Source organism: Panicum virgatum, chromosome 2K (genome assembly GCF_016808335.1).
Source record: "Panicum virgatum strain AP13 chromosome 2K, P.virgatum_v5, whole genome shotgun sequence".
In the NCBI taxonomy this organism is placed as follows: domain Eukaryota; kingdom Viridiplantae; phylum Streptophyta; class Magnoliopsida; order Poales; family Poaceae; genus Panicum; species Panicum virgatum.
In genome coordinates this window covers 53,358,061-53,426,117 of record NC_053137.1, presented here as the reverse complement: position 1 = coordinate 53,426,117, position 68,057 = coordinate 53,358,061, and the positions used below count along the sequence as shown (strand labels likewise).

Here is a 68,057-nt window from a genome sequence, read left to right as displayed (position 1 = left end):
GAACAAATTCTTTGGCTTTGAATGGGAGTGGTCCAGCCGTCGCCGGCTGCCGTCGGAAGCCAGCCCGGTGGCCGCTCACAGTGAGCTGAAGCCGGCATGACACCCTGGTGCAGTGGAAGGACGGGTGCTCGTTTGGACGAGCATGGAGCGTGGAGAAGGGCGGTCGTTCGCCGGCTTCCCCCCAGCGCTGACACAGGGCCCCTGCACCTCGTGGCAGAGGTCGAGGCCTGTCTGCAGCAGTACCGAGAGAGAGGCTTGAGCCAGGCTAGGGAGAAGGCGACCGTCATCTTCCCCGAGTCACAGCCGTCGGCTCCAGGCTCCATCTTGAGAGGAAACCTTGAGCCGACGCCGTGCCGCCGCAGGGGAATCCTGGTAGTTGCTTGAGAGAAAACCTTGAGCTGACGCTGAGGTGTCGTGGGGGGACGCACAACAGGTGTCGCCGCTGCGCGCCACCGCACCGGCTCTGAGGCGTCGTAGTGGCGACGCACAGCAGGCGCCGCTGCCGTGCGCCGCCGCACCGAGGGCACTGCCGCCTCGGTGCCGGGGCATACGGCGTCGGTGACGCCATGCCTTTCTTCATCTTCTCGTCGTCGTTGCAGAGGATAAGCTCAACCTTAGAAGCCTAGAGGTGAGCGGAGATCTGACCTACGCCTGCGCGCTCCCCACGGACGACGCCAAATGTTGTGGTTTGTGGAGACCCACAGCGGGGTGTCGTAGTGTACCCGCCTAATCCCAGAGGGTGAGTACTCGGGGAATCGCTAAGCGATTCGGTAGGTCTACCTAGGGAGCAAGAACACAAGAACACTCGAGGATTTAGAGTGGTTCGGGCCGCCGGAGTGTAATACCATACATCCACTGTGAGTTTGTATTGCTCTTTGCGCAAGAATGAATCTATCCTCTGCCCAGACTGGGTACTGGCCTCTGCTGGGACTTCTCCCCCCTTTCTCTAACGGCCGTCTCCCTTTTATAGCCCAAGGGGACGCGTACACAGGCGTTGAGACCCCGACAGGTGGGTCCAACGCGGATGTATAGTATACTGCGCAGAAGGCATTAATGATGCTACAGTGGTTGAGAATCTCTCCCCGGATACGCTTCATCGACCTGTGGACTCTCTGACTGAGGAGTGGATTCACCTGTCCCGTCGGCGAGGCGCCCGTTGAGGTAGTATAGGTTGCGACGTAGACTGTTGGGTCTACCGCGTAGGCGTCGTGATGGGCGAAGGCGAGCCGTCGTGTCCAACTGGCGTAGGCGGCGCCAGCGGCTGCACTGTGTGCCTTGGTAACGCGCGATCAACAGTGCAGCCTGGCAAAAGTCGTCTCGGGCTCTGTTGTGGCAGAGCGCACTTACGTCTCCCGTATTGAATGCGGTAGGTGGGCGAGTCTTTCCGAGGAAGCTTCGCGGCCGCGCGCGTCTCTGCGCCTGCGAACTTGTGGCGGCTCTGGACTTGTCCCAGGCGGGGTGTCTGTTACCTCCCCGCTGAGGGGTCCGGATAGTATATGGGGGTCCGGGACCCCGTGGGAGGTCCAGGCCCCCGGCTGTTAAGGCGCGGAGCTTTCCCTCGTCAGGGACACGTGGCGTCACCGGACCCCGTCCCAGAAGGGGGAATGGGTCCGGGGCCGTTGGCCCGGTGAGGTAAGAGCCTGACCCGTGGGGCCCGGCTGCTCCGCCCCTTATGGCGTAGTTACGGATGACTACGCGAGTCCTGCCTTGCTGCAGTAGGAGTGTGTATCCCTGTTACAGGGTACCGACACTGTGTGTGCCTATTTGTGAACATTTGCGTCTGTATTGTGCTTCGCAAAAAATAAAAACTCAACTTATAAGTAGATAAAGTTTTGCAAAATTTGATGATGATTCCCAAATTAGTGGCAAATTTAAGTTACCTCTTTGTTATTTATTTGACAAGGGTTTTTCCCCATCTTCAGAAAACTAAAACAAGGATACGTAACAAGCGTAGGTGCTCAGTCTTATATGGAGATAATGTCATAGGCTCTCATAGCACCATACTCTTCTTTGAAACGGTTAGTTGGATGTACTCATTTCGTTCCAAATTAAATGCACTTCTAAAGTTTCGACGTGGAGATAAATGCTAGTGAAAAAATATATATACTCCTAATCATTGTATCTTGAGTGAGAGTAAGTAGAAAATGACAAGTTTATTTATTTTGAGACAGAGAGAGTGCACTCATAGTACATTCGCATGGCCGTGGCCCTACTCCATATCCATGAGCCCTTCAGGTCGGCAAATTTTAACTTGACAAAAAGCTTGTGGAGAAAAAAAAAGTTCGGAGGCCTTGAGTAGAAGTTCAGCAATATCCGGTGCTCCATGCGACACGCGCAAACAACACAAAATCCATGGAAAAAAAAAAGGCTATCGCCCCAGCCACTCAAACGAGCCAAACAGATAGTATCCCGAAAACCTTTTTTTTCGCGACGTGTTGAGCAGCCAAATCAACACCAACCACGAGTTCATCCAGCACAGGCGCAAGATATTATCACCCGCGAGGCGAAACGCCAACTACCAGTGCGTACCTGACCCCCGCGAGCGAAATAAAAACATTTCCCACCCGCCCGCCTTCTCCACCACAACCGCACGATCCCACGAGGCGAGGGGGGCCACCCCGTCCTCGGCCACACGATGGCCCCCCTTCCCGGGCCTCTCTTCCCACCACGTGTCGCTGTCCCGGCCGTAGATCTGGTTCTTTAGCTCCGGGCCTACCATGTGTCCCTCCCGCGCCGGAAAATATCGGCTCCCGCCCCCGCGCCGGGGCAAATATCCCAACCACTGACCAGGCTCCCGCCACGTCATCGCGGGGCCACGGGGGTCCGCGGGCCCATCGGTCCAACCGCGCGGGCTACAGCCTACAGATCGATCACCTGACGTGGCGGCCGCGCCCACCGGTTGAGTGGCCGCAGATATTTCACGGGCCCGCGGGAGCTCGCGCGCCAACCCGGCACCGCCTTCCCCACCCACTGCTCAGTGGGACCAGAGAGTGCTTGGTCCACTTGTCTGTGGAAGGGGTCGCGTGTATGTATATAGCCCGCGGCGCTTCGGCTTTGTCCGTTCTCTCACATATTGGCATTTGATTTCGCAGCCCACCAATTCCGGTCTCTTCCAACTCCCAAAGTTCCAAGTGGCGAGCGCGAAGAGGGAGAGAAGTGGTTGTCGGAATCCACTCCGGCGAGGAGCGAGGAGGCGGGAATGGGGGAAGGAGCGGGTGAGGCGGTGAAGGTGGTGGATTTGGAGGACGGGGAGCGGGAGGAGGAGGCTGCGGCGGCGGGGTCGAGCAGGGAGACGCGGATGCTGCCCAGGATGCCGGTGCGGGTTCTGGTCGCCGAGGGCGACGACTCCACGCGCCACGTCATCTCCGCGCTGCTCCGCAAGTGCGGCTACCGAGGTGCGCACCGCCTCCGCGCGCGAATCGACTCGCTTGATTGCCTGTGCAGCTGGTAGATTTTGTGGGCTGTGCGTAGGGTTAATTTGGGGTTAAGTGCAGCTAGCCAGTAATCAGACTGGTACGATCGTGAGCTGAGTCGTCTCTCGTCTGTGGAAATGGAGTTGCTGGTATTGGTTTGTTAGGACCGAATCCATGCGCTGCTTGGCCTGGGGTGGAAAATTTGCCAATTTTGGGAAGTACCCGTGCTTCTGGGCAGTAAATTTGGGATGTCGCTTCTGATTTTACCGTGTTAAGCAAGTCATGGGGGTACGGTAGGGTGCTTGCTGATGGCGCCTCTTTCCGCGAGACATTTTTTTTTGTCAGGCAGAATTTTCCAAGAAAAAAAGTCAGGCAGTAATTGTGATTTCTGTTTGACAGTGATTTTGAAGATACTGGATAGTTTTACCTCGCTGCCTGAATCTTCTAGGTTATCTGCTGGCCTGCTGTTGTGCCGCAGTGGATGAATGTTAAAAACGAGCATTGCTGTCTTGCTACCATACTGATGTGACTTGGTGTAGTGCTGCCGCCGCTGTCTGCTCATTAGGACACTGCTTAAAATCCACATGAGCCTAGTATCAAATAGAACAATAACTATCACTACCTTCATGATTGAGGACACCTGCTGCTCAAATTATACTCTTAAAAGGTAAAATTGTTATATTTTCTACTACCACAATTGCTTAGCATGGCTAAAATTGTGGTTGGAGTCAACGATCTTTTTATATCAACTAACTTACTTTTTTTTATGTAATTACATTAATACTTGCACTATTGAACTTGTTCTGTAACATATTAACACCTTTTTTTATAACTAGCATAGTGCCCATGCATTGCCACGGGTAATATAATAGACCTTAGTAATAGCATCAATTTTGTATTCGGGCCTGATTATGCGAGATATTGATTGTCCATGTTCCGATTGATTTGTCTGGGTTTTGATTAGAATTCCGATTGATTTGTCCGATTAGGATTTCGATTGATGGACCAAGGAAACATTGCTTGCTTTAGAAATAGTAGAGATAGATATTTAGAAATGGTATCTTGCATCAGCCTTATGCATCACATTTATTCATGCAGTTGCTGCGGCCTCTGACGGTGTGAAGGCGTGGGACATACTGCAGGAAAAATCGTTCAACATAGACCTTGTTTTAACTGAAGTTGAACTGCCTTTGATGTCGGGGTTCCTCCTGTTATCCACAATCATGGAGCATGATGCGTCCAAGAACATCCCCGTTATAAGTATGTCCTATATGGCTAAATCTATGCCACTCAATTCGTGTTTTATCTCTTCTTTTGAACTTCACAACTAATCCTAATGTTGTTTTTGTTTGTTATCCAGTGATGTCTTCGCATGATTCAGTAAGCATGGTTTTCAAATGCATGCTCAAGGGTGCAGCAGATTTCCTTGTTAAGCCGATAAGAAAGAATGAGTTAAGGAACTTATGGCAGCACGTTTGGAGAAAACAACTGGTAAGATGACGTATCTGTTTTTACTCAGTATGACTGCACTTCTCTTGCTTTATGCACCCATACCTAGATTTGGTGCTTGTCATGAGATTTATTAAGTATCGCTAAATTTCTCTTACCTTATTTGCAGGCAAACGGTGGGCCTGATGTGCAGCATATACAGCAAGAAGAGAATCTTGCAGAAAGAATTGAACAGAAGATTGCTGTGACAAAAGTTGATAATTTAAACAAAGATGGAGCCTGTAAAAATAGAGAATGCAGTGAACAAGAGAGTGATGCTCAAGTAAGTTTTAAAACCAGTGAAACAGAATGTTGTCTAGATGTCCGGTTCGTCCCACTAATGGTAGTCTAGATTTTCTGATTGACTGGTAAAATGCTATTGTGAGTTACATTTGGCATTTGCACTCGTTCATTTTACTTTGCCCAGTCAGGATCGAACAACTATATTTCCATCACCTGATATTGAGTTGATATTTGGTCCAAAGGCAGTTTTCATTACCCACACCGTATAGCTGGTACTAGGCCATGTCAGAGGTGTTATTTAACCATTTGGATCATTGTTAATGTTAGGAAACTAATTTATAAATTTTCCAAGTCAGGTGGGTAATGGAACTGTTTGTTGAATGAGAGTAATATTTCTTATTGGCAAAGTTTCACAGTTCGGTCCTTTTGGGCATGGTAAAATGAAGTGCATCTGCCAAATATAGGTAAGTATCTTTTAGCTGTTTGCAGGATCATAATCTGGTACACACGTGTAGTTTTTGTTGAACGGACCATTTTAAAGTGTTAGATTGTTGATGTGCCAGTAAATCAATTTTGCAATATTTGTCAAGACGTCCATGCCTCATGGTCCTTTTAAATTTTGTTGAATGGGCTGTCATTCTGTTTACCAAATTTAGATATCTTTCTTCACTCTGGTCTTCATGGACTGAATTTGGTACCTCATGCAGAGTTCTTGCACAAGATCAGAGTTGGAGGCTGAAAGTAAGCAAACGAACAATATTTTGGAGTATAAGCAACCAACTAAAAGGCAATTCTCTATTCCTAGCCACAAGAACGGCGAGTTAAATGGACAGACCAAACTTAGAAGTAATAACTTGATTCCAACAAGAGAAGATTATTTATCACCAAAGAAAAAGGCATGTTTGAATGATAATAACTCTGAGAAAGCTTCCAGAGATATTGAGCTAGTCCACATTATTGACAATCAAGAGAAGCATAACATGCAGAGGGAGGAGGTGGATACTATGAGAACAACATCTACTGGAAATGACGAGAAGGGCTCCATCCCAGCACACCAGTTGGAACTCTCTCTCAGAAGAACTGACTATGGTAAATTAGAGAACCAGGAGAAAAATGATAGAAGAATGCTGAACCATTCTACTTCGTCTGCATTTTCCTTGTAAGCGATCCTTTCTTTGGCTTGTCATATTAGCAATTCTTTTTTTCATTCTAAAGGCAGCTGTAAAGTAGCTCATGTCTAGTTACAGTTCAGAACACAATTCTGATGGTTATTTTCATGTCAGAACTGTTTTGGTACTAGTGTGCATATAGGCTAACAGAATATTTTCTGAGCATTTTAGCATTTCATCATTTCTTTTCCGAACCTGCCTAAGAGACTACTGTTAGCATTGACTTGCCATGGTATGATTTTGTAGCATAAAAGGCCAAACTATTGTAGCCACAACACAAACTTTGATATGGAACTTCAAGTTCCCTTATTTCTGTAACTTACTGCATGATTTGCTTGCTTTCACAGTTCTACAAGAGTGAAAATATGAGATCTTACAGTTGGAAATATCTTGTTGACAGGTATAACTGTAGGACTGCGTCCACATTAGGAAATGCTGGCGATGGTCAGTTATGTAGCACCTCAGAAACACAAGCGGATGTGGAAAACAAAAATGGAGATTCGGCAGCCCCCTCTCATGATATTACTGAAACAAATCGTCCTATTAGAGTTGTACCATTTCCTGTCCCTGTTCAAGGTCTCACATTTGATGGGCAGCCATTCTGGAATGGTACGCCAGTGGCATCCCTGTTCTACTCACAGTCCGCTCCTCCCATTTGGAATAGCAAAACATCCATGTGGCAAGAATCAACCCCACAAGCAACCTCAGTGCAGCAGAAGTCACAACAGAATGAGCCAAATGAAATGGGCCCAAAGCCAGTTCAAAACGCAGAGGAACAATCTCACATAAGTCATCCTAGTTCCAATGGGAAGCAACTACGTGTTGAAATTCCTAAAGATGAGGCACGGCATGTTTCTCCTATGACTGGTGAAAGTGGAACTAGCACCGTGCTTGACAGCGTCAGAAATACTCTCAGTGTCAGCGGCTGTGACAGCAATTCCAACCGGATCCCTGCCCCTACTGAATCGTCCAACACATTTAAGGGTGTTCCTGAAACCCCAAGTGCTGAAGGTTCACGTCACCTGAGCCAGCGAGAGGCTGCACTGAACAAATTCCGGCTAAAGAGGAAGGATAGGTGTTTTGAGAAGAAGGTTGGCAACTCATTGCACATTATTATCATTTAAATCCAATTATTTATGTCACCTACTAGGAGGTTTGGTTTACACCTTTACACGCTTTTGCAGGTCCGGTACCAGAGCAGGAAATTACTCGCAGAGCAGCGCCCACGGGTCAAGGGCCAGTTTGTTCGTCAAGATCATAGCATCCAAGGAACTTAGGGGTGCCGCCACCACTGGTGAGTGGTGATGTGAGTGGTGACTACCGCACTGCAGATATCCTGATCGTCAGTGTCAGATTTTGCTGAAGAGTTGGAAGCAATCACACTGAGTACTGTTTGCCTTGTAATTTGATAAAGCTTGTACGAATATATGTATGTATAGGCTAACTCTGTTCTTTTCATAGGTTAGGCACAGGACCTGGTACGACTTAGGGTTTGTCACTAGGCGTTAGAAAATACACTGGAATGCTTTGTTTCAGGACTCAGGTCAAAGATGAGATATGTATCTCTTCCGTAGCACGTCTTTGCTATAAAACCTTGTAGCTAGTCATCTTGTTTGATGTTCCGGATAATGGTTGTGTGAATTGTGAAGGATGTCCAGAGACATGCCCATTTCTGTGCAGTTTGATACAATAAACGTTGTTGGTCCGGTGATCAAGTTTCTACCAATGCTCTCTTGCCAAAAGTATTATTGTGAAATTTCCTAAGATAAAATAAAGTTTTGTTTTGAAATTGAGTGATGTTTTTATGATTAGATCCATGTATCAAGAGTTGCCAACGTCTTTTTCTTTGTTTCTTCTGGTATCAGAGATCAGGCCGGCATGTTAATCGAACAAAACGTGCCAGTGTGCTACGCACAGCCATCACTGGCAAGCTCAAATCTTCGACTAGAGCGGCGCGCCACGCACACCCGTAAGCGAGAGCTTTGCTAACCCTGGGCCGTCACCACGGACCAGACCATTTGTCCTTCTTCATGTGGCCCGTAAGTGGGCTGAGCGATTGGTTGTTTCTTGGTCGGCCAAACCTGATTTATAGACACCCTTTTCTAATTTTGTTTTTGAATCCCAGTTAGATTTTGTTTGCTCCTCTTGAAATATGATGTAGTGAACACAGCAGAGCTAATAAAAAAACTCTTATTTCGCCCGTGATTTTAAATTGAAGATTTGCAATATATCACCGTCGTCTGTAAAAAAAAGAACCAACTATAGGGACGATGCAACTTCCTCCAATATACAATTTGGCCTGTTGTAAACTGTATAAACGCCATTAGAGAAGAACCTAAGTATGATATAGAAAAAGTGATAAATATTTACTGAAATAAATTACACAGGCACCCTGTTGAGCATTTCCCCCCGGTTTTTATACCCCTGGCCATGGCTGAATCGGCTGATCGATGAGGGAACCCAACGCACAACTGAAGTTCAGGGGTAAAAAAACTCATGAATTTATATGACGATCTCTGCAAATTATTAGAACAAAATCTGAACTTTTCGTCTTCTTCTGCAGACCGGATTCCACTTCCATGGCAAGTTGGCGAGTGGTCCGTAATCTTCCCGGGAACTGGAGGTGGGGCTTCAATACGTATCGTCGTATCACGGCGATTGGATCGAGGTCAGGCGTCATTCTTTCTCCAAATCTCCAATCCGTCATTCGCCTGGATACGCTGGATCGGCTCCGGTGGCTATTCGGATATGGGCCGAGCGGATTTGACGCTGCGCGCGAGTGCTGTATTTATGTGGAACGGGAGATGGTCTAGATGGAAGCTGCTTCCAGATTGCCACTTGCCTGCCAGGCCCCTGCAGGGAATAACAAAGAGTTACGCTTTTTTTTTGGGATAAAAGAGAACTTTATTACTTGGATCGATCGTTCTTGACAAGGTCATACACGCACGCAGGCGTTTGACCTGGCCAGATTGCAGTATGAATAACAAGAGAATTCGATCGAAACCGTGATGGTGCACTACGCATGTAGGATGTAGCCAACTTTACTTAGATGGCAAGATCAATAACAAGATAATTCGATCGAAAGCACACGCAAACTGAATTCTCTCCAGTTTCCACCCGCTGCACTTGCCAAAACTGTTACTGCAGGTGCTCATCGCAAATTACGAAGGAATCGCCCCTCGCTACTCGCCAGCATAATCCTATCTCCCTTTCTATTCATTCCTGCCAGTAATCGACAGAAAGCAAGATACCGATCGAGCGAATGCATGCCAAATTAAAGAGGAGTATCCAGGCAAAATGGCGTGCGTTTTAATCTGCCTCGCGCCTCACAGCCTCAGCGTCAGATCCAGGCCGCCGCCGGCGGTGCTCCGCGATGACCCGTTGCTGCTCCCGTCCGTGCCCGTGGAGGCCGTGCTGCTGCTGCTGCTGCTGCTGCTGCTGCGAGGGCCGACGTCGTACAGGACTCCTCGGAACACGCGCCCGCCGATGGTGACGGTGGCGTGGTACGCGACCTCCTACGCACCATCAGGCCCTAGCTGCACGCGGCGGAACACGGCGTGCAAGCTCACCCCATCATCCCGCGCGAACCTCCCCGGCGCCGCCGCCGTCGGCTCATGAACTGCACGCACGCGGCGCCGCGGCGGAGCAAGAAGGGTGGAGGACAGGAGTTAGCAAGTGTAGAACGAGCCAATGCGGCGAGGTGTGGTGTGTGCATGTACCGGACGATGTGGAGAGGGTGCATTGTCAATTGGGAGCGGGAGCTGGGAGGGACGGCGCGGCGAGGGTAGCGGTAGGCGCTAAAGCATGAGAGGTCGGGCGACCAGCGAGGGGCCCCGTTTGGGGGGGGGGGGGGGGGGGGGGGGGGCGCTGAGGGTTGGGGGGCTACCAAGTAGCAACTATACCAACTTTGATCAATAATTAAGAGAATATATCTAGTGCAAACTATAATTTTATAAAAATTTATGCAAACCATAACAAAAAAATCGTCTAAATTCACCAAATGACCGTACTGGGAAATTCTACAGAAGGAAAAGCATGAGGCTGTTAAAAATCACAGATATAAATAATATGATGATACACAATTTTGTAAAATATTTTGTCCAAATTCGACTTCGTTTGTGAGATATAAAAATAACAAATTTCTAACAAATCATCTGAACAAATTTCAGACCAGAAAGTTGTCTAGATGATTTATTAAAAATTTGTTATTTTTATATCTCATAGACGAAGTCGAGTTTGGACAAGATATTTTACAAAGTTGTGTATCATCATATCATCTAGATGTGTGATTTTTTGTGAATTTAGACGATTTTTTTGTCGTGATTTGCACAAATTTTCACGAAGTTGTAGTTTGCACTAGATATGTTCGTGGTTTGCACGGGTTTTCACGAAGTTGTGGTTTGCAATATATCTAGTGCAAACCACAATTTCGTGAAAATCTGTGCAAACCACGAAAAAAAAAGTCGTCTAAATTCAAAAAAAATCACACATATAGAACTCATGTGCTAGGAATCTTGAAGAATCTAATGAGACCTTTGACCGTGTGATTTGAGGATGGTTACTGTAGCATCACTATAGATGAGCATATGGGCGGCCCGGCCCGACACGACCCGAGCCCGGCATCGGCCCGGCACGAATGGGCCCGGCACGACTGGGCACGACGAGCCGTCGTGCCGGGCCTAAACAGGCTTCGTGCCCAGGGATCGGCCCAAGGCACGTCCCGTGGGCCGATTTTCGTGCCGGGCTGGCCCGTCAAGCACGGGACCAGACGTCGGGCCGGGCGGCCCAAAAGCCCATCACCAAAAAACATCTCAACAGATTTCAAAAAAATTCCAGATCTAAAATCTAGACATGAATTATTCACATTTCATATGTATTCAAAGCACAAAGTCAAACACCCCCAAATCCAAAAGGCCAAAACCCCCCCCAAAACCACCAAGACAAACAGAGATAAGTTCAAATTATTGGGAAGAGCTGTTTGTGCAATGCTGCCTCATTAAAAACCTTTCTAGGTAAAACTCACCCTTGTGAGAAACCCTAGAAAGGAAAAAAGAGTGCAGCCAGCTCAAGTTCAAGTTCAAAAGCCACAAGGCCAAATAGTTTTAGTGTCTTACAATTACAAGTTACAACAGCCACCAGGCTAAATGTCACTCACATCTCACTCTAACTCTCATCCCCAGCAGCGGCACCAGCATTGTCCTCATCAAGCCATAGGTTCTTGAACTTCTCCTCCAGCTCCAAGTCCTCCACAGAGTGTTGTGCTCTTCTCGCAGCCAGCTCCCAGTCCTTGATGATGATCAGCTGCTCCACAGTCTCCGGGTTCAACCTTCTGCGCCGATCCTCTAGAATCCTGCCAGACTGACTGAAACAAGACTCTGAAGAAATAGTTGAGACAGGAACCGACATAATATCCTTAGCCATGATAGAGAGAACTGGATAGGTTATTTTATGATCATGCCACCAATTAAGGATATCAAATGAATCATCATATGCCACAACATTGTCACTGTCAAGATAGGCAGTGAGCTCACATGTACCAGCAATAGGAATGTTACTAGAAGGACCAGAGGTACTAGATCCTCCTGGCCCTCCAAAGATCTTACCCCAAGCCTGCTTCCTTTTACCTGTCAAACCTGATGGATGGGCTGTCCTTGCTGGCCTTGCTGCAGCAAACTTGTTTTCATACTTGTTATACAGCTTGAACAACTCATGCTTAACTTCATTAGCATATAGATTGTAATTGTAGGAAGTAGACTTAGCAAGCAAATCAAGAGCCATATGCAAACCTCTCAATTTAGCTCTAGGGTCAAGAATAAATGCAAATGAATATAACATGGGAATTTTTTTCCAGTACTTCTCAAACTTCATTCTCATAGGGCCTATAACAGTTTCAAGTTTTGAATCACCCCGACATTCATGGAAATGAGTAGCAATTTCAATTATATGATGCAGAACCAAAGGACTTGTGGGATAATACACTCCAGATAGAGCAATAGTTGATTCATAAAACACTCAAGGAATTCACAAACCTTTTCAGCAACATACCAGTGCTCACCATTCAAAGCAGCATAGCCAATATTACCATTGATGAACACAGAAAATATATTCTTATATGGAATCAGGTGCTTAAGCATGAGATAGGTTGAATTCCATCTAACATCCATATCCAAACCAAATTTACGAGGTCTAACACCCTTAAGCAAACAATAGTCTTTAAACTCAGCAATTCTTTTATTAGATGCATTCAAATAACTAATTGCAGTTCTAAAGATCTCTATATAAGGTTTCAGCCTTTTCAAACCAGACTTCACAATGAGATTAATAACATGGCAAGCACACCTCTGATGCACAACATAGTAGGTTTTCTTAGATGGATTATCAGGATCAGGATCAACACCCAAGTAACCAGAAAAGATTGGAGCCAAAATTTGCATAGCATTATTATTAGAAGAAGCATTATCTAAGGAAACAGTAAAGATCTTATCAGTCATTCCGAATGCCTCAACCACATCAGAGATACGTTCAGCAATGTTTGTACCAGTATGAGCCTCTTCAATCAATCTAAAACCAATCACATGTTTCTTAAGTTGCCAATCAGAATTGATAAAATGAGCTACAACAGTGATGTAATCCTCCTTTGCATTACCAGACCAGATATCAGAGGTCAAACAAATAGAATTGACACCAGAAAAGACAATATGTTTTAAGTTATTAATAGTGTCAATGAAAAGCTTCTCCAGATCTCTACTAGTTGAAAACCTAGACACTCTAACATGTCTAGGATTATGAGCACGTTGAATGTAATCATCCCAAGCATCATTATCAGCAACAGATAAAGGCAGATCAAGCCTAGCAATCAATTTGCATAATTCAACCCTAGCAACATCAGGTTTGTATTCCCAGTTCCTATATGATCCATCAGGGTTCATAGCAAGCCTAGTTTGAACCATTTTAGCATGATCAGCTTTCTTTTTACATGCATTTTGATGCCTAAGCAGATGACCAGTGCCAGCAGCAGATTTAGCAGACAATCTATGGCGACAAAACTTGCAAACAGCAGCAATATGCACGCGCTTATCATCCAAGATTTCATCAAAATTATCCCAGACAGGAGATCGACGCTTAGATCCACAGGACTGAGACTCACTTACCGGCGGCACAGGGGCCGCGGCAGCCTCAGTGACGTTGCCAAGCCCGAGGAAGGCAGCAGCATCAGCGCCACCCGCGTCGTCGACGTCGTCGGGCACGTGACCATAGTCAACCAGATCTTCGTTGATGGTTGCAGGGTACACGGCCTCGTCGATGTCGTCCATGGCCACCGGCCCCCGCGGCTCGTCAGATCCCCGCTCCCGGCCCCGTTCCTCACGGCGAATGCAGCATCAGCTCATCGCCGACTTACTGTAAAGAAGAGGTAGCTAGGGTTAGGGTTAGGGTTAGGGTTAAACAGCTAGGGTTAGAGAGAGGGGTTGAGGTCTTGAGGAGGATGTACTTGCCTGCAAAGCCGGAGCCCGGCGCCGGAGAGATGGAAGAAGACAAGCTCGATGGAGGACGGCGGCGAGGATGACGACGACGCGGTGGACAGAGATGAGCAAACGGGTGAGGACGAGGTGAGGGAGAAGGATAGATGGGGGGAGGACGAGGTGGCGACGCGGCGGTGAAGGACGAGGCGGCGAGGCGAAGTCCAACGCGGCGACGCCCGACGGGCGACCGCTGAGTCGCTGGCTCGCTGCGGCGGCGAAGGGGATGGCAGGCGGGGGCGAGGGCGGGTCGGGAATGGATGGGGATTAGGGTTAGGGAAGGGGCGCCGGCGGGGTCATATAAGGCGGGGTCGTTTTGGGCCGGCGCGGGGAGCCTGGCTGCCTGGGCCGCGGCCGCTCGCTCGCTCCCGACCGTTGGCAGGCGCGGGGGAGGCCGGGAGGGGCAGGCCGACCGTTGGAGTGGCCGGGCCGGACCGGGCCGAGGTCGTTTTGGCGGGCCGTGCCGTGCCGCCCGGCAGGCCGAACTGGCGGCCCAAGCACGGCCTGGTGCACGGGCCGTGCTTGGCCCGGGCCCGGTGACTTCAGGCCCATGCCGTGCTTGGGCCGTGCCGGGTCGTCCGTGCTCGGGCCGGGCTAACGGGCCTCGGGCCGTAAGCTCATCTATAAGCATCACTATAGCCAATCATTGATTAATTAATTCACCGCGAAAAGTTACACTCATTCATTAAGATATTTTACAAATAGACTTTATTTAATACTCATGCATGCAAAATAAATTCGTGCTAGAAAATAGCACGGAGAAACAAACAGGCAAATGGAGAGCGAGCTCGGGGTACTCATGCACAGATACACAGGCGCGGGTTGGTCGTGTCGTGCGGTTCTGGCCAAGATCAAACTGGTGCTTGGCGGCTGCTGATCTCACCTCTCTTTTTTGTTGGAAAAAATAAAAAAAACACACGGATTGTTTGCTTGCAGCTCTGGTATGTCGATGGCATAGTTATATAGATTAAAAATTAAGTAACTGTATCAAATAAATTTATGGATATGAATTTTTCTCATTTTATAAATTTAATGCTATAAACTTCATGTGAATTTTTTGTCGAGACTAGCCTAAGATCTCATTTGATTTTTTAAGTTGTTGTCACATTGAATATTCAGACGTCAATTTAATATGCAATTGAATAAGTTGCGATTAGAGTTTTAAACAAATTTATAAGTATATTTAATGCACGATTAATAAATTTGTCTCGTGATTAAATCATGACCTATAAAACTAGTTTTATATTAAATTTATATTTAATACTTCTAATTGGCGTGACTTAAACTGAAAAAAATCAAATGAGGCCTAAAACAAACTGCCTCGCTGCCCAAACGTTAGATTTCGATCCTCTATCGCCACGATAGCTGCCTGGCGGCGAGCTGCGGTCCAATGGGGGAGCTCTGTGCTTCTGTTCGAGTCCGGGGTCCTCGGCTCTCGAGCCTCGACACCGCGTGCGCTTAGAAACGGGAACCGGACTCTCGGGAAGAAGCCGTGCAGCAGCTTGCAGAAGCAGAACCATGATTAGGCTTTGTCTAATTGTAAAATTTAAAATTTCAAAACTATTATATTAAATAAGAATTTTACATACATAGAGAATTAAATCTAGATGAAATAAAAAACTAATTATATAATTTACTTGTAAATTACGAGACAAATCTAATTAGCCTAATTAGATTATGATTAAACACTAAATTGCTACATTAATTACTATAATAAAATGTGCTAATGATAAATTAATTAATTTTAATAAATTCATCTCGTTGTTTACAGACAAATTCTATAATCAATTTTATAATTAATTTATATTTAATACTTCAAATATACACGCGCAACTAAATAAGGCAGGTCTCGCTTCCCAGTCTGATGGGACTGATGACAATCGCGGTTCCAGTTCCACCGTTATCCGCTACGGCTACCTGCGCTCTCGTTCTCCATGGCCTGATGGCCCCCGCCCGTCCAAGTATCATTGCTGCTTCTGCGCGACATCAAAGTAAATTTTAACCCATCAAAATTTAATCATGACACATCACATATTTAAATTTTAGCCCAGCCATGCCAATGAAACCCTATTTAGTTCTCAAAAAATTTTCTATAGTATCCGTCACATCAAATTTTTAGATATATACATGGAGCATTAAATGTAATTAAAAAATAATTAATTATACAGTCTAACTGATTAGCACGATACGAATCTTTTAAACCTAATTAGTCTATAATTAGATATTAATTGTCAAATAACAACGAAAGTGTTATAATATCAAAATCCAAATTTTTTACAACTAAACAAGGCATTAGCTCCAATAAACCTTGCTGCCGACTTTCTATGTCAGTCCCACAGTCGGGTCAATGGTGCCGGGCAGGAGCGCTGCGCCGCTGCCGCGAACTGCTGCTGCGCACCTCCTCCAGACGCCTCCTGGTCCAAGGTGATAGATTTCTAGGATCGAGTAGTGCACGGATCGGGTAGGATTTTTAAATTTCTTTAATCTGAGTACAACAAAGTCCTAGATCTACAACTATAACACAAAGAAAAAGAGAGAGAAGCTAGATTGAGGACCTTCAGTGCCTGCAGAGAAGCTTGGTCCGGCCATCACATGTTCGTTGATGGAGATCCGCTCAAAGGCGGCGACGGGCAGTGCAGAGAGGTCGACGCCGGGGCGACGGTGTCGAGGGCGGAAGCGGCGACGGCGGGATGGAGTCGGCTGCAACGGTAGAGATGCCAGTGGAGTCGAGGACAACGGCTGGTGTGGCGCAGAGGCGGCGGCTTCCCGTTGCTTCTGCGCACCCTCAGATCGGGTTGGGGTTTTTCGGTGAGTTTGGCAGCGCACGGCGAACCTCGTGCCGTGTGCCGCCGGCCTCCACCTTTTTTTTATAGCGCAGCGCAATGGGAGCCCACCAACCATTAAGGGTTGGACGCCCCCGATTAGGGCGCGGATTAAGGACCTAATAGGCCGTTGGGTCTATTAGGAAGGAGATCAACATAACACAAGGCACAAGGCACGCAGCACACCAGTTGACGAGACGGAGCGGCAGAGAGGGTGTAGGTGATAAAGGGAAGCACAGAAGCACGCATACGCCCAGCCATTGCTGTGCAAGGCCATGTTTGGTTTAGGCGTGAAAATGTTTTCATGAGAGAGAAATGATGCCTTGACCACTAATTAAGGTTATTAAATAAAGTCTAATTACAAAATTACATCCACAACTATGGTACTGTAGCACTTATTCTAACTAATGAGATCTTTGACCGTACGATTAGTGAATAATTGAGCACGGTCACTGTAGCATCACTGTCGCTAATCAAGACGGAACTTGAGTCATTAGATTCGTCTCGAAAAGTTACACTCATTCCTGAAAAAGTTTTGCAAATAGACTTCATTTAGTACTCCATGCGGACATTCGTCTTTTTGTGAAATTGTGATGTGATGTGTAGCCAAACATGGCCCAAGATTTTACAGAATCCAATCTCAGATGCATGTTAGTCACCCATACGACTGTGCGCCTCTCTAGCTGCTCCTCTAGATGACTAACTACTGGCAAAGTCCGAGGCTCCGAGCGGCAGCCGGCAAGTAGGAGGCTGAAGCAGAGGTACACGCACTGGACCATCCCAGCGCGCCAGCGACTAGCTAGTTAGGCCACCGCAGCCCCTCTAGCTCCACGCCTCCTTAGAGCATGTTTAATAATTTCATCCGCTCGTCGGCAGCTGCGGGCGGCAAGGCGCGCGCCAAAAGAGCAAGTCCCGCTGCTCTTCAATATATATTATATAGCTTTCTCCTCATTCAATCGCATCAAGTGCGGCATATTTTCGCCCACCGCAGCTGGCGCGTACCAAACACCCGTTTTCTTTTCTCTTTCCATTTCTTTATCTTTCATGTAGATATAAGTTGGCTATCCACCCATCATAATACTTGTTCTTATCTCGTTTGCTCTCACAGTAAGCAAAGCCTAACACTGAGATTACAATCTCACTCAGCACCATTTATAATAGCTTGTACGGCGACCATCTCCATGTGGGGAGAGGAAGAGGATGCTCTGGCCCGCTCTGGCCCCATGGGTGAACACCGAACCATGGCTCATGGCTGAACACCGAACCATGGCCCCAGGGGTGAACATGCACCGAACCATGTTTGGACTAACATTTTTTTTCCCTCACTGGGAATGGCAATGCAATTGTACCGTGAAAAAACGCTTACAGTTCGCTTACAGTTAATAACAACGCTGGTGATATGGACTTCGACCTGCACTAATGAGCGGCATGACTGGTATTTTCTTTCGGGATGTTTTCTCTCCCTTTCGGCATAGGAGCTATGCACACGGATTTCGACATTTTTAGGAATCATGAAAAGTTTACCGTGCTCCAAAACCTATTTCACCATTCATCCTTATTGTTGGCGTCGGACAAGCCAATCCCATGAAAATAGGAAACATTATCTCAACTAAAAAAGAGTATTGTTTTCAATATCTCTAAAAAATCATCCTAGTTAAAGTAAAAGTGGCCTAAGTTGCTAGCTCGGTTGGTCGAGGGCGTCCAGTGGCACCCTCGCGGCCGGAGTTCGATTCCCGTGTGGAGCGAATTTTATTTAGTTAAAGTAAAAGTAAGGGATGTTTACACCTCCAGGCCTTAGCTGCATGATTCCTAAAACACCATTTTCTACCTGGAATATCCTATGAATATTCTTGTTCTAAATGTATTTCTGCTACTTGGAGTGTACAAATCGTCTTCTTCTAATGGATCACGCTTTCCTCGTGACGCCGAAGGTAACCCTCGGCAGCTCCTTTCACGAGTTCTTGGTGTCCCAGTCAGGGGCGGAGGGCCTGTTATGGCCCGGTATGGCGCGCGCCATACCTAAAGCCCAAACAAATTTTTCATACCCCCGCATTTACTGGCCCAGCCCATGTATCCGAGAGGCAAAGCGAGCGGCTGGCGTCCGACTCCCCGAGCTCCCTGTCCCCTCCGAAGCCTGGCCGCACGCCCGTGCCGGTCGTCCGCCTCCGCCACTCCGCGTCTCCGCGTCTCCGCCCCAGCCCCCGGCGCCCTCTCGTCGACGTCGCCCCGGCAGCCGGCGCCCCCTCGTCGACCTCGCCACCTCGGGACTCAGCGTTGCCGCGTCGGCGACCCCGCGCGCAGGCTGCGCCGGTGCCGCGGTGCGCACTCCCCTCCGAGGTTCCGAACCCTAGCCGCACGCCCGCGCCTGTTGTCCGCCTCCGCCACTCCGCCCCGGCCCCCGGCGCCCTCTCGTCGACCTCGCCCCGGCGGCCGGCGCCCCCTCGTCGACCTCGCCGCCTCGGGCCTCGGCGACCCCGCGCGGCCGCGCGCAGGCTGCGCCGGTGCGCCCGCTGCCGGCCGGCCCCTCGTCGACCCCGCGCACTCCGCACGCAGCTCGCCTCCGTGACTCCGTCCAGGCAGAGACCCGGGTCAAGCGATCCGGTCGCATCTCCACGCGCACCTCGGCTTCCCCGTGCGTGCAGTTCTTGGTGGCGGGGTTCGATCTGAACAAGGCTTGGGGTTCTTGCTAGGGGCGCCCGGTTGGTCAGCTCGCAGAAGAAGCTGAGCTGGTTGGGCGTGGAGGCTCTGATTGACTTTTGAGGTGCCGGGGGTAGACAGGTTGCCTCTTGCTTGCTGGTTTCTTGGCTCTGCAGCTACGGAGCTTGCTGATTTTCCTCCAGAATTTGTGGCGGAGCTCCGTCCTGACCTTGCGAAGATTGGACCTTTGGGGCTGCTTGCTCACTGTTTGCCTTGCTGGAGAATCTTGGGAGCTTCTGTTCCTCAATGGACTCCGGCAGCGGCAGCAACAGAAAGGGAAAAAGAAAAACAATAGGATATGGAAAAGGTACCAAATAGATTAATAGAAGTATTCAAAGTCTCAAATTCAAATAGATGTAGAACTTGAGGTAAAGGTGCTAATTTACTTCAATGCAATATTTTGTTTGCAGATCTGAAGAGCTATTTTACCCAAAGATCTAGCAACACTGCAAGTACTCATGGAAGTGGAGTTGGTCTTGAGGCATTGGAGAGGGAGGAGGTGGTGCTGCAAACTCAAGTAGAGAGCACTGATGCTGTAGCAGTACCAATGTCAGTTGAAGATGTTGAAGGTCAAGGCAGTGGTGGTGTGGACTCAAGTAGAGAGCAAACTCAAGATAAAGATGCAAGTGATCAAGGTATAATAACTGAGTTCAATCCAGAACATGTCATCTCTGATGGTTGGCTTAATGACTTAATGGTTGTGTATATTGAGAGGGAGATATTTAAAGGAATTGATCTTCAATCTATCAAAAAGGCATTTCAAGTGAAGAAAGATAGGAATATGAAATTGTCGAAGCATCCTAAACGCAACCGGACTGAACGCAACTAATAAATTTATCGGTATAACTCTATACTCTAATTGTATATCTCGTATTACATTTAATATTTTAACTCTAATGTTTCACTACTAATTTATGTTTTCTCTTTATTTAACAGCTTATTTTGGTCCCGTTGTTGATTTGATGTGTAATCTACATGTTTTTCTTCATTTAAGGTACTTCTAAACGATGGTCTTGTTGTGAACTTTTATTTCCGTACAATATATGAATGTAGTCTAGAAATGCACCGCCACACCTAAATTTTTTGTTGTCCTCCGCCACTGGTCCCAGTGAAACCTCCGCCGAATTGTGATGTCCTCTGCTGTCCTCGAGGGTTGCCTCCTCGTCACAGGCTCATGAGTCATGACCTCCGATCCTGGAACGACACCGACTTGCACGCACAAGAAATTAAGAAAAGATAACATATATATATATATATATATATATATATATATATATATATATGCAGAAGGCTGCTGGTTGATCGAAGGTTGCTCCCTCAGACTTCTCGAGTACCTGAGTTCGTGCATAACCTTGGATCGGTGCCATTCGGAGGTGGTGATCCCCAACACTAATGGCGAAGGTGTAACTATTATATATGGGAAACGTATCAGGTGTAAACCAACATCTTCGTGCAAACTATGGAAACTTCAATCTGAGTCATTGGATCAACATCCAAGGGGTGTGGGAGATTGGATAATTTTACAATCTGGACCCGCTCTTGGATTGAGTAATCACACTTTTGCAAATCCCTCCTTCCACCTCTCTGCGCCTCTCTCCTTGGATGTTGATCTAATGACCCAGATTGAAGTTCCTATTGTATTGACTTTTACAATCTGGACCCGCTCTTGGATTGACTTTTGCAAATCACACTTTTCCTATTGTGCACTTTTTTTAGAAAAAAAAAAGAAAAGTTCCGGCCTCCACGACGCACACAGCTTGAGTCTTTAAATCATTCTCAGCATGAGCACTGGGATAAAAAAAATAAGGGAAAAAGCACACATAATATGAGAAAAATTTAAAAGCAAAGTCTATTATTGCTTCTCCATCCGTTTTTAGCGAAAATAAAAGTAAGACATGCGTGACCTTCATTTATACAATTATTCTTTAAATATAAGGAGGGAAATTTAACCTGGAATATAGAGAGAGAGAGAGAGAGAGAGAGAGCTGGATTTCTTCAGGCCATTTTTCCGATAGATCTCCTCAGGTCTTTGTTGGGCCATGAAAACCGAGTCCTTTCCAAAAGTTGGCCAGTAACACATTGGACACAATGATCGAGTAGGTCCAAAACTTGGTCATACCCAGCACAGGCGGCGCCGGAACAACGGCGGCGGCGACGACGCCCGCCGAAAGCAAAACCAGAGCGCATCCATCCGCCATCCACGATCCAACCAACTCCAGATTTCTGTCGTCTTCGATGGAGAGGAACCAAGCCACCAAGGCCGCGCTTCGTCTCCGCGGCGGCACACGCTCGCAAACAAAAGGCAGCGCCAACCTTAACACGAGGAGAGTCCCGCGCTCTCCTCCCCAGCAGCCCACTGCTCGCTCGCATTCGCATCGCATGCAACGACACGCGCGCGGCAACGCCTACCCCGTGATCCTCTCTTCCTCTCCTTGCTTTGGGATGCATGTGCTCACCGTTCACAGTTATGCGCCTGCGACCGAAGCTGTGCACGAAACACCAAAGCCAAGGGAAAGAGAGGGCGGCGCAGGCCGATCGAAACGCCATAAAGGAAGAGGGAGAGCTCCCTGGCTGGCGGCTAGCTGCACGTGCAGGTTAGCCAGGCCAGCGATGCGACGGCCATGGAGACCTCCAAGAAGGATAACCTCTGCGACATGCACCGCTCCCGCCGCCGCGCCCGCGTCGTCGCCGGCGCCCTCCTCACCGCTCTCCTCGCCGGCGCCGCGCTGCTCGCCGTGTACCTGACCTACCGCCCCGCGAAGCCGCAGATCTCCGTGTCCCGCGCCGCCGTGTACCAGCTGGAGAGCGCCGGCAACTCCTCCTCCCCGGCGGACCCGGCGGCGCCCTACGCGATCGCGGCGAGGGCGCAGTTCACGCTGCTGCTGCACAACCCGAGCGACCGCGCCGCGGTGCTCTACGACCGCCTCCTCGCCTACGTGACGTACCGCGGGGAGCCGGTGGCGCCGCCCGCGGAGCTCCCCGCGGTAGTCCAGGAGCGCGGCGCCGACGTGGCAGTGACGCCGTCCTTCGGCGGCGGCGCGGGGGCGGCGGAGCCCGTGCCGGTGTCGGAGGCCGCGGTGCGCGCGCTGGCGGGCGACTGCGCCGCGCGGCGCGTGCTGCTCCGGCTCGTCCTCCTGGCCCGGGTCAGGTACCGGAGCGGGATGTTCAGGACCGGGTGGCGCGACCTCTTCGTGCGCTGCGACGTCACCACAGGGGTCGGGGTGGACGCCGCCGGCGCCGGGGGCGTGCCGCTGCTCGAGTACCCCCAGTGTTTCGTGGACGCCTGAGTTGATCGGTGCGGTGGCGGTGCGGTGCATGTCCGCGCTCAGATAATCATAGTTGTGGTGGTGGGGAATAAGGAATTGCAGAAAGCATACCTCTGTGGCTCTGTCTTGGGAGGACATGCATGCTGATTCATACATTCTGCCCTTCCACTATAGGCAAATCTCATACTTATACGCTGAAACCACGAACATGTTTGTTTAGACGTAGAAGTTTTGGAGGAAGTTTGCACGCTGTTTACCCCGTTCCCCATTACCATCATGCTCTACAGACCAGTATGTATACCACTCACCTCACGACGAACGAATTACAAGTAACCAGGCCCATTGATTAAAGGAAACCTATCTATGCCATTGCTATATGTCTGTCCATATTGCCGACCCAACAACGGCCCACTTGCTCTCGGGAGCTGGGAATTCAGGCCCTGTTCTTTCTGTTAGATTTTCGTTCAGAATCTGCATTTTACAAAGTCCACAAAAAAGCCCAAATGTTTAAAATAAGATTTTTTTCTGTTTTCTAAAAAAAATGATTAGCGAGTACACGCGCACGCACACAACTTTGAATGCGCGCGCGCACACGCACACGTATTTTTCTGTTTTCTAAAATCAGAATATTTTGCATTTGCATGGTCCTATATATGTGGATACCTGTTGACACTTAGGCCCACTCGCACCAAAGCAAAAATGTGAAACACCATTTTAATAGAACGTCGATATTATCTGTTGACTGCGATGGGCCTGAACATTTTATCAAAGTATCTTACTTCAGGAACCGAGCCTATCTCGGTTGGCGCGTGCTCCAGTTGTGGAGGCTACCGGTCTTGCATTCAAGTTTTAGTCGGGCAGTCTCGTCTGCGTTAAGTCTAGTCAGCGTGGACGTTTAAAATCTTAAACGACTCCTTTCCTAAAATAGCTTATCAGGACATCTCCAGAAATATCAATTACTGATCTCAGTTGCTGATTCCGTTGTAGTACTTTACGAGGGTAATAATATTGTCTCGAGAAAACTGTTCCTTTTGGAGTAGAGTACGTGAAACCCGCGGAAAACAAGATGTTGGCAGGTGATCCTGTCCGGAGTCCGGACTCGTTCAAAGGTCGTTGCAGACACCATGGAAATTTTCATGGCCCCCAGTACTCGTCGGGCCGTTGCCGCCGCCCGTGGACCGCGACGGCGAGCCTGGGAGTACCCGGAAGGCGGCCTACACACTACACGTTGCACGCACAGGGCGGCGGCGAGAGCGTCTACTTGCGCGCAACGTGTCGCCGTCGATCTTGCTCGGAGGGAGGAGCTCACTACAAGAAATCCATTGATCATTACGAAATTTTTGTGATGTTTATAAAAACCGTCATAAACAGATGAGATCTATGATGATTTATGAGTTTTTGTCACAAATTTGCAAAAAGCCCAAATGGGCTCTAATTTGGGCTTAGTTTCTATGACAAATCTCTGAAAACGTCATAGAATAAAAATAGAAATCGTCACGAATTTGATATGGTGCTCACTCCATAATGGTGAAAAGAAAATATGTTATAGTTAACATGAACACATGAATTAATGTAAGATACTAAGTTCACATATGCATCCAAATTTTATAATATTTTGTAAAAACTTAAATTCAGATTTCTTTAGTTTTTTATACATTTTTATAGTATAGGAAAATCTAGCTTTATTTTTGCCATTAAAAAACCATTCTACCCGATCTCAACATTTTTTTGGGGCCAGCTGGTACTAAAACTAAAAAAAAGCTCAGCTCATTTCCCTTGTCTCTGGGCCGAGCTCTTTTTTTTTTTTACTTTGGGACTCATCTCTCCCTCCCTGTCGGCTCATTTTCCTCTGGGCCGAGCTCATTTTTCCTTTTGGGCCTCATCTCTCCCTCCCTCTCTGTTGGTTTGCACCAAGCCCAGCTGAGGTGCAGCTCCTCTGGTTTTGGAGCTAAAAAGAAAAAAAAAAGGCAACAAAGAGAATCGAATCTGGGTCTTGGAACTGAGAGTCAAGCGCCCCACCACTGCGCTGCGCCCTTGTTTGTGCTGGTGGGTCGCCGCCACCCCCGGCGGCGGGGCGGGGCCGGGGGCATCGTGCCGCCCTCGGCGCTCCTGGCCACCAGACGTGCGTACGTGGACCAACGTCTCTCTCCTCGTCACAAGACGCGAGTACGAGCAGACGGAAGGAGCCATCTCCGATCGATACGCCACGCCACGCCACGCCTAGGGTCGTCGTGCCTTGCAAGCATGGCGAACACGCACGCCGCAGGCCGCCCGGCTCCTCCGCCACGTGTCCCACCGCTTCCCGGATCGCCCGGCCGCGAGGAGCGAGCGGCTTTGGATTCTTCCCCGACACCGACGGCCGGCGACGGCGGGGCCGGCCGGGCAGCCGCTACCGGACGCGGGCGGCGGAAGAGAGGGGGATTCCCTGCTTTTCCAGCGGCCTGGCGAAATACGAGCAGAACACGTGCTCACACTGACCCTGAGTCACGTACAGAGTTCCTCGCTCACCACGTTTTGGTCTGACTCATCTCGCGACCTGCAAGGAGAGATAGACATGGCGCGCTAGCTCTAGAGACGAGACAAAAAGGAAAAACAAAGACGATCCATCTTCGCGAACGGACCGAATGTCCGGTGGCTAGCTCCGGCAGTGGCTGAGCTGCCCACCAGCGTTTGAATTTCAGTTTGGGCGTTCGCTGGTGTCGCACGAGGAGGCGGGGGTGTGTACGTGTGTATAGTTGTGTGCGCGCGTGTGGAAACCCCGGTAGGCGCGTTCTTGGACTTTTCGGCAGCCCATCCATCTGTGTTGAGCGTGCGGTCAATATGGGTGCCGTTTTTAAATGCCGGCCAGTGCTCCGGTAATTTTCAAAAAAAAAAAAGACGATCCATCTTCCTTCCTTTTATTTTCGTTGGATTCGAAAAAAAAGACGAAGAGAGTCATTCCTGCCTCTTCTTTTACGAGCAAAGAAATCAAGTTGATAAAGTTTTGCTGCTCACCGAGTACAGATCATCATCATCTATCCACGGTAGTACGGACTCAGATTGGGTGACATGCCTTAGGCATGTTACGGCTTGACATTTCATCCATCACAGCCGCTAGAAACGAATTCAACGGCTCTCGATTGTCCGCCCGCACAGGCACCGTATTCTTCGTCTTCACCGGCTAACAGGCTTGACGGCGTCCAATCCGCGCGTCTGGGCGTCGCCCTGCCGCCGCGCTCGCCGAATCCCGCGCAGGAGAGGTGAGGGCGCTCCGCCGGCCATTCGTCACACGAGCTGGGAGGCGGGCTCGTCGCCGCGAGTGGGGAGGCGGGCGGCCACCGCACGCGTGGAGGCAGGCTCGCCGCCCCTCCCGCTGGTCCGTCGTGAGCGGAGAGGACACGACAAGCGTCGAGACGGCGGCGAGGCGGAGGAGAATGAGGCCGTCGCGGCCGTGCCTGGTGGCGAGGTCGCGGAAGAAGACATGCGGGAGGGAGACGACGAGGTTGAGGCGGTCGATGCTCCGCGAGCACAACGGCAGCAAGCACCGGTGCGTGGTCAACCGGACCGACGCGCCCTTTGGCCCGGTGGCCGGCGGCCGGCATTCTGCTCGTCGCGGCGGTCCTCGTTGCGAGGCTATCCTAGTGTAACACCCCTTAATTAGCCCTCAATTAGGAGTGTTAAACGAAATTTGTTAATTCAAATTGGGTCAAAAATATCAAGCCCACGTGTAGCTCTCTCTGCTTTCTCATCCTTGTGCGTGGTCACCGTGGCCAAGTTGACCACGGCGCCGTCCGTGCGCACGCCAAGCGCCGCGTTGTCCGCTCCCGAACTCTCTCGAGCTCGCCTTCTCGTTCGCCACGCGCGCGCCTTCGCCCTCCGCTCGCTGTTGCCGCGCGCGTCGCACCGTCTCGCCACGCAGCCACGCCTGCCATGGCCGCCGCCCGCACCTCCACGCCGAGCCGTCGACCGAGCTCGCCCCGCCCTCCACCAATCCCCAAATCCGCTTGATCTCGTCCCCACGAAGCTCCCGGACCCGACCATCACCTCCACGCCTCGCCGGAACGCCGCCGCAGCGGCACAGTACGGCTGCCGCCCGCCGTGGAACCGCCGCCACGGACCACCTCCTCGCGCTCCAAGGCCACCTACAGGTCCGCGCTGATCTCCTCTCGCTCCTCCACCCCTTCCTCGCCGCCATCAAGCCCTTCCATGGCCGGAATCGCCGTTTCCCTTTCACCCCTCCCCTGTTTTCGCGACCAGGGACCCCAGACAGCAATAGAAAGAATTCCAGGGTGTTTTCTGCGAAGTCCATGACTCAGGTGAATAGTGCTGCGAATGGTTGTTTTGCAATAATTGGCTGAAACTTTGAAAAATCATAGGAAATCATAGAAAAATCAGAAAAATGCAAACTAAAATTTGTTGGATTCCTTGTCCTAAGATCTACAACTTTCCTTACAGGTTGATCTTCAGTTTCTAAATAGTTTTTGCTCTAGTTTAAATGTTAGTTTAAGTGGTTGCAAGCTTTGAAAATGCATAGTAAATAGTGGAAAATGGTAAAAATGTAAAACCAGTTGGATTAGCTTTGATTTGGCATGTAGAACTTAAGAAAAATATTTAACCTGCTGTTTGTTTAATGTTTTCATGATGTATTGATTTAATCATGGTTAATGCTTGTTTACGCTTGTCTATTTAATATCTGTAGTTTTAGATGTTCAAAAATTATAAAATTTATGCAGTAGCTTATTCTTTGCATGCTTGGTTCACTGTAAAAATTTCATGTCCGGAAGCTATGTACATGTGTGTAAATCTATTTTTGTTCAGTTTGTCTTGTTGAGGATAAAATAAATACTTTATTTTATCAATAAATGTTGGTTAATTATTTTTACACTCCTTCTCAGTAGCATATCATGTTGGTAAAATTTGGTTACAAGTTTAAAGCTGTAAATCATGTATCTGCTTTTGATTAGTTGCTAGCCATAGCTTTCCTGTTATACTTGTTGCTAGGCAATCTTTTTCTGCAAGTTTAATTTCAATAATTCATATTGATCTTGCATAATTGAAGTTAGTTCCTAAGATTAGATTGTGGGTTACTTTCATGTCATTTGGTCTTATGTGCTTTTTAGTTAAATAAAAATCTCTAGTTAACCGTCTTGCTCTGTGTATTTGCTTTGTCGTTCTAAGCAAGTTTAGTAATACTTTTTGAAGGAAACACTACAGGCTAAAATAAATTGAATGAATTCTTGTATTGCAGCCCCAACCCATTTGCCTTGTGAGCTCGTTTGTTATGTTTACTCGGTAAATAATTGTCCAGTCATATCTTTTCTATTAGTCGCATTGCATTGCATCATGTGTTGTTTTTCTTATATTCATGCACTCGTATCGTTGCATATCATTTAGGTACGCTAGATGTACAACGCGTGGATGAGAAGCACGTGCTGACGGAACCGAACCACAAGACGGTGAATGGTGGATACATCTAGAAGATGGATGGATGGATTCCAATGTGCATGACCGAAGGCAGATGCTCGCCAAGCGAGTATCATCTAACACTGACTTAGTGTTAATCCCAGGCAAGCCCCGGTGCATAACCTACTATTTTAAATTATGAATTATTATATGTGTATTACTTGTGCATTACGTTTTTAGGAGTTGTCTGGAACATTAGTTGCATGATCCCTAGGTTCCCTTGGTTTTATACTAGTATGTATAGGTCGATAGCACTGCCATGCTTAATAGGTCTCGGTGGAAGTCGAGTGATTTCTTGTAACTCGCGAGCTATAGGGCAAAAGTCGAGTAATTTCCTGTTACTCGCGAGATATCAAAATCCTTATATTTCAGTATATGAGATATGGAATACAATATGGAATGAATGGAAATTTGAGACCGGACGGGGGAATGATGATGAGATATATGTATGGCAATAGGACAGGGTTCCTGGTGTCTTAGCCTCGTCTGTGTCGATTGAGGACCGTACCGTTGTTGGCCCTGCTGATCATGTTTGAATTGTACTAACTGCATGCCGGGAGTAGGAGGTAGTCGAAACCGGTAAGCCTAGTATTGCCTTGTTTCGAAAGTACAGAACTTCTACCCACCCCTTAGAGCAGTCGAGTGGCCGCGGAGAATTGGGATGCATATGTTTACTTTTGGTGGTCTCTTGTTGGGCTCGGTTGACTATATGCAGGTGGGGCGGTTCTGTAGTTCGAGGCGGGGAGGGGAATGGTTGGTTCGTATTGTCCGACGGGGCAAATACGTGCCGTGTTGGTTAGGTCCACCTTGCAAGGTTAAATCGGATCGATTCGCCGTCAGTCGCTCTCGGACATGAGCACCTTGATCTCCGAGTCACATCGTAGTAAAGAAATGAAACAAAACGAGTTGATAAATGCTGATGTTATCTAATTAATTATGTTTCCACCTTGGTTGCTATAGATATGCAAATCATAGATGTTTAGCCAATTTATTGTTATAATTTGGAGCTAAAATTTTGAAGTTAAGGATCTATTTTAGATGCTTTTTGGTAAAACAAACCCACCAGCCAAAAGCCTTGTATGTCTAGATAATGGGCTAAGTATACCCTTAGTCGGGTAAGTCTTGCTGAGTATTAGTATACTCAGGGTTTGTTGTTTACCCTGTTTCAGGTATAGAAGCTAGCCAAGATTCACATCAGTGGGCTCGATGTGACGTCCTCACTTGTTCATAGTTATCATTTTGTTTTATTGGTTCTCAATCAAATTTCCTTCTCTCAGGTCATATTCTCTTCCGCTGCTGTCATTTATTTTATGTAAATTCTAAATTTAAAGCTGTTTTGTAAATATTTATGTTATTATCTATTTTTTTGTGAAATTATATTATGCTGGTACCGTCTGTGCTCGCCGTCGCGCGAGACTTCTGGTGTGTTTCGATCGGCCTGTGGGTTGGAAACAGACTGTCAGGTTACACTTAATTAAGCTAATACGCCTGATGCGTTCAAATGATGGCCATTATGTTTAATTAAACCGTTTAACTTGACGGTTCTATCACACCTAGGCCACTCCGAAGAGCAGAGGAAAGGCGACGCACGAGAGGCGCGCATGCTCTCGAAGCGCAACCTCTTCTACCGGGCGTGCCTCATGGACGCCAGCGCCGTGTCGTGGCTGCTCCACTTGCTCTCCCCCACAGACGCGGCCGTGCAAAGCCCCGCCTAGACTGTCTTTTAGTTATTCGAACATTTGGGTGCTCCTGTCATCTTCATCAAATTTCTTGTTACTTGGGCTCTGATTTGCACCTTAATTCTGTTAATTCACCGTATGCATATTTCTCATCTTTATTAATGAACTTTGTGCATCCAAAGAAACCACTATCTCAATCAAGCTCAAAACAATTGACAAAAGCTGCACATCTTTATGCATAACTTTATGTGTACTGAATATCTGAATATCTGATATTCAGCAAGTGCATACTGAAACCAAACCTGTCTCTGAACTTAGCGCCAAAGCTGGATTGTTGTCCTGTTCGCGAGAAATCTAGTGCTGATTAGCAGAGATTGCAATGCTCATGATTGTTTATTCACTTCAACTTACCATCAGTTATATACTTATATATGCAGCAAGACACAAAGCAAAATTAGTAGTTGATAGCTAGCAGGTAGTAGCTAGTTGTTGCAATGCAACAAGTCATGGCTCAAGTGTTGTGGCAGGTGCGCCAGCTGCAGCCACAAGCATTAGCAGCAACACTAACTCCATCCTGCTCATCATCATCATATGTCCTCTTCTTCTCGCCCTCCTGATCGAGATCGTGCGCCGCCCATGGACGACGGCGGCCACCACAAGAAGAAGAGCCATCAGCAGAGAACAGCTGCTGAGCAAGCTGCCTTCGCCTCCCAGCAGGCTCCCCATCATCGGCCACCTCTACCTCGTCGACTCCCTCCCGAACGGCTCCCTCCGCGACCTCGCTGTCAGGCACGGCCGCAACGGCCTCATGCTCCTCCGCCTCGGCGCGGTCCCGACGCTCGTCGTGTCCTCTCCGCTCACGGTGGCCCGTGGGCAGGCCCGGTCCTGAGGGGGGTCGAGCCGTGCGGCTGCCCCAGGCCCTGGAATCCAAGGGGCCCCTCTCCAAATATGCGTATACTAGGAGTACAAGTCTTCTACGTGTATGTATGTGTTGCAGTCACATTAAACGTATAGTTAATTAGGCCTTACGGATCGGAACATCACGAGATCGTGGCGGAGATTGTGCATGACGAAACTTCTTGTTCCCCGGCAAGAGCCCTCGCACCTCCTGCATTCTCGCCGGCACCTCAACCTACCAATACCAGGACGTCTTGCGTCGTCCTCATCTTCCATTGCGTTATTGGAACCCGAGTCTGTAGCTGCAAGAGGCAAAATCGCCCGAGCGCCATGCACGAGTGCGAGGCGCGTCTCTTGGCTGAGGCGTAGATGGTAAAGCGTGAACTTTGCATTCATTGCAGCTGGTAAGTGAACTCATTGAGCATGGGTTAGGGATGCAATCTAGTGTTGTATACATTGAGCTCCAAGTTCCCGTGACAATTAGACAATTAGTAAACTTCCTTAGCTTCCGCGTGTTCATCTAGTATACCCTTAGGCTTTTGTGCTACTTTCCAATTACCTTTGTTTTTTTTTAAATAGCAACATCATCAATTTGAGTAGAAATATTCAAGACGATGTGGTATGAATATTTGTATTAAGGGCCTCCAAATTTAATTTCGCCCTGGGCCACTAAAATCTCAGGACCGGGCCTGCCCACGGGAGGGGCGGCGAGCCTACCTCCACGAGTGCGGCGGCCGCCCGCCTCCCCACTCGCGGGGACAAGCCCGCCTCCCAGCTCGTGCGACGGCCGGCCGGCGGAGCGCCCTTGCCTCTCCTGCACGGGATTCGGCGAGCGCGGCGGCAGGGCGACGCCCAGACGCGCGGATTGGACGCCGTCAACCCTGTTAGCCGGTGAAGACGAAGAAAACGGCGCCTATGCGGGCGGACAACCGGGAGCCGTTGGATTCGTTTCGAGCGGTCGTGATGCACGAAATGTCAAGCCATGACATGCCTAAGGCATGTCACCCAATCTGAGTCCCGGTAGTACCCCTCCGTTCCCAAAAGGATATACGAGTAGCTCTGTATTCACACTTTCTGATAAGTTAGATAATTTTAAATGTAATCAAATTTATACAAGATGAAATAGGTCTATCAAAAGAGAATGGTGTAGCACAGCAGGAAACGTGCACCATCGAGGAAAGCACCGATCACTTCGAGACCCAGATCGCGTCACCCCCAGGGGTTGCTCGGGCGGACCGCCGCCGCTTCTCCAGAAGAGCTCCCCGTCCCGTCCATCCACCTCGCCGCCGTCGGAGCGTGCCGCCAGAAGTCCGCGCGGGCATAGGGGCGGGGGCGGCGAGGCCTCCATCCACTCACCCCTCCCCCTCCCTCCCCGAGCTGGCCCTCCCCCAAGCTTAAGGTCGCCATGGCTGGACGCTCCACACGTAGAGCGGGTCTGCGGGTCACCGGCGGGCAGATCTGGCCCCTCCTCGGTCGGATCCAGGGACGGCGGCGCCCCCCTCCCCGAGTTGCCCTCCCACAAGCTCAAGGTCGCCATGGCGGGCAGATCCAGCTCCTCCTCGGCTGGATCTTGCACCCCCCCAGTGCCGGTGCACAGGTGGGTGCGAGGCAGGGCTCCGGCGGCCCTGGTGTCTGCCCGGGCACCCCACTCTGCTCTACCGGTGGAGCCGGGCCGGCGGATGGCCATCGGTCACCATCGGCGTGGTGGGTGGGTGGGGAGGGGGTGCAGGCATGGGGCTCTTGCGGCTCCGGTTTTCTCGGTCACCCCGCTCAACTCCGTCAATGGAGCCAGCTCGGCAAGTCGCCAGCGACCAGATCCCCTCGAGCTTCTGCGCCCCCTGTGCTGACAGCGTTGAGCTCACCTACTAGGCGTGGTTGTGGGAGCGCCGGGAGAAATCCCTACCTTGCTTCGTGCTGTCCGGCAATAGCGACACTTGTAGTGCCGCATTCCTCATTGGAGGCTTTGTTGCAGCGCTCCCCTACCTGCAGGTCTGACGGTGAAGGTGGATGCGGGAAACCGCCAAGGAAATCCTATGGCCGGCATTGCGATGGTCTTGTCGACGTTGGTGACACCTACGGGCGCCACTCCCCTTCTTGGAGGCGGCGTCGATTTTTCCTCCCACCCAAGTGTGGTTGCTGATTGCTCCTCCACGAAGCTGGTGTGCTTGTTCTCTTTTCCCCGGTGTCAGTTCTGGTGCAAGGCCGATAGAAACTGTGGATTTCCATTGTGAGTCGCGCGGGTGTCTTCCATTTGGCGCCTCTGCTCCGTCAGCGCTCTTCCTTCTAGTGGTGCCATCAAATATTATGCCGGGTTGGTGTTTCCACTCTGCCACCATTCCCCTGTGAGGTTTCCTCCCCTTTCACGGCGTTGGATGGTGGTACGTGGGAGCCCGGATGTGCTCTCAAAGGTGTCTCCATCAGCATTGAAGGGGAGATCGTTGTTTTTCGGTGAGCCTTGGTCTGCGCCCCTCCTGCCACCGTCAGTCCCCTCTCCGTTGGCCTGACCCTCAGATGGAGGAGGACAATGGAGCGGGGTAGCTACGAGAGGTGGTGTGGAGGTGCAATGGCTGTGGTGTATGTGACGAGTATGCCGTTCGGTGGTGGCTCCAATCGATGCTCTGTGGCCGTCTCTCTAGCTGGTATCCTGGTTTTCTCTTGATCTGTATGAGGTATTGTCCCTAATTTAGGTGTTGTGTTGTGTTGTGTTGGACTGCTGTAAAATTGTTGAATCTCAAATGTTGTAACATTTTAGCTTGCCTAAAAGCCCATCAATGAAATTCAGGTGGTGATTCTCTCCCCCACCGGGTGACCCATAAAAAAAAGAGAATGGTGTGAGTATTTATATTATAAAATACTAAGTATTATTAGATTGATCATGTAATATATTATTTTTATATTAAATATATTGAAAGGTATAAATGTTAGTAATTTTTATATAACAAATTCAAAATTGTTTGATTCATGGGAAAGTGACAGTTGCATTCTTTCTAGGATAGAGCAGTAGTAGGCAAGCAGATAATTATCACGAATTTTTCTCCTTTCCGAATGAATTTGTCTTCCAAGTTGGCATGTGATGACTTGGTTATGCACCGGGGTTAGTGCGATGAATGTTCCTTCTTGAGCCGGACATGGCACGGAGATTCCACAGCATTGCTTGCACTCTATGCGAACTAGCAGTAGTGCACGCATCAATCCAGATTATGACGGTACTGAGTACCGAGACTACTGCCAAGCAACATGCAACTGCGTACTGTATCCTCACACCACGTAACACCGGACCCGTGTATGGAACGTTAATTAGCTTTCCTGAAAAATATCTGGATCCCTCTGTCAACGCCCTACTCGGTCCAATTAGGATTATGATGATGAAATAACGAGGTCAAAAAAGAAATAAAAATAAAAGGGGGAATCCTCAAAGTGCATTGGACCAGTACAAAAGAGGGAATCTTTTACATATATAGGAATTTTAGGTATAATTGGTGTGTTTAAAATTTTCAAACTACCTGTTAGGTCAAGGACATTGTTTTATTCTGGCACATGTCTAGAATTGGTAAAGCTCATTTCCACATCGCCTTACCAAGTGAGAGAGTCAAAGGACGCAACTAAGTGCTCGTTTGGCGTTGTTTAGGTTTCATCAGCTTCGTCCACTGTAGCAATACTGTAGCGCAAAGCCGGCTTCGGTTTAGCTTCGTGCTACAGTAGTGCACCGTGCAGCAATACTGTAGCGCGAAGCTGAAGCACCTCGGAGTGGAGCGGTGCCAAACGAGCCCTAATACATAGCCTACCAAAAATCATAGGCCATCTGCCGGTGTCGATTTTACAATTCCTGGTTGACACGTGACGGGCCTGAGAAGTGAGATTCACCAATCATCATTAGCTCACCGCGGTTAAAGTTAGAGTTAAATGACCCGCAAAAAAAGTTAAGAGTTAGTAAATGGAAAGCGAAAGTTACCCGACGACCACACGGCTGCTCCAGTGGCGGACCCAGTGGGTAGGCCATATAGGCCTAGGACTACCCAAAATTTGAGCAATCTTTTCTTTACTAGTTGATTTCCTTTACTATCCATAATTATTTGAAAACTCTTATAGTTATGTTATCTAATTGTATACTGAATTATACCATTTTGTATCTTGAAGTTTTAACTAGGCATACTCTAAATTCAAATCCTGGGTCCGCCACTGGCTGCTCGAACCTCGCCGCACCACTGAGCACGCGACACCTGCAACGCAGGCGAGCGTCCACCGAAGCGTTCCCGCGTCCACGGGCGGCCGCTATTTCTTCCCACTCCCACACGCATCAGTTCGGACACAACCGCGCCGAGAAGAGAGGAGACCGACGAACGAGAGCGAGCTTGGCCGCCCGCGCACACAACCGCGACGTTTCCCGACCCCTCACTCCACCACCTACTCGGCCGGCGCCGCTGCAGTGCAGAGTCGCGCGCCTCCTTTTTCTTCTTCGTCCCCTACCCGTCACACCCACTCGTATAAACGACTCCCTACGGTCCAGGAAGCCAGCCACTCGCGAGCTACACAACCAGGAGCCGGCCGGAGACAGACGCCACGCCAGTCGCGTACCAGGCCTCCAAATCTGGTCATCCACCGGGACCCGGCAGAGAGGCGTGCAAGATTCCTTCCTCGCCGGGGATCGATTAAATCTGCCGCCGGCGGAGCTCGATCGATCCAGCTTCCGCGGAGAGTCGCGGCGCTTCTTCTTGGTCCCGATTCGCTTGCGGAAGCTTTTCTGGGAGCTTCTGGTGCGCCGGTGAGGAGAGCGAGAGCGATCGAGCAAACATGGCGGCGGCCACTTCCGCTTCTACCATGTCCCTGCTCCCGATCTCCCAGCTGAAGCAGCAGCAGCAGCACGGCGCCGGCGCCGTGGTCGTGTTCCGGCGGCGGCCCCGGGACGCGCGGCGGAGGCGATACGTCGTGCCGGTACGTGCTGACCCCCTCGATCGATTCCCCGGATCGATCGCTTGATAGGAAATTCAATTTTGTTTTTTTTGGGGGAGTCTTTGATCGGTCGTATATGTGTATGTGTAGACGGCGAGGCTGTTCGGGCCGGCGATCTTCGAGGCGTCAAAGCTGAAGGTGCTGTTCCTGGGCGTGGACGAGGAGAGCGGGAGGCAGCAGCAGGGCCAGCCTGGGCAGGGGAAGCCGCCGGTGCTGCCGCGGACGTACACGCTGACGCACAGCGACGTGACGGCGAGCCTGACGCTGGCCGTGTCCCACACCATCAACGGCGCGCAGCTGCAGGGGTGGTACAACCGGCTGCAGCGCGACGAGGTGGTGGCCGAGTGGAACAAGGTGCGCGGCCGGATGTCGCTGCACGTCCACTGCCACATCTCCGGCGGCCACTTCCTGCTCGACCTCATCGCCGGCCTCCGCTACTACATCTTCCGCAAGGAGCTCCCCGTGGTACGTGTCCCGCCTCCTGCCCACACACTCACTCAGTGCCCCCGTTCTATTATTCCTCGGCTTCAAATGGCTCGTCAATGATTCAAAGGGTGGTACCATGCCACCGCCTGGCGAGCGAGACCCCACGTCGATGCGCCACCGCTGCCTGACATCCTCCGAGTCTTGTCGTCGCTGTCCATAGATCCTTAATTGTTCGCCCACGATCCTTAGTTGTTGTCGGAACATAATTTTTTTTGGTTTAAAATTAAACATCTCATCGGTCGGTCATCAGACTGAAGTAGTGTTGGTGGATGTGGGCGGCTGATCTCTGCCGCGCTGCAGGTTTTGAAGGCGTTCGTGCACGGCGACGGCGACCTGTTCAGCCGGCACCCGGAGCTGGAGGAGGCCACGGTGTGGGTCTACTTCCACTCCAACCTGCCGCGCTTCAACCGCGTCGAGTGCTGGGGCCCGCTCCGCGACGCCGCCGCGCCCGCCGCCGGGGACGACGGCTCCCCGGCCGCCGAGGCGACGGCGGCGATGCCCGTGGGCGAGTGGCCGCGCCGGTGCCCCCAGCAGTGCGACTGCTGCTTCCCGCCGCACAGCCTCATCCCCTGGCCGAACGAGCACGACATGGCCGCCGACGCCCCCGCCGCCGGCCAGGCCCAGCAGCAGTAGTGAGGCTGGCCGCCAATGTAAGCCGTAGCTAGACACTAGCGCCTATTCTTTAATTGGTAGCTTTAGCTCAGCTCTACTCCTGCAAAGCTCGTTGTCTCTAGGCTTAGCTTGGTTGAGGTCAGGGGATGAACTCATGAACATGGTGGCGCCTTGTACATAGCTAGTAGTGTGTAGAACGCCTGGTCTGGATGGCAAAACTTGCTAAAGGATGTGCACGTTACTGCAGCTGCAAAAATGGCAGGTTCAAGGGCCGGCAGGCAAGTTTCATCTGTACAAGTACAATGGATCAGCTCTTGGACTGGAACTCCACTAGATTTGTGTAGTGAAATAAAAAAACATGTAAATGGGAATGATTAAATGATTTTTAGTCGACAGTCATGGGTAATGTCACTGTCAGGAGGTGTGAAGGTGCGTCTGAAGTCTGGAACCGGAGGAGAAGTCGTTGCGAGTTTGGTGATTGTGTGGACCGGAGATGGACACCGACACCGGCGAGTCTGGGCTCTGGAGTAACCAGTAGCTGAGTAGCTTTCACGTTTGCGTGCCGGCTCGACGAAACTGGCTTTGGAGCTTTCTCCAAAACTGATGCGTTTCCACGTTGCTATGCTAGGTGGATTAGGGCGAAAGATCGTCTTGCCTTTGCCTGATTGCGTCATTGCTGGAATCGGCAACTTTGTCGGGAGCCGTCGATTTGCTTGATAAGTTTTTTTTTTTGAGGGGGATTTGCTTGATAAGTGCGTACGTGCTCTGCATCGGAGCAGGGAATCACCAGAAACCCGGCATGTCGCATGCCCGACCGGAAAAAAAAAATAGAACCAAAGATATTAGGCTCTTGTAAACGAAACGAAGAAAGACTATTGGGTGCGTTTGATTGCCTGGCTATCTCCTAGCCAGGCCCCCCTTAGCCAGTTTCGGCCTGTTTGCTTACCTGTATAGGAGCTGAGGCCTGACCCGAGTAATGCAATGCAACGACACCCCCTAGCCTGGCCAGGCGGGAACGCGGGGAGGCCGCGTACTAGCGGAGCCAGGCTCCTTTTGCTGGGGCGTACAAGCGTCGGGTGGCTCCGCGGATGCAAGCAGCCCAATCCATAGCCACCCGTATATAAGCAGGCGCAGGCGCTGGCCCTAGGGTTACCGCCGGCTCTTCTACTGTTCACTCATCTCGCCGCCAGCGTCTCGCTCTTCTTTCTCTGGTGCTCCTGAGCTCGGCGCATTCCCTCACCGGCACCGCCGCACCGCCGGCCGTGCTGGTAATACCGGTTCACAGTACCATGGTTCACGAGTCACAATATATTTTCACAGTCACAATACTAAGGTAACACTAAGGTCCACAGTCACAATACCATGGTTCACAGTCACAATAATTGGCTTATAGTTTTGGGAGTTGGCAAATCACAAGAGTTGGCTCATTGTTCTTAAATCAAGCACACTACTACCATCCATTTTACAAAAGCATGCCTTAGCGTCATATTTCAAATTACAATAGCAGTAGTATGAAACATGTGACACAACACCTAATGGCTGATTAAACCACCAGAACCAGTCGCAAGCAAAAGTTGGAACCAACATAAGCCCTCCGAGCAGTGACCATCACTTCATCTTCAGCACAATACCAAACAACATGGCAAACAAAGCCCCAACCAAGCACACTACCACCATCCATATCCTCTTCTTCTCCCCTAGTTCATTCCTAACTATGACTTGCAATGCACAGCAGCAAGACTGAGAACCTCCACCGCATGGCCACCTCTTCCTTCTCGATTTGAAGCACCTCCTTCTGTCTTAAAAAGCTCCAGCTTCTCCAATTCCAAATCTTCCTTCTGCACTTGGAGAGCTTCCTTTTCTTCCAAGGTCTCATTCTTTAGAGCTCTTTCTGCCATCATGTCTACCTGGTTGCGATCTGTCTTTTCCATGAATTGATCAACCATATCCCAGAGGGTCAGGATGACGTGCTGGGCTCTTGGAGGCCATTCTTCCTCCATCTAGTGCAAAAAACGACACCTCTTCGACTTGTCCTGCATATATTGCACGTTGTAACAAAGTAAATAAACGAAAATATTGGCCTAGTTACATGAGCACAGTCCTACTTAACATGTTCAACCAAAGTCCCACCTCCAAGGGACAGCACAAGAAGCGTCGCCCAGTATGCTTGCCTTTCCGGCAGAACATGCGCCTTGGGTGTTTGCCATGCCGGCACCTGACCAAAGACTCATGGTTCACTCCACCCCAAGTGTCATCCTCCATGCCGTCAGGAAAAACAGTAACAGAGGATGTCTATCAAAGGCGAAGATTAAAATAACCAAATTTATCATCAATTGTTGTTACCCTCAACAACGAATGCATAAACCATGGCAGCACTATTGGGAGATGAACACTAACCGGAGTCAATGGTGATGAATGGTTTGTTGCACGCCCAGTAGATCGATTGTTAGATGTGTTGTGGCCGTCATCACCTTCACCGACCAGCGAATTGGATCGAGTGCGTGCGGGGGATGAGGGTGCGCTGCATCCACCAATCCCCTGACATGGCGCCCTCGCAGCACTGCTACTACCCTCCCGCCGATTCGCCTCCCAACGGCCAATGTACCGCTCGCACCTTACACAGTGGTGCCCCGGCCGGCAATCGAAGGGGTCGGTCTGCTCCTCAGTAGGAGCATGAGAACTCACCTCTTCTGAGCTCGATGGGCTTGGACTTCGGCGAGAGGAAGGAGAGGCATGTCTACGAGATGAAGGAGAGGACGACCGGCGATAGGACGGAGAGGAAATGCGCCCGGCTGGAGATCTGTGCCGGCGCTGCTCTCCACCACGGCCGCCGGCCATAGCTTCCGCACAGGGTGCCGAGGAAGAAGATAGGCCGTGTGGGGACTGGAATGGATTGCGGTGAATGAGACGGAAGTCACCCCTAGGGTTACAGCTGCGATGAAATGGACCATCGAGAAAATCGTGAAGTCACCGATTTGGGCTAGGAGGTGAGCCCAACAACGTGGCCAAGCAAAACCAAACACAAGCCTTCATTCTCCACTGATGCAGGCCAGGCGGGTAAGCAGGCTACCAAACACAATCCGGCCTTACCCAGCCAACAAAACAAAGCAAACCAAACAGAGGGGGTTGGCCTGGTATACACAGGCTTGGGCTGGACTGGCTAAAAATCTAAGCCTGGCTGGCTGGAGCGCATGAACCAAACGCACCCATAGTGTACAAACTATATATAAGGCGTGCATGCCTTTTTTTTCTCTGTACACCAGCTCATCCGTCATCAAATGGCCATTATTCCTACCGCACTGTCATCTAGTACCTTCTCATCAGCTCATCAGTCAGCATGATGTTAATTTTTGGGAGAGTTTTTTTTTCCTGAAGTACTAGTAAAAACTGGAGATTCTGAACTCAGAAAGCCCATAAGGCCCACATGTTGCCCCAATGAAAGCCCACTGGGCATTAAACGGGCTTTCAGTTAGAAGCAGCAGCGTCAGAAACTCAGAACCAAAGCCCACGAGGCACTTCACGCCGTCGGCCAGCATCGGGTGCTTTCCGTTGCGTTCCTGGCTTCCTCGCCTCTCACACCACTCCCCACTCTCCCAGGGAAGCGAAGCGCTGCTCAAAAAAAAAAAAAAAAAAAGGAAGCGAAGCGCACGCGCCCCGCCCTCCGGCGAGCCCCCGCCCGCCGCCGGCGGATCGGATCGGATCCGGATCCGGACCCGCTCTGGCACCGCCGCGCAGCCAATGCCGACCCCGAAGCAGCGGCTCCCCTACTCCACCGCCGGCGGGGGCGGAGGGGGGAGGCGCGGCGCCTCCGGCTCCGGCGTGCTGCCCCCCGTGGTGGTCCTCGTGTTCCTCTTCGTGGTCGCGCCTTCGCTCTTCTTCGTCGTGCGCAGTGGAGGCCGCGGCCACGTCCACGTCGCCTCCGGTGCGATTCGCCTCCCTTCCCTAGTTCCCTGAGCCCCTGATGTCTGGTGCCGTGAATTGTTAATCTGGGGTTATTGTTGCGCGACGAGCACCTAGATTGGGTGGGTATCGGTTGAATTCGTGTATATTGTGGGATTGATGGGCTTTCCAGCAGTAGTTCGGCGCGGTTTAGCTGGAGAACGCCATCATGGCATCATCTGTGTAGCTTTGAATGATTTAGGGATTTGTCATTTTAATGCCAATGGAGCTGTTGCTTGTTCTGTCCGTTTTGATGCAAAATTTGAGCATGTTGCTCTGTGTAAAAGGGCAATGCGACCCTAGCAAGTTTAGGATTTGTTATCCTCTAGCACTCAGAGGTTACACTTCGCTGTTGCTAGGTTTGATGTATGATATAGAGGCTGACACTGTAGGCTGCCACTGTGGAAATTGAAGTGCATTCATATAATATGATTGTGCTCTAACAAAACTTTACACATTTGGGTGCAAACAGAACTGTATAGTGGGTGGTCCTAAGCATGCTGGGCATTACCATTGGCTGAGACAAAATATTGTTGATATAAGAACATTATATATGATTCCTCAATCCACATTATGTCATTGTTAGCAGTGAGAATACTGTACTTTTTGAATTCACTGTTTCACTTGAGATAGATAAGTGATGGCATCTTTTGTTTACCTGCAGACCCCAAGGTTAGGAATGGCGATCAGGTACTTATCAAACTCAAAAGGGATGCAATTGCTTCACTATCCTAGTTTTTCAGGATTCATTTCACTTTATGAATTCCCTTGCAGGAAGCAGTGGCAATGATGAATCTAAAATCTATTTTGCCAAAGGAGGTCAGAACATCTTGCAATCAGTCATGCAATGTTTCTTCTGTTATTTTTATGTTTCTATATTTCTTTTATTGTACATAGTCACACATGCTCTATTTGCCTTGGATATTGACTTCTCCATGTTACTAATACTAAGTCCAGATGTTTCTACTTTTGAATGATGTTCACGTAGCTTATGCACCAAACTATGTGTAGTATCAATGGATGACCCATGTCAGAATGAGGTGACCATAGCATAATAGCCAGTTATCCTATCTCTCTTTTTATTTCATTCTCAGCAATTAAAGTTGTGTCCCTGTCTCATGTAATTTTCTGTTATAGAAAATAATTTTCATGACCTAGCATATTGGCTATTGGTTCTACTGTTGCAGTCTGTTTATTGAATGTTCGTGTAACTATCTATCATCATGTTGGTCGCATACTCGCATATGAAACTGCCATTTGTCTTTTTTTTATCTGACCTTAATTTCTTTTTATTTGCCCTTTTTTGGTCTTCAGGTGATTGATGCTATAGCTGCTAGTCAACAAGAAGCAGGCACATTGAGTCTCGACTTTTTTAGGAATCATGAATCTCCCTCTTGGAAAACTGATGATCTAGTCACTGACAATGGTATGTATGCCGATGACAAGGCTAAAGCTGAAAACAGTGCAGCAGAACATGATTTACCAACAAATAAATCACCCAAAGATCTAGGTACAAATATAAACATGAATTTCAGAAGCCATTTCCATCTTCTGATTAGGTACACCTGGAAATAAAGTTTTTTTTTAATGCAGATGGACATCAAGTTGACACAGCAGCAAAAATAGCTCGAAGGGTAACAGTACTAACCTTGCCTTGCTCTGGTCTCTGTTGATAAGCATTTCTCACATCCTTGTTCCTTGCCTGGATACTGTAGAAACTAAGGGAGAAGAGGCGTGAGAAGAGAGCAATGGATTTGCTGAGTAAAGATGATGAAGCGCGTGTTAAGCTGGAGAATGCTGCTATTGAGCGATCAAAGGCTGTCGATTCTGCTGTGCTTGGGAAATATAGCATATGGAGGAAAGAGAATGAGAATGAGAATTCAGACACTACAGTTAGGTTGATAAGGGACCAAATTATCATGGCTCGTGTCTATTCTGCGCTTGCTAAATCAAAGAACAAGAGTGGTCTATTTCAAGAACTGCAGACCCGAATCAAGGAAAGCCAGCGGGCTGTTGGAGAGGCTGCTGCTGATGCTGACCTGCATCACAGGTATGAATCTGTTTCACTTCTTTTCTTATTCTATAAAAGTACTTACTTTGCTTTCTTTTAATACAAATCATCTACTTTACAGCGCTCCTGAGAAAATCAGAGCAATGGGTCAAGTTTTATCAAAGGCTAGAGAAGAAGTGTACGATTGCAGAGCTATAACTCAGAGACTGAGGGCTATGCTTCAGTCAGCTGATGAACAGGTCAGGAGCTTGAAGAAGCAGAGTACATTTCTTAGCCAGCTGGCTGCAAAGACAATTCCAAATAGCATTCACTGCTTGTCTATGCAACTGACAATTGATTACTATCTCCTCCCCCTGGAGAAACGGAAATTCCCAAGGAGTGAGAACTTAGAAAACCCAAGTCTCTACCACTATGCACTTTTCTCAGACAACGTCTTGGCAGCTTCTGTTGTTGTGAACTCGACCATCATGAATGCCAAGGTAATTTGCATGTCCTTTTATTCAATTGTACCACCACTACACTTAAAGGAAGAGACAATAACTAGCTGACTTATCGTCACCGATCACATTGGTGGTTTCTAACATTGATTGCTTCGAATGACTGTTTCAGGAACCAGAGAAACATGTTTTCCATCTTGTGACTGATAAGTTAAACTTTGGAGCCATGAACATGTGGTTTCTGCTGAACCCACCGGGCAAGGCCACCATCCATGTTGAGAATGTGGACGAATTTAAGTGGTTGAACTCATCATACTGTCCTGTGCTGCGGCAACTTGAGTCTGCTGCCATGAAAGAGTACTATTTCAAAGCTGATCGCCCCACCACTCTCTCAGCAGGTTCTTCAAATCTAAAGTATCGGAACCCCAAGTACCTCTCTATGCTGAACCACTTGAGGTTTTATCTCCCAGAGGTCTATCCAAAGTTGGATAAGATACTTTTCCTCGATGATGACATAGTTGTGCAGAAAGATTTGACAGGGTTGTGGGATGTTGATCTTAATGGAAAGGTCAATGGTGCTGTGGAAACCTGTGGGGAGAGTTTCCACCGTTTTGACAAGTACCTTAATTTTTCAAATCCACATATTGCTCGGAACTTTGATCCAAATGCATGCGGCTGGGCTTATGGGATGAACATCTTTGACCTTAAGGAGTGGAAGAAGAAAGATATTACTGGGATCTACCACAAATGGCAAAACAAGGTGAGATTTCTACTCTTGTTACTGAGTTGCATTGGTATACAGATGGAAGATGTTTTACAAAACCCTATATTCTTAGTTTACACTCAGCATATCTCACATGATCCTCTTCCTGTTATGTTCTTCCAGAATGAAGACAGAGTTCTTTGGAAGCTTGGGACACTTCCGCCTGGCCTCTTGACCTTCTACAAATTGACGCATCCCCTGGATAAGTCCTGGCACGTTCTTGGATTGGGATACAACCCAAGCATAGACCGTTCGGAGATAGACGGTGCTGCTGTTGTTCATTACAATGGGAACATGAAGCCATGGTTGGAGCTGGCAATGACCAAGTACCGACCATATTGGACCAAGTATATCAAGTATGATCACCCTTACATCCGTGGATGCAACTTGAGTGAGTAGAGAGATGCGAAGAAAAACTGACAGAGCCAGCTGGACAGAAGTGTTTGGTCCCATGTCATTGCGGCACCGAATCTTTATTCAGCGAAGCAGTATTACCTGGAGCTATTGATTGCCTTCCCTCCGCATGAGAAATCGCTGATGGACGATCTCACGAGTGATGTATATAGCTAGCTGTTTTTTTATTCAATTATATGTGCATTTTGTTTCGCCATCAGAATTGTCGGGAGAGAAGCTGTTAAAATGTGCGTGTGGGGTTGGTGCTCCGTGCTCATTTTGAGGCGTGTCTAGAGAATTGAGTGTTGTCGCCATTGCATTGCGTTATGTACCAGATGATCTGAAGTACAAGCCAAAGGCATGAATCAAATGAATTAACTGATACCGAACTATTTCTCTGCTGTCTTATGATAAGCAGTATCCTGCTGAAGATGATTCATGGATCCGGGTAGCCATTTCTCCGAATCTTCTTCATGAATTTCAGCTCCGCTCCCAAATTCTTGTACTAAACATGTCCAGCTCCATGAACTCCGGCTTCAGAAAAAATTTGGAGCTAGGGGTTAGCTTTATGTTTTTCGGAGTTCCTTAAGCATCTCCAAGAGTTTTTTTTAATTTCATTCTCTAAATCATAATTTCGAGAGTCATCTGTATAAAAACCGTTTTCTATATATGTTCACTCTCCAACAGCTTTTCTATATCTTGTTTATACTCTAGAGAGCTATTTTCATTATCTATCTTTAGCTAGCGAGAAATTCGGAATAGATGATGGCTGTATTTGGATAACCACTTAAAAAAGCTCATGGAGGGTATTTTTCTATCAAAATCTCTATACCTAACAATTGGGATGGATATAGAGAGTCTCTTGGAGTTGCTCTTAAGTGGTGCGCCAAAAATTCTATTTCATACCTTCTCAGAGCAACTATTACAGTTGGAGAGGAGCCAGCGAGATCTCATGTGGCGGAGAGAGAAAGTACGAGATAGACGTAGATGGGCGCCTCATGAGACAACGATAAAAAGCCGACGAAATGTACTGTAGCAGCCCCTTTTCCAATTCTATGCTTTCATGATACAGCTGAGCATTAAATTTTGATAGAGCTCACTGGAGTGCTTCCCAGCCGGCAAGCGGGCGTACTTATTAGCCATGCTCTCATTGAGTTGTATTGAAATTACCCACCAATATCGTTATGGAGATACCCTTTCTCGGAAAAAGAAAAGATCCCAATCCCTTTCCCTGTGCGCTTCTTCTTCCCGTCCAGTCGCATCTAAGACGCCACCCCCGCCCCTTCGAAGTTCCTCGCCGGCCGATCAGCTGGTGGTGGTGGGTGCACAGTTGGGCAGTCCGATCAGCTGGCCATCATGGCTGCCACCGGCTGCGCCTGCGTCAGCCACCACCAAGAGGAGCAGCGCTGCCGCCGCCGCCGCCGCTGCAAGCAGTGATCCCAGTGTCACGATGCATGAACGACATTTCTGGTAGCGGCGGCGCACGGCCCTCAGCTCCTTTTCCGGCGGTGGCTTGTGTGATCCATGATGCTAGTTGCCACCTGTTTCAGGACCAGGAGCTAGGCACGTCAGTTGATTGGCGTTCGTCCCAACTGAAGTGACGGCCTAAACAATGCAGGCAGGGCATCCATAGGTGCCGCCGAAGGACCCAACACTCGTTTTCCAAAATCCAAAATTGTGGCGAGCACCACGAGCGCAGATCATCTAGTAAAAAAAATGTTACCCGCCACCCAGCAACCAACACTCTGTGCTGCTGATCCAGCCACCCATCTAGTAAAAAAATGTTACCCTAGGAGAACTGAACAGTTTTCTGCTAAACATTCTCTGTTTCAACATTTTAGTTTGATCTGCTGCTTCTTTTTTTTTATGTGAAGACTTCGGACTTAGTGATCCTAATTTTTTATTTCAAACTAAGGGTACCGGCTGGCAGCCTGTCTTAATATGTTATTAGAGTGTGTCATCACTGATTCGTTGTTTGACTAACGAGGTATATTGTTTCTTATACTATGTGGATCGACCAATTAAGTATTGGATAACTTGTTCAGATCAGAGCAGACTTGGGCATGCTGACCAAGCGACTAGAAGACTGACCAAGCAGCGCTTGCTCTGCGCTGGCTCAAAGGAGGAAGAGGTGAAAAGCAAGGAGAAGTGCCTATAAGGTCAGTGCCTCTTGAATAATTACCTTTGGTTGTTATGATGAATATAAGAGATGGGAATGATTTCTCCATATATCAAGTCCGGCTGCACGCATTTGATAAGTTTTTTTTATGACCTTGAAGCAAGATATTGTTGTAGTCAACGGTGCTAGAGCAAGATTGTAACACCCCGGGTGTTAATCACCTATAATTAATTTTAATCATGGCCATTAGTTTTAAATTTAGATGACAAAACCCCTAGTTAAAACTTTGATGTTTAACTCGGGCCGGACCGGTTCGACCGGTGTGAGTCGTCGGTCAGACCGGTTGATCCGTATGGCCCACAATCATTAAAACCGGGATCTCTATCTCTCTCACAGTTCTCTCTCTCCCCCTCACGTTCACTCTCTCTCTATTCTCTCCTTCTTCCTCCTGCTCGAACTAAGCTGAGGAGAGCTCGTTCCACCGGCCCCCGCCATTGATCTCCTCCCTTCGGCCGCCCTACTTCGATTCCTTGCAACCGGAGGTTCCCCACCACCTCCTCCATCTTCCCCAACCCGTGGCCAAGCTCCACCTCGGCCCAATCGACAGCAATCGAAGCTCCTCCGGCCGTTCACCATTGGAGCCGCTCGAAGCTTGGGGCCGCCGTCGATTTGCACTCTCCTGTCGCTTCTCCTCACCCCGGACCCCAAGAATCGACTCCCCGGTGAGCCCTCAACCTTCCCCGCCTTTTCCCCATAGTTTCCTCACCGAAGCGCGGCCACACGCCGCCCGCGCGCTCAGGTTCGGATCATCTGGCCTAGGGCCGGATCATCCGGCACCTTTCAGTGGCAAAAAAGTACTATTGGGCCGGATCATCCGGCCTATGGTCGGATCATCCGATCAGCACAGACCTTTAGTATTTGTAAAATACGTAGAAAATTATAGAAAAATGGAAAAAAAAATACAAAACCAATTTTGTTAGCTTCATATTTTTATTCTCTATATAATAGAACCGTAAAATGTGTTATTTGACAACTTTTACTATGTAGTTTTAATTATGCTAGATAAAATGCTTCTATAGTTTGTAAATGCATAATCAGAACTAGGAAAGTGCTAAAAATGTAAAACCAGTTGGGTTAACTTTGTTAGACTCGTGTAAGGTTTAATTAACCTCCTCTTATGTAGTTGTTTAGGTTTAGGTAATAGTGACTTTGTGCTTGTATTGCTGCACTTTTTGTTGCATCGTCCATGCATTTATACATATGCATTATTGCATCTCATTTAGGTACGCTAGATATACGTGTGGACGCAACGTGTGGACATGAAGCACGTGGTGTTGGAGCCGAACCACAAGACGGTGTTCGGTGGGCATCTCCAGAAGATGGAAGGAACCGCTGAAGCAACTGAAGACCCGACCCAAAGTCGGAAGGGCCCAAGGCCTTAATCGTATTAGCACTAACTTAGTGTTACCCTCAAGCAAGCCCCGGTGCATGACCTACTATTTTAAATTATGACTCACTATATATTTATTGCTTGTACATTACGTTTCAGGAATTATTTGGAACCCTAGTTGCATGATCCCTAGGTTCCCTCGAGTTTATACTAGTATGTATAGGTCGATAGCAATGTTATGCTTTGTCACTCGCGAGATATAGGATGGTTAGAAGTCGATTAATTTTCGGTTACTCGCGAGATATAGAGTTATCTTTATATTCTAGTATATGAGATATGAAATGCAATATGGAAATGAAGAAAATTGGAGACCGGACAGGGAATGAGGATGAGATGTAGGTATGACCACAGGACAGGGTTCCTGGGGTCTATCCCCGTCTGTGTCGATTAAGGACGGGCCATTGTCGGCAGTGCTGATCGGGGATTGAATTGTACTAACCACATGCCGGGAGTATGAGGTAGTCGAAACCGGTAAGCCTAGTACTGTCTTGCTTCAAAAGTACAGGAACCCGCACCCAACTCCTAGGGTAGTCAAGTGGCCGCGGAGAAAGGGGTTGCATATGTTTACTTTTGGTGGTCTCACGTAGGGCTCGGCTGACTATATGTCGTTGGGCTGATTCCTGTAGTTCAAGGCGGGAAGGGGAAGGGTTGGTGCGTGTGGTCCGACGGGGCTTATGCCTGCCGTGTTGGTTAGGTCCACCTTGTAAGGTTAAATCGGATCGATTCACCGTGTCTCGCGGTTATGAGAGGCTTGATCTCTTTGTCGCATCGTAGTAATAAGATAGAACGTGAATTATATACGATGTTGATTGCTTTGCATTATTATTTATTTCTCTACCATGTTTGCTCTAGTTGTCATGCAAATATTAGATGAGGGTTAGGCTAAAAAGAAACTTTGAGCTAAAATATTGAAAATAAGGATCCACTTTTAGACGTTTTTCTGCAAATAAACCACCAGCCAAATGCCTTGCATATCTAGATATGTGGGCTAAGTATACCCAATAGTCGGGTAAGTCTTTGCTGAGTATTAGTTACTCAGGGTTTGTTGTTTATCCTGTTTCAAGTATAGGAGCTAACTAGATTTCACATCGGTGGGCTCAATGTGGCGCCTTATCTTCACGTCTCGGTAGTTCTCAACTTATTTAGTTTATTTTATTTATTCTCCAGTAAAAATGCTCTGCAAGTTAGGTTCTCTTCCGTTGTTATCTTTTCTTTTGTAAGTTTTAAATTTAAAGCTGTTTTGTAAAAACCTTAATATTACTTACTATTTTTGTAAGATTATACTGGTATCGTCTGCGCTCGCCGTCGTGCGAGACTTCTGTTGTGTTTCGATCGGCCTGTGTGTTGAAAATAGCATGTCAAGTTACACTTAATTAAGCTAATACGTCTGATGCGTTTAAATGATAGCGGTTACACTTAATTAAGAGTTTTAATTTAGCGGGTCCGTCACAAAGATGACCGATATCGCACTTGGCGGCATGGGGAGGATCGTCAAAGTCGCGCTCAGGATCAAGGAGGCTGTGCAGACGGTTAAGCGGAATGAGGAGGAGTGCCGCGACGTCCAGAAGTGCGTGGCCAGGGTCACCGCGCTCCTCAAGCGGCTCGATGAGACGACAGAGACGATGGAAGACGAGGTGATGCGTGGCCCGCTGGAGGATCTGGCAGTGTCCCTCGAACACGCCCTCGTGCTCGTCACGGAGTGCCAGCAGAAGCACATCTTTGGCCGCTTCTTTGGGTCTGGGGACATGGCCAAGAAGCTGGATAGGGTGCAGAACGATATAATGAGGAAACTGCAGCTAGGAAACTTTGCCACCATTGTCCAAGCTACCGTGATGGTGACAAACATTCAATCTGCTGGTTCTCTGCCGCCTCTGCCGCCGCCACCCCCAGAGCGAGTGGTTATTGATGGTAAAGCTAGTTTCATATCATTGTTTTACCACTTGCAATGGCACCTTCAAATGTAACTAAGGCCGTGTTTAGATCAGGGGAGGTGTAAACGCAAAAAAATTTTGCGTGGGAATCTTCCCAATTTGAAGTACTAAATGAAGTTTATTTACAAAACTTTTTGCACAGATGTGTTCGTGAGACGAATCTAATGATCCTAATTAATCCATGATTAATCAATAATTAGCGGATGGTTACTGTAGCATCACTGTTGCAAATCATGGATTAAGTAGGCTCATTAGATGCGTCTCGCGATTTACAGCCCAACCATGCAAAAAGTTTTGTAAATAGACTTCATTTAGTACTTCAAATTAGCAAGATTCCTTTTCACTTTAATGCGTTTACGGCTTTTTTTGTGTTTACGGGGTGGGATCTAAACACACCCTAAAATCATGTGATGTTTTCCACAACAGACTTTATACAGCTCAGTTTCTCTGAGTTGAAGGCTGCTACAGAGGACTTTTCAAGCAAAAACATCATTGCAAAAGGTGGCTTTGGTACAGTCTACAAGGTACATTGCATACTTAGCAATATATGGATGTCGTGTTGTTTTTTTATTCCTTGAATTTTTGTAGGTTTTGTATCCTACCTTTGCAGAGGCCGTTGTATGATCCTAATATGATTATATCACCTTGATGCAATTTTCTAATATTAATAAAACTTCCCATATTGGAAAAAAGTAATTAGAACTGGTGGTTATACTTCTCAGGGTGTGCTACACAACGGAGGACAAGTGGTCGCCATCAAGAAACTTCATGTTTTGTCTTTTGCTAATGATGACGAGAGCAGACTGTATGATGAAATTAATATCGTTTTGAATTTGAAGCACAAAAATATAGTTAGGCCTCTGGGATATTGCCACAAAATCAAAATGGTCTTGGTGAAACGTGAAGGGAAATTTTTTCGAGATAGATGTTGCGAGTTTTGCTTCGTTGAAGAATACATGCCAAACGGAAGCATGAGCGACATTATCAGCGGCATGTTTGTATTGAAATATATATTGATTGATTATAGTTCAGTCTCTAAAAATATATATGAATCATATATATAACTTTGTTGTCCCTAATTAATGGTTGCTTCTCCTTGCATGAAACACAATTTTGTAGGGTATCGACTTATTGATTGGTCCATCCGCTTCAAAATGATTCAGGGGATAGCCCGGGGGCTACATTACATACATGAGAACTGTGTTGTCCATTTGGATCTGAAACCAGCAAACATCCTCTTGGATTCAGATATGAATCCTCGGATCAATGATTTTGGTGTTGCTAAAAAGTTGGACCATGGTGACGACGAGATCACTCGTAATGACAACGACTCAGTACTTGGCACATTGTAAGTAGCAAGTCCATCCAATATAAATTCTATTTCCATTACTTTATTAATTATGAAACTCTTTTCTTTACCGCAGATTTTATCTATGAGACCACTATTCATTTTCGATTTATTTAATTTATCTTTCAAGGGATACATGGCTCCAGAATATATTTTTTACGGCACTGTGTCAACAAAGTGCGATGTCTATGCTTTTGCATCACCCTCCTTAGGACCATTAGCACTATGCGCATATCTACGCAACCCGATGTCGTAGATTTTTCTGGTTGGGTAAGTAACTGGTAATGTAATTTTCCTAAACTGTAATTTCATCAGCCGTTGTTTGTCTTATGTCGGGGTGGCCGTTTTGTAAGGTTTCTTGTACACTTTTTCTTCTCGATACAAAGACGTGCAGTTCTCCTGCGCATTTGAGAAAAAAAACTGGTAATGTTTTTTCACAAGCACGCAAGTACAATCGGAGGGACCAATCCATCGGTTAGTTATACTACATAAGTATGTTCTTATTGAGTTAATTTCCAGGCTCGTGAAGCTGTACGAGTGGAGGAGGAAATGTTCGATCCGTCATTGTGTGACAAGTCTCAGCTAATGCAGATTAAGAGGTGCGTAGAGGTAGGGCACCTGTGCGTTGAGTTTGACCGGGAAGATAGGCCCACTATGGCGGATGTTCTTGCGATGCTAAATGGTGAGAAAGAGTTGCCGGCTCTAAAGAAGCCATGGATCTAGACATGCCCGCAACCTGACTAGATGGATTACTTGTGCCTTCGATGATGTGGTGGCTTCAGTTACTTCCATATTACCATTTGTTCAAGCTACTTTGTAGACAATTGCGTACGTGCTTCTTTGTTCTGCTACAATCTTCTTGCTGTGTTCTGTTCTTGTATGATTGTATCTGATGTACTGATCTTACTGCTGTATGTATTCATGTAATGTAACAATCGATAAATAATGCGCATGCCTACTCAGCTTTTGTTGTAATAAGCTGGCTGTTCCTTCTCCATTACTGGGGAAAAAGTTACAGGAGCTACCTCTTGGAAACTGCCTGACCAATCCGATCCTCCTGCTTTACTTGATCAGCAGCAACCTACCTCACGGTTGGATTCTTCTTGCATTATCGTCCTGCTCTGCTCTTCCCAACAAGTTCTTCAGCACCATTTCTATTAATATAGAAGGAAAAAACAAGCACAGACAAGCTCCTGTTTGACTTGCAGCATTTTTGCTACAAGAGGCGCCAAGCTTTTCTTCTGATTTATTAGTGGCTGTCCCTGTTGCGGATGCTCCTGTTTGACTTGAAGAATTTTTGCTGCTTTACTTGTTTTACCTAGAGTTTGTTTCTCCTTTACCTGTTGTGTGAACTGCAAACCTGAACCTTACGCTTTGTTTCGGTGAAATAAAGCGGGAGTACTCCTTGTCTCTAAAAAAACAAGCACAGACAGAAAACAAGCAAGAAAAAAAATGCCCAACAATCTGTCTCTCCTTTGAACGACAGGCATAGACATGTCTTAAAGTAGGCAACACTGCCCATTCATTGGTCCATCATAGCAGAATAACGCACATGTTCATGCTAAAAACAAGAGGTATGATAGATCAACATCATGCACACCGGAAAACCTACAACTCCATGATTCTCCAGCATATTATACATCACCATGATACAGCCGCTTTCAACTTTGATCAGAACCACGCACCCCTGCACGATAATTTACATCACCACTCACTCCCGCAAGAAACAATTGCTCTGGTGGGCTGCTACACTCACAGTGAAACCTAAGATATTAACAAAGAGCAGGCAATCATTGAACGATCAAGTAATGAGTGACAACATAACTGATGGAGTATAGAGTTACTAACTGAAAACATTGAAAAATTAAATACGGCAAGAAAATCAACTTATCCTAATGCTCGCACAGTAAGTGCTAGCAGCCATGCAACAAGAATATAATCCAGAACATCAATTTTTAGACCACGTCCACCCCTTTGGTTTTAAAGACCTTTTGCAAAAGAACAAAAGGTATATTTGGCATTAGTCAGGATCAAGCTGAATTGCAAAAGGCGGAAACTGACAGCTCTGATTTTGGAGGTAAAGTTACAATAAGCAGTCACAAGTCATCCACAGTGTTGCTTCCCAGGGTGGTGAAAAAATAGGTCCAGAATTGAAAGCTCATTGTCGCAGAGTAAAGCACGAAGAAACTGAGCTGGGCTAGCCAGAAAGAAAACAAAAGAGACGCTAAGAGGCATTGCCAATTTGCCATCTCCTCTCTTTTTAGATCTTTCATTACCTACTATTAAAACACGTTTTATTGGAGTCCACGATAGAGAGACATTTAATCATCACGGTAAAATCGACATGAAATCTGCAATACAATTTGTGATGCTGGTAAGAGTCAGACCATACAAAGCTAAGGTAACAACATTTTGACCACACACGCAGACTCTTCTATCTAGATTCTAAGGTTAGCCACAAGATGCTAAAAAACAAAAAACATCTCTAGCATCAATCAACATCATGTTGAACTGCAAAAGGCATAGGAAGTATCATGGTCTGACTTTTGGGATGTCAAGTGACAATAACTTCATAACAAGTCCACAAGCGCTCTGTTTTGGCTGTAGCTAGCGGCTGGTGCTAATTTGCTGTGAGAGAAAAGTACTGTTGGCTGGCTGGTGGCTGGTGTCGATTTGGTGTGAGAGAAAAACACTGCTGCTGGCAACCAGCAGAACAGAGTAAAGGTTGCTTTCAGGTGGCAGAAAAGTTAAGCCCATGAACAATAACCATTAGAAAAAGGGATTAGTATGTGAACCCTATCCCCCTATTTGATTTGAAAGGCACAAAAAATAAGAAGAATCTTTTTGATACAAAGTCGCAGTTCAAACACATCTTAGTGGAGTCCAGGATGGAAGGACAGTAAATTCCTCAACCTATAAAACACTTTGGTGGATGCTGGTCCACTATATCATCTACTTCCATGATGCATAGTATCATGTAATGCACATCAGATTCAATGTCTGAGAGAAAAAAACCTGACACACTCAATTTTGATGAACTATGAGCAGATAGGTCAAATTTGGGTTTGAGAAAGTTACACGCAACACATATGCCTCATCACAAAAAAAAAATTCAAATATCATAGACCATAAGTTCCTAACAGTATGGCATTGTTAGTGCAAATTGAAGTATAGGAGATTTCGAACTATTCTTTACTCCCTGAATGGAACATGAAATTGAGATGCAGCGCCTACCATAAAGTAACCAGGAAAGGGAAATATATACATGCACGGTCACAGATATACTGTTCTAGGAAAATTGCTTGCATGAATGCCATCAGCAGGAAATGATGAATAACCACATTCAAGCGCCAATAGGTAAAGGCATGTCCTACCAATTTTATATTTACTTACTACTTCTTTGTTATAAACAACAGTAAGTTAATCTAAGAGCCTAAAGCCAGGGTAAGATAGACCAGCTAATAGTACCTATTTCGCAATAACCTCCTTATGAGCCTTAAATGACAAAATCACATTCCATGCAAGGGCTACAAAATTAGCAGCAAGCACCTGAAAAAAAATGGCAGCAAGTTGGTGAGGGCAAGACACAAAGCGTGCTAAACTGCTAATATGACAACTTGTGAACATGAGTATCCTCAAAGACCTGAAACTTCTGAGGAACAAAGTAAAAATTTAGAAACTGAAACGGTATCCATAATTGCCAATTTGCCAACACTGACGATAACCACTCCTGTACATGTCAGAAATGAAAATTAGATAGCCAGAAAAGTGTATGCGCACGTTGTGCCAGTTGATGAAATAGTATGGTAAGGTTCAGCTCACCTGCTTAAGCTTTGGCACTACAAGAGAGGGCTTTCCCTCCAAGGTGACCAGTAAGCTCATAAAAATGCCGATGAAAATGGGAGAGAAAATGAACTGAGAAGGAGAAGATTAAGACAGCATCAAAAGCAAATACAAAAATTGTAGAAACAAAGAAACTGAAGGACACGCAAGAAAATGTCATGACTACAGTATATTTCCTTAGGGTTGCAGGGGAGAGAGGAAAAGAATGCAAACCTGATCAAGTATAAGGCGAGCAATGGCACCTGATGCTCCGCTGATTGTCACTAATTTACTCAAATAAAGGTACCTGCATATGAAGACTAACTATCAAACAAAGAGCAGCGGCGGAGAATGCTGGCTACACTATGTACTGATAAAGTGATAATTACTTCAGCTCAGAAAAGATTACCAGATATGTAAAGTTGGCCCCACAAGGGCAAGCCCCAAAAATGTGAACACAAATGTTCTCCTTAAATCAAGCTCTGGAACTCGATCAATCACAAGCTGGAATAGAAAGAAAAGTGGATTTAGAACTACACGTTTAAGTGTTTTGAGTAGCAAACAGCAGCGACTGCCATAAATATAGGATAAAAACACTTCAATGAGAGGCAAGCTTTCAACCTTAACAATTTCATACAATGAAATCAGCATGTTTTCCAATCATTGCTGTGATACACTTCTTGCTGCAGTCCCCTATATTGTCAATGGATTGGACTTATTATATTGTTTTCGCTTTCTTGCTTATTATTAGCTGTTCGCTTAAACTCTATATTTCAATTTTGACCTGCATACATTTATAGTTGATTTCACAAAGTTGGTAACAATACCATTTTTGTCATACAGTAGAATAGGAGTCTGTATTACTTTGCTTGTCTTAGAATTTTGGTCTTTTTTTTTGAAACGCAGAATTTTGGTCTTTCAAGTTCCATAAGTACCTACCCCAGCAAAGGCCAGTGGAAATTATACATTACTGTTGCAAACAAAAATAAATCCACACAATCTAGACAACGTCATGGTTGGCAACAAAATTTCAGTGGGATTATTTTCTGGACACCGAGATTCACGGAGGATTCATACAACTGATTTGCACTGGGGAAAAAAATCTGAACACAATTAGGTTGGTAGATAGTGCTTTGATTATATGAAACCTTAAAACTTGACAGTTAGTCTACAAAACAAACAGAAACATAGACGTACTAGGCAGCCTGAAAGTCACTATGAAATCCATGCGGCATTGCATCAGATTGAAGCCAAATGCTGCAAATGTACCTGGCAGATGAGGTCCCCGGCTAGAGTCAGCACAGCAGAAGTGACCGCCTTTGTTGCAATTGGATTCTTATCAAGAGACATCAAATACCTGTAGTATTGCAAAAATACAGTTTGAAGATGTATCATTGCATAAATACCTGTAGCAGCTGCAGGCAGAGCATAAGACGTACTGAACGCAGAATCGAATTACCATGCCAAGAAGAACCGCCAATCCTTCGCGCCGGTAGCGCTTCCTCCACTGGTTCCTGCGGCCGGAGTGGAATTGCTGCAGCAGGAGGCGGCACGGAGCTGATGGAGGCGCCCGGCCCCGGCCTTGCGCGGGTGGGTGGCGGCTTGGGCGGAGAGGGTGGCGGGTCGGGGAGGAGGAAGAGCGAAGCGGCGGGAGTGGAGATGAGGCGAGGCGGGCCTCGCGGAGACGGGCCGGGGCGCGAGGAGGAGCGCAAGGGCGGACGCCATGGCCATACGGTAGGATGGCACCTGCGAGGAGAGGACGGGGTTTTAACCAGGCGTTTCCTCGCTAGGTTTAAGAAACTAGTTTACGTTTCTCTTCCAAAGAAAGCGGAAACAAGAGAAAGCGTAAGCGTAGGAGCTAGTGGGCTCATTTTGGGCCCATTCCTTGAGGCCCATTTATGTGTATACTTTACCTTGGCAAAGAGAGCAGCAATTGCAATTAAGGAAGAGAAGCAAGTCGAGAGATGGCATCTTCAGTTCATGAGGCAATTTTACAGTTCAATTTCCAACTCCGTTGCTACGCATACAAAATTAGCTTGGTTGGTTCCAAATTCATTTTGAAGGAACTAGCGAATTTCATCCCTAATTTTTCCGAAATACAGAGTTGCGTCATCTAGCCACACAATCCGCGCCAAATTCAATCACAAAATCCACACAACGAGCTACCAGGCAAAGTTATAAAGCTTTAGCATTATTTTCGGTTGCTTGGAACTTTAGTATCACCCATATTTTTTTGAATTATAAATTGTGACAACAAGAAGCCATTTCCAGATGCAACAAGTGCGAGTATCGCATTTGCAGTCGTAAGATCAACAGATCGTGTGCAGTGGAGACGTTATACGTGCCCCATACCGACGATGGTTATACAACCTAACGTGTGTTTAGTTCCACCCCGTAAACGCAAAAAAGTCATAAACGCATTAAAGTGAAAAGGAATCTTGCTAATTTGAAGTACTAAATAAAGTCTATTTATAAAACTTTTTTGCATGGATGGGCTGTAAATCGCGAGACGAATCTAATGAGCCTACTTAATCCTTGATTGCAATAGTGATGCTACAGTACCCATCCACTAATTATTGATTAATCATAGATTAATTAGCATCATTAGATTCGTCTCGCGATTTACAACTCATCTGTGTAAAAATTTTTGTAAATAGACTTTATTTAGTGCTTCAAATTAGGAAAATTCGAAACGCAAAAGATTTTTGCGTTTACACCCTACTGAACTAAACACGGCCACATTCACTATGCAACAGAGGATCTGATTCCCTTGTGGCATCTGGCAATGGAATAATAGATGCTGCTTGTTTCCTGTTTTATGTGTTGTTTCGTCTCGTGTCCTATCTGCTCTTCTTGTTTAATCATTGATAGAGTGAGATTGCTCATGCAGCCTGACAGCCAGAATCTTGAGTTCAGATATGTGCATTTTGCTTGACCTTGTTTAGTTGCAAAATTCAAAATTCCAAAACTATTACAATCATACCATGATTAGACACTAAATTGCTACAGTAATTACTCCAGTAACCTTATGCTAATAACAGATTAATTAGTCTTAATAAATTCATCTCGTAGTTTACAGACGAGTTCTATAATTAGTTTTACAATTATATTTAATATTTTAAATATGAAAAAATTCTATTTCAAAATGTTTACGGATGCAACTAAACAATAGACGATGAGCAGGAGGCAAGCAAGCTGACAAAATAAGACTGAATTTTGGCTCTGAACCTAACATCTGTTGCTTCCTCTGCATTCTGCAGATGGGATTCTTTTTCTTTTTCTCTAGGCCTCAAGTGGTATATTGGCAATTTGGCAGGTCTTGCTGCGAGCTTTCCACGGATTTCCATTTGAATTTCATTGACCGAGCGAAGTGACATCTTCATCCATAAACAAATAGAAGCGGCAGCAGTTGCTAGCAGATTAGGTGCGGTAAGTGGGTACAAATCTCGTTATTTTTGTTCTGCTTCCAGCGCTAGTAGATCGCTTCACTAGGTCTGCTCAGGGAAATAAGAAAACTGCCGGCTTATTCAAAAGCTAGGATATACATCAGACAAATGCACTGAGCCGCGTGAAAACGAAAAGAAAATTCAGAAGCAGTCTGAACAGATCCCTGTCATGAGCCATCAGACGTGGTGCTACTGCTCTGCTGTGTCGAGTTCAACTGCCTGACTGACCTGGTCGCTGGTCGCTAGCACGCACGGGTCATCTGCTCCGCAATCTATCTGATATTCTGATGAACAGTAGAGAGTTGTTGCCAGGCTAATGAGTGGAGCAGGAAGGTCAATTTATATAATATATATAGTATGAGTAAAATACGTTGGCGGTCTCTAAATCTACGAGTGTGCTACTTAAGTCCATCAACTCCGGAAATCAATTTTTTGGTTCATAAACTTATTAAGTAGTTCACTACAGGTCCATACATATTCACATTTGCATGTAAAGCTAAGAGCCTAAGATAGCATGATGACTGTACGTAGAGGCGGAGCTGCCTTATGCCGTTGGGGGTCCGGCGACCCCGACAAATTCTGCAGATTCCTCTGTAAAATACTGTTCATCTCATTAGTCGACCCCGTCGTCCAAAGAAGCCGACCCCGGTGGCCAGAACTTCTGGCTTCGCCCCTGACTGTACGTCTCCTCTCCTCTCCTCTAAATCCTCCAATCTAACTCTATCTCAGACCGTGGGGCGGCTATGGCGGGATCGACAAGCGATCCGCTAGCTAAGAGGATGACTAGAGGATAGAGATGGTATGGTGGAGAAGTAAGCCAAGGGCAGCAGCGTAGATTCTCATCATAATCCACGTTGGCAGCTTTAGGAACATATAATCATGGGAAAAGTCCGTTTTTGGACCTTGAACTATCACGATCGTCCGATTTTGGACCCTGAACTACGAAATCGGGCATCCCACACCCTTGAACTAACCAAACCGTGCAAAATACACCCTCGAGCTGAAACCAGACCGGTATTGCTATGACGTGGCAGCGGTTTTATGACGTGGCTGCCAGCCTGGCCACTCTCTCTCCCCAATCTCTTTCTCTCTCTCCTCCCTGCTTCTCCTCCGCCGGCGAGCGGCCCGGCCTCCTCCCGGCGGCCGTCCCTACGCCCGTACCCCCGCGCCATGGCCGAGCTCGCCACGCCCGCCCTCGCGCCCGTGGCCGCACGCGCGCGGGCGGAGCGTCGCGTGCGGGCGGAGCGACGCGGGCGCTCCTCCCTGCTCCCGGCAGGGCCAGGCGGCGCGGCGCCCCTCCCCTGCTTCGCCTCCGCCGGCGAGCGCCCCTCCCTTGCTTCCCTCCTTGCGTGCGAGGCGGAGGAGCGGCGGGGCGAGGGCGGGCCCGCCGCCGATTCCGCCGCCGATTTGAAGCTTGCCGGGGAGGAGGCTCGCCGCCGATTCGAAGCTCCCCGGGGAGCTCGCCCGCCCGCTGGCCACGGAGGCGCATCGGGCGGGGTCGGGGGCGCGGCGCGGCGCCCCTCCCCTGTTTCGCTTCTGCCGGTGAGCGCCCCTCCCCTGCTTTCCTCCGCGCGCGCGAGGCGGAGGAGCGGCGGGGTGAGGGCGGGCAGCTGGCGCAGGCGAGTTGCCGTCGCGGCGGGCAGCGGAGCGGCGCGAGCTCGAGCTCGGCTCGCGAGGGAGGAGCTCGGCACGCGCGCGGGCGGAGCGACGCGGGCGCTCCTCCCTGCTCCCGGCAGGGCCAGGCGGCGCGGCGCCCCTCCCCGGCGTCGCCTCCGCCGGCGAGCGCCCCTCCCTTGCTTCCCTCCTTGCGTGCGAGGCGGAGGAGCGGCGGGGCGAGGGCGGGCCCGCCGCCGATTCCGCCGCCGATTTGAAGCTCGCCGGGGAGGAGGCTCGCCGGGGAGCTCGCCCGCCCGCGGGCCACGGAGGCGCGGAGGAGGCCCGCCCCGCCGCCCGCGCAGTGCTCCGCCGTCCGCGCTCGCCGCCGAGGGAGCAGGGGAGGGTCGCCGCCCCGTGCCCGCGCACGGAGGAGGATGGGGAGCCGAGGGCCACTGCCGGAGCTCGGGAGGGAGGCGGCGCAGGGGAGGGGGAAGGAGGCCGCCGTGCCTGGCCCTCACCGGCCCGACCGCCGCGCAGCTCCGCGGGCCTAGCGTAGCCCCGCGAGACCCGCCGCGGAGCTCCATGGGCGAGCTGGAGCGCAGGGGAGGACGCGGCGGTGGCGAGATGGCGGCAGGCGCAGGCGGCGGCGGCGAGGCAGCGGCAGGCACATGCGGACGGGTGACGCGGCAGGCACATGGCCCACCTGTCTGTGAGAGAGAGAGGAGAGGTGACCACGTTGGATGGGTGACGTGGACAAAACCGGATGACGTGGACTAAAACCGGGTTGTTTCGGTTCGAGGGGAGAATCTGCACGGTTTTGAAGAGTTGAGGGTGTAGGATGTCTGGTTTTATAGTGCCGGGTTGAAAATCGGACTATCGTGATAGTTCAGAGTTGAAAATCGGACTATCGTGATAGTTCAGAGTTGAAAATCGAACTATCGTGATAGTTCAGAGTTGAAAAATAGACTTTTCCCAATAATCATCATGTTATTTCAGTGTTACGTGCATAATTGATTAACTTAAAAGTTTATTGTGGATTTAGAAATACACTTTCGGTGTCGGTAGACCTATTTAGGCCCTGTTTAGTTCCCTTTAAAATTCCAAAACTTTACAAGATTCTCCATCAAATCGAATTTTTCAACACATGCATAAAGTATTAAATATAGCTAAACAAAATAACTAATTATATAGTTTATCTATAATTTGCAAGATGAATCTTTTGAGCCTAGTTAATCCATGGCGGGACAATAATTACTAAATACAAACCAAAAGTTTTTGCATCTAAACAAGACCTTACTCTACTAGTATGGTTCAGTCCCAGAGGCCAGCACACCTGCCACTGGTTTGAGGTTATAAGAGGTGGCACTTCTGGCTTCTAGAGACCACACTTCACCACGCGCGTCTTTACAGGAGAGGAGAGGAAAAAGGTCGCTGTTAGAGGTGTGAAGTCTACAAGGAGAGGCAAACACAAGGACAATTTTGTAGCCAGCGAGCCAAACAACAGGCTAGACTCCTAGACCTAGCGAGCTAGCCGCCCCTGGAAAAACATTCCTCGCAGCCTCGGTTTCTCACCTGCATCCACATCCGCGTCCAGATCGGTCGTCTTCCTCCTCGTCTCCCAGTCCCAGGGCGTGCGCCCTGCCTCTTCGACTCGGCGCACGCGCGTGGTCCGTCGATCGGCCCGTGGCGTGGAGATGATCAACAGGTGCTTCTGTTGCGTCACCGGCGATGACGAGCCGGAGCCAGCCGCGGCGCCCGCCGGCCGTCGCAGGTACGCATATATGCATCATCATGAACCATGCGTGTCTCGTGATTCTTGATGTACTCGAAGTTGCATGTCTACCGTGTGCATGCACACGACTGTGTCTCTGAACTCTGATCGATTTGGCGATAAGTTGAGCTGATGATTTTTTTTTTTTTGGTGACGCGCGCCGTCCTGGATCGGGTGAAATTGAAGAACGAATCCGTCGAGGACGCCCAAGAACAGGAGCAGCATGGAGTATCCATGGGAGATCTACAGCCTCAAGGAGCTCCTGCAGGCGACCAACAACTTCAACGACAGCAACAAGCTTGGGGAGGGCGGGTTCGGCACCGTCTACTGGGGCCGAACCTCCAAGGGCGTCGAGGTGATCCGTCCATAGCGGCGTTATCAGAGTCGTTTGTTGCCGCCGCCGGCCGGCGCGGCGCATCCTGAGAAATTTAATTAAAGGCGTTGTTGGTACGTGTCGTGTTCAGATCGCGGTGAAGCGGCTGAAGGCAATGACGGCCAAGGCGGAGATGGAGTTCGCCATCGAGGTGGAGATCCTCGGGCGTGTCCGGCACAAGAACCTGCTCAGCCTCCGCGGCTTCTACGCCGGCGGCGACGAGCGCCTCATCGTGTACGACTACATGCCCAACCACAGCCTGCTCACCCACCTCCACCCCCAGCGCGGCGTCCCTTCCTCCCAGCAGCATCAGCCCCTCGACTGGGCACGCCGCGTCGCCATCGCCATCGGCGGCGCCGAGGGCCTCGCGTGAGTCCTCATTGTTGGTTCCTTGCCACGGTCACGACACGCCGCCATCTCATCATCATGATCCTGCTAATAAGAATGATCCGTGCGTGTCCTGCAGGTACTTGCACCACGAGGCGAGCCCGCACATCATCCACCGGGACATCAAGGCGAGCAACGTGCTGCTGGACGCGGACTTCGTGCCCAAGGTCGCCGACTTCGGGTTCGCCAAGCTCATCCCGGACGGCGTGTCGCACCTGACGACGCGGGTGAAGGGCACGCTGGGCTACCTGGCGCCGGAGTACGCCATGTGGGGGAAGGTCTCCGAGAGCTGCGACGTCTACAGCTTCGGCGTGCTGCTGCTGGAGCTCGTCAGCGCGCGCCGCCCGCTCGAGAAGCTGCCGGGCGGCGTCAAGCGGGAGATCGTGCAGTGGGCGGCGCCGCTGGTGGAGCGCCGCAAGTGGGAGCGCCTCGCGGACCCGCGCCTCGCCGGGCGCTTCGACGCGCAGCAGCTCCGCGCCGTGGTCGAGGCCGCCATGCTGTGCACGCAGAGCAACGCCGAGAGCCGCCCCGCCATGGCCGAGGTGGTCGAGATGCTCAGGTTCAGCGGCGAGCGGCGGACGACCAAGGAGATCGTCCCGGTGGCGGCCGCGAGCAGCGAGGAGGTGACGGACCTGGACGACGTCACCGGAAGCAGCGAGCCCCTGGACAGGCGGAGCTGGAAGCTGACCAAGCTGAGGTGATCGATCGTCCGTCCGTCAGGATTCAGGCATGTCATCACATGCGATTGAGATGCGAAATGATTAGTGCCGTTAGATCGCATAGTTAATTATTGATGAGGTTACGCAAGAAAGATGGTGTTTGGTGGGAGAAATCAACAAGAGTTGTTAATCATCTCGGCCTGCAAAGTTTTGTTTGCTTGCGTTGTGGGGTTTCTTGCAACTCTTTCTTGTTTGATACAATACATGGACTGAGCAGAGGTTCAGAAATGATTAAGAGCTAGTGCAAGCAATCAAGAATTCAAGGTTTTATTCAGAGGCCGGGATATTGTTCAATATTTCTTTATCTAAAAAAAAGGTTTTATTCAGAGGCTGGATGGCTGATTTGTTAAATTATCAAATTAATGGCGGAATTCTCAATGAAGCAAAGGTGAGGTTCAACGGCCGTTTCTTTCTAAAAGCATTTGAACATTGACTGTCAGAAACGTAAAGGTGTTCAACAATTTTATTCGGCCCGGATGTGCCATGGTTGAGATGTCCAATTTTTGTAAACTTCTTGTTGTCCATGGTCTACCCACAATACTATTTGGTTTGATTTTGTTCTTCATCATACTCAACTTTCTGCTTGGTTGAGAGGTCCTATGGAGAGTGCATTTTCAGATTTTTTCTATGTTCTTTGCTTTGCAGTCTGACCTGAAGTATGACTGACAGTAAAACTAGCTAGATAACTGCAACACCTGCGCTATTTAGAGTCATTTTAGAACTATATGTCCGCATATTTGGGGGGGTGCATACACAAAATCAGCAGATCTCTTTGTATTCGGCCCATCTCAACATAGATCCCTCGATAACAACAAGTATATTTGTTGTCAGGTGTCCAAATGGCGGTCTTGCATAGACGAGCAAATGCTTGTTGTTTCTTTGGGGACAATAACACTTTAAATTTAGACTAGAAAAGCCCAGAATTCAGCTCCTTTTTGTGCCCACCAAAGACGGCGGCTTCCGCCCACTATTGTTTGTTTGTTTGTTCATTGACCCTCAGCGAATAAGTGGGCCATGGGCTTTCTGCTTTAGCGATATCTTATAGTATTTAAACTTGGCGAGGCCCGTTGATACCGCTAACGGGCCTCGCTCTATCCCGGACTGGAGGGAAAAGGGCCCAAGCTCTTTTTTTTCTTCCAAAGCGCGTATTCTAGCACAAAATCCAGACGCCCTGAAACCTGTTATGATCAAATGAGTACTACTACTGCATAGTACAGTACTAATATAAGCACACGACTTAGTGCTAGCTACCAACAAAAAGAGGCGCACTTGGCGCTAAAAGAAGCTCGAAAAGGGCACTCAGGTTAACACCGGTCGTCCAATGAGAGGAGGCGCCACGGCAACGACACCACGGAGAGCGAGCAATACGTGCGACAGGTACCCGTCGTGATCACACTCCAAAACTTACAAAAAAGAGAGGTAGAGCCCACAGAGCTAGGCACACACAAGCAGGCAATAAGCAGCTGCTGCCATCATCATAGTTATCGGGACGAGCTGGCCGACTAGTCGGCTGGGCCGGCCGGGCGTCCACACGGAGCATAGGATCTCGCTTTCTCGGGCACTTTGCCAGTACATGCATCTCTCTCTCTCTCTCTCTCTCTCTCTCTCTCTCTCTCATCCGTGACCATCACCTGCTTGACTCCCGGGCGGGGGAAGATCGAATTGGACAAGAACAAGGTACTAGGCAGGATACGGGCGGGGGCTGTGCAATATGCTCCAGACAAAAGCGCAGGTCGTGCTTGGTCGGTCAATGTTCGGAGCCAAGATTTTGCAGGAAAATCTTCCCGGCGACTATTTACAGCCGATGAATAATCCAGTAGCTAGGTTTGGCACCTGTAGCCTGTAGAGAGGCTTTCCTAGCACATGCACTGTCACGTTACATGTGGTTAACCTTTGCTCTTGTATCGCATGTCCTGTCAATCTTGCCCCCGACACACGTACGCATAAAACAGTCTCTCTTTCTCTGTCTCCAACTTCTCCAAACTTTCCATCCCATCGAAATCACATCGAAACATTAAATATAACAAATGACTCATGCATAGAGTACTAAATATAGATAAATAAATAAAAACTAATTGTATAATTTTTATGTACAACAAATCTAGTTAGCATATAATAGAATAATATTTATCACATACAAACAAAAAGTACTACAGTACTTTTCGCATGCTTTTCGTAACTAAGCCCCCACTCTCGACATGCAAATGAAGCCAGGATATACTAGCTCGACGCAGGAGCAATGATCACGGGTACCACTTGCGTCCAGACAGGGAGGCCTGCGTCTGGGGCGTAGGAGAATGGAAATAGCGGAGCCGGAGGCTGCTGCGTACGTGCCGGGGCCTGGGCCAGGATTAAAACAGTGCCGGCCGTTTCCCCAATCCTCCGCGACAGCTTCTCGGCGACGACAGGATCCTTGCTCCGACACTACCCCGTTATGGCCATGTTTGTTTAGCCATCGCATCACAATTTCACAAAAAGACGAACGTCCGTATGAAATACTAAATGAAATCTATTTGCAAAATTTTTTCAGGGATGTGTGTAATTTTTCGAGACGAATTTAATGAGCAAAGTTTAATCATAATTGCCTACAGTGATGCTACAGTGACCGCGTTCAGTCATTCCCTAATCGTGCGGTCAAAGGCCTTATTAGCTAGAGTAACTGCTACAGTACCATAATTGTGAGGATAGTTTTGTAATTAGATTTTATTTAATACCCTTAATTAGTGGTCAAAACATTAAAAAAAATTCATGAAAATGTTTTCACGCCCAAACCAAACACGACCTATATAAAATTCGTACCGGTACCATACTGGAGTAGTACTACCTCCTGCCGCTTTCGTAAAGGAACTGTTCACGGCGCAGCACCACTAGCCCTGATAATGAGTTGGGTTAAAATGAGTTTTATGGTGTAGGTTTTGATATGGGGTGTATTTGGATGAGTTAAGATGGGTTGTATTAGTTAGTAGGGAGGGGCGGGGTGGGTTCTATATAAATGCGGGTTGGGTTGGGTTGAAATAGATATTCTATGCAAAGTAATATAACTGTGTATAAACGTGAGTCCCACAATGAGAGTTGGACACTAAAATTAGAAACACATTCACACCATAAAATTTTATCGAAATTGACTGAAATTTGTTAGAGATAACTCAGCATGACTGACAGCTACTCTGCACAGATTACTGTGGTTAGAACTATACGTGGGCCCACATCAAGAATTCTTATTCTAAATTTTTTATGTTTAATTCTATAATTAATGTATGCAGCAGTAATGATATTTTAGCGATTTAGGTATTGTTTTTATTATAATTTATGTAGAATTAGGATTAGTTTTTAGAAAAACCATTTAGGTTTATTGATTAGTTGTTTAATGCGAGATAATTTTAAAAAATGCTCAGAAATTGTAGAAAATGCTTGAAAAGTATATGAAAAATTCAGATAAATTGTAGAAAATGCAGAAAAATTATAGAAAATGTTATAAAAATTTATTTATAAAAATTTATTGTACAAAAATTGTAGGAAATGCTAGAAAATACTAGAAAAGTTTATGAAAATTTCAAATAAATTGTAGAAAATGCAGAAAACTTATATTTTTTTGTGTTAGGTATGGCCGAAGATACGCCAGCTCTACTTGACCGAGTCGTAGATTCGTCGCATCGGTCCTTCCTTGCAGTGGTTCAGCGCGTGAAACTTAACGTGCTGCGTCCACGTCCACCAGCGGAGTTGATTTCTGTTGACCAACGATGGGTGCCCAGGTGATATGTCATCGTATTATGTTTCTAAGAATACATTTGTTTCGTATACATTTCGTACATAATGTACTTACCTTTGATCGTTCTCCTTTTCAGGTTGAGTGAGGCTGGTCTTCTTACTATAGGCCGTCTTGCTGAGAGTGGTTTGGCAAAGCTGGATAGGTCCCTACTGACGGCTCTGGTTGATAGATGGAGGCCTGAGACACACACCTTCCACCTCCCTTTGTCGGGAGATGTCACCGACCCTACAGGACGTTGCGGTGCTGCTGGGTCTTCCTATTAGTGGGGATGCCGTAGGGCCTCGTGTTGTCCCGTCTACGTGGTTGGACGATCTAGAAGAGCGTTTTACAAATATTGACATCGCGATTGATGTAGAGGAGCACCCAAAAGCAACAGGGCCTGCCAAGTCATGGATTCTGCAGTTCCAGGGACATACCTCGTTTTGTTATGAGTAATGTTAGAGTTATGCTTTTGACAAGTGCAGTTATGGTTTTATTTTATAATTGATCTTGTACTCATAAATGTTCATCTTTTCTATGCAGTCCAACAATTTGGCACATGATGCTGATGAGGATAGCGTCACTCGATCCCTTGAGACATAACTGTTGTGGTTGTTTGGATATATAATGTTCAACAACTCACACGGGGCCTGTCGTGAATCCAAAAGGTGGGCCACAGCCGGGTGACGTAGAGACCCGCCTAATCCCATTGGGTGGTTACTCGCGGAAGTGCAAGCGATTCCTCAGACCTACTCATGAGGCAAGAACACAAGAACACTCAAGGGTTTAGAGTGGTTCGGGCCGCCGGAGCGTAATACCCTACGTCCACTGGGAGATGTATTGCGCTCGTGTTTGTGGATGAGCCTATCCTCTGCCTCTAAGCCCTTTTTGAGACCTGAGTCTTTCTCTAGCGGGCGTCCTCCTTTTATAGCACAAGGAGGACGCGTACACAGGCGTTGGACCCCGATAGGTGGGCCCAACAAGGATGTATAGTATACCATGAAAAAGAAATTAACAGTGCATTGTGAATCTCTTTCTGGATACGCTTCATCGCCCTGTAGACTCTCTGATCGAGGGGGGTCTTCACCTGTCCCATCGGCGAGGCGCCCGTTGAGGCGGTGTA

At 48.1% G+C, this 68,057-nt stretch overlaps 7 protein-coding genes and 1 long non-coding RNA gene across 12 annotated transcripts; 6 read left to right on the top strand and 2 right to left on the bottom strand.

Moving 5' to 3' along the window:
• Positions 1–3,014: 3,014 nt before the first annotated feature.
• LOC120685297 (two-component response regulator-like PRR95) lies at positions 3,015–8,039 on the top strand. Its single transcript, XM_039967131.1, has 7 exons — positions 3,015–3,395; positions 4,512–4,673; positions 4,774–4,904; positions 5,032–5,184; positions 5,852–6,303; positions 6,714–7,404; positions 7,498–8,039. The coding sequence occupies exons 1-7, from the start codon at positions 3,200–3,202 to the stop codon at positions 7,588–7,590; spliced, it is 1,878 nt and encodes a 625-aa protein (XP_039823065.1). The 5' UTR covers positions 3,015–3,199; the 3' UTR covers positions 7,591–8,039.
• An 11,132-nt stretch (positions 8,040–19,171) lies between these two features.
• LOC120685296 lies at positions 19,172–20,428 on the top strand. Its single transcript, XM_039967126.1, has 3 exons — positions 19,172–19,656; positions 19,760–20,189; positions 20,286–20,428. The coding sequence occupies exons 1-2, from the start codon at positions 19,596–19,598 to the stop codon at positions 20,176–20,178; spliced, it is 480 nt and encodes a 159-aa protein (XP_039823060.1). The 5' UTR covers positions 19,172–19,595; the 3' UTR covers positions 20,179–20,189; positions 20,286–20,428.
• A 1,344-nt stretch (positions 20,429–21,772) lies between these two features.
• Positions 21,773–22,830, top strand: LOC120696137 (NDR1/HIN1-like protein 1). The gene has a single exon (XM_039979283.1). It carries the CDS (start codon positions 21,971–21,973, stop codon positions 22,634–22,636), a length of 666 nt encoding a protein of 221 aa, XP_039835217.1. The 5' UTR covers positions 21,773–21,970; the 3' UTR covers positions 22,637–22,830.
• Positions 22,831–34,942: 12,112 nt separating this feature from the next.
• Positions 34,943–37,080, top strand: LOC120685287 (protein STAY-GREEN, chloroplastic-like). Its single transcript, XM_039967114.1, has 3 exons — positions 34,943–35,565; positions 35,674–36,048; positions 36,370–37,080. The coding sequence occupies exons 1-3, from the start codon at positions 35,425–35,427 to the stop codon at positions 36,700–36,702; spliced, it is 849 nt and encodes a 282-aa protein (XP_039823048.1). The 5' UTR covers positions 34,943–35,424; the 3' UTR covers positions 36,703–37,080.
• LOC120685276 (polygalacturonate 4-alpha-galacturonosyltransferase-like) lies at positions 35,946–44,618 on the top strand. Of its 2 annotated transcripts, none has more exons than XM_039967110.1 (9): positions 35,946–36,048; positions 41,285–41,310; positions 41,395–41,439; positions 41,935–42,130; positions 42,214–42,254; positions 42,336–42,670; positions 42,753–43,110; positions 43,241–43,828; positions 43,955–44,618. In XM_039967110.1, the coding sequence occupies exons 3-9, from the start codon at positions 41,407–41,409 to the stop codon at positions 44,228–44,230; spliced, it is 1,827 nt and encodes a 608-aa protein (XP_039823044.1). In that variant the 5' UTR covers positions 35,946–36,048; positions 41,285–41,310; positions 41,395–41,406; the 3' UTR covers positions 44,231–44,618. The 2 variants fall into 2 exon arrangements, with proteins under 2 accessions (XP_039823044.1, XP_039823038.1); XM_039967104.1 differs by lacking the exon at positions 35,946–36,048 and adding an exon at positions 40,246–40,603.
• On the bottom strand, positions 38,048–39,601 carry LOC120685291. Its single transcript, XR_005679461.1, has 3 exons — positions 39,079–39,601; positions 38,812–38,973; positions 38,048–38,714 (listed from the first exon to the last, which is right to left on the bottom strand). It is a non-coding gene; the product is annotated as an uncharacterized LOC120685291 (long non-coding RNA).
• A 7,907-nt stretch (positions 44,619–52,525) lies between the features above and the next one.
• On the bottom strand, positions 52,526–56,663 carry LOC120685259 (protein sym-1-like). Of its 4 annotated transcripts, XR_005679427.1 has the most exons (9): positions 56,354–56,660; positions 56,164–56,251; positions 55,304–55,398; positions 55,129–55,201; positions 54,895–54,987; positions 54,716–54,802; positions 54,541–54,621; positions 53,349–53,423; positions 52,526–52,836 (listed from the first exon to the last, which is right to left on the bottom strand). XR_005679427.1 is itself a non-coding variant. In XM_039967087.1 (8 exons), exons 1-7 carry the CDS (start codon positions 56,623–56,625, stop codon positions 54,541–54,543), a joined length of 789 nt encoding a protein of 262 aa, XP_039823021.1. In that variant the 5' UTR covers positions 56,626–56,660; the 3' UTR covers positions 52,526–52,759. The 4 variants fall into 4 exon arrangements, 2 of the variants coding, with proteins under 2 accessions (XP_039823021.1, XP_039823013.1); XM_039967087.1 differs by lacking the exon at positions 53,349–53,423 and having other exon boundaries at positions 52,526–52,759; XM_039967079.1 differs by lacking the exon at positions 53,349–53,423 and having other exon boundaries at positions 56,354–56,658.
• Positions 56,664–61,408: 4,745 nt separating this feature from the next.
• LOC120696136 (PTI1-like tyrosine-protein kinase At3g15890) lies at positions 61,409–63,455 on the top strand. The gene is made up of 4 exons (XM_039979281.1): positions 61,409–61,707; positions 61,894–62,062; positions 62,172–62,449; positions 62,547–63,455. Exons 1-4 carry the CDS (start codon positions 61,631–61,633, stop codon positions 63,166–63,168), a joined length of 1,146 nt encoding a protein of 381 aa, XP_039835215.1. The 5' UTR covers positions 61,409–61,630; the 3' UTR covers positions 63,169–63,455.
• Positions 63,456–68,057: the final 4,602 nt, after the last annotated feature.

What these genes read in the sequence shown, in the direction of transcription:
- LOC120685287 (XM_039967114.1), top strand. Translation starts at nt 35,425, where the DNA reads ATGGCGGCGGCCACTTCCGCTTCTACCATGTCCCTGCTCCCGATCTCC. An exon ending in GGAGGCGATACGTCGTGCCG is followed by an intron (nt 35,566 to 35,673) that starts GTACGTGCTGAC and finishes GTGTATGTGTAG; the next exon opens with ACGGCGAGGCTGTTCGGGCC. An exon ending in TCCGCAAGGAGCTCCCCGTG is followed by an intron (nt 36,049 to 36,369) that starts GTACGTGTCCCG and finishes GCCGCGCTGCAG; the next exon opens with GTTTTGAAGGCGTTCGTGCA.
- LOC120685259 (XM_039967087.1), bottom strand. Translation starts at nt 56,625, where the DNA reads ATGGCCATGGCGTCCGCCCTTGCGCTCCTCCTCGCGCCCCGGCCCGTC. An exon ending in CCGGGGACCTCATCTGCCAG is followed by an intron (nt 55,399 to 56,163) that starts GTACATTTGCAG and finishes TTTCTATTCCAG; the next exon opens with CTTGTGATTGATCGAGTTCC. An exon ending in TAGTGCCAAAGCTTAAGCAG is followed by an intron (nt 54,803 to 54,894) that starts GTGAGCTGAACC and finishes TGACATGTACAG; the next exon opens with GAGTGGTTATCGTCAGTGTT.
- LOC120696136 (XM_039979281.1), top strand. Translation starts at nt 61,631, where the DNA reads ATGATCAACAGGTGCTTCTGTTGCGTCACCGGCGATGACGAGCCGGAG. An exon ending in GAACCTCCAAGGGCGTCGAG is followed by an intron (nt 62,063 to 62,171) that starts GTGATCCGTCCA and finishes TGTCGTGTTCAG; the next exon opens with ATCGCGGTGAAGCGGCTGAA. An exon ending in GGCGGCGCCGAGGGCCTCGC is followed by an intron (nt 62,450 to 62,546) that starts GTGAGTCCTCAT and finishes CGTGTCCTGCAG; the next exon opens with GTACTTGCACCACGAGGCGA.
- LOC120685297 (XM_039967131.1), top strand. Translation starts at nt 3,200, where the DNA reads ATGGGGGAAGGAGCGGGTGAGGCGGTGAAGGTGGTGGATTTGGAGGAC. An exon ending in ACTTCGTCTGCATTTTCCTT is followed by an intron (nt 6,304 to 6,713) that starts GTAAGCGATCCT and finishes TCTTGTTGACAG; the next exon opens with GTATAACTGTAGGACTGCGT. An exon ending in ATAGGTGTTTTGAGAAGAAG is followed by an intron (nt 7,405 to 7,497) that starts GTTGGCAACTCA and finishes ACGCTTTTGCAG; the next exon opens with GTCCGGTACCAGAGCAGGAA.
- LOC120685296 (XM_039967126.1), top strand. Translation starts at nt 19,596, where the DNA reads ATGGACTCCGGCAGCGGCAGCAACAGAAAGGGAAAAAGAAAAACAATA. An exon ending in AACAATAGGATATGGAAAAG is followed by an intron (nt 19,657 to 19,759) that starts GTACCAAATAGA and finishes TTTTGTTTGCAG; the next exon opens with ATCTGAAGAGCTATTTTACC.
- LOC120696137 (XM_039979283.1), top strand. Translation starts at nt 21,971, where the DNA reads ATGGAGACCTCCAAGAAGGATAACCTCTGCGACATGCACCGCTCCCGC.
- LOC120685276 (XM_039967104.1), top strand. Translation starts at nt 40,420, where the DNA reads ATGCCGACCCCGAAGCAGCGGCTCCCCTACTCCACCGCCGGCGGGGGC. An exon ending in CCACGTCCACGTCGCCTCCG is followed by an intron (nt 40,604 to 41,284) that starts GTGCGATTCGCC and finishes GTTTACCTGCAG; the next exon opens with ACCCCAAGGTTAGGAATGGC. An exon ending in GATGCTGACCTGCATCACAG is followed by an intron (nt 42,671 to 42,752) that starts GTATGAATCTGT and finishes TCTACTTTACAG; the next exon opens with CGCTCCTGAGAAAATCAGAG.